This window comes from Gossypium hirsutum, chromosome A09 (assembly GCF_007990345.1).
Source record: "Gossypium hirsutum isolate 1008001.06 chromosome A09, Gossypium_hirsutum_v2.1, whole genome shotgun sequence".
Taxonomy (NCBI): domain Eukaryota; kingdom Viridiplantae; phylum Streptophyta; class Magnoliopsida; order Malvales; family Malvaceae; genus Gossypium; species Gossypium hirsutum.
The window spans coordinates 57,532,945-57,605,033 of NC_053432.1; the positions used below are offsets into that span (position 1 = coordinate 57,532,945).

General features: G+C 32.1%; 4 protein-coding genes and 1 non-coding gene across 8 annotated transcripts; 1 reads left to right on the forward strand and 4 right to left on the reverse strand.

Moving 5' to 3' along the window:
- Positions 1 to 20,166: 20,166 nt before the first annotated feature.
- On the reverse strand, positions 20,167 to 25,333 carry LOC107890250 (importin subunit alpha-4). Its single transcript, XM_041076164.1, has 10 exons — positions 25,124 to 25,333; positions 24,520 to 24,616; positions 24,067 to 24,158; positions 23,809 to 23,940; positions 22,937 to 23,122; positions 22,175 to 22,338; positions 22,001 to 22,079; positions 21,465 to 21,593; positions 21,261 to 21,388; positions 20,167 to 20,536 (listed from the first exon to the last, which is right to left on the reverse strand). Exons 1-10 carry the CDS (start codon positions 25,331 to 25,333, stop codon positions 20,167 to 20,169), a joined length of 1,587 nt encoding a protein of 528 aa, XP_040932098.1.
- A 12,069-nt stretch (positions 25,334 to 37,402) lies between these two features.
- Positions 37,403 to 40,003, forward strand: LOC107890014 (protein REDUCED WALL ACETYLATION 2). The gene is given in 15 exon segments (XM_041077742.1): positions 37,403 to 37,599; positions 37,685 to 37,742; positions 37,745 to 37,775; positions 37,878 to 38,018; positions 38,124 to 38,180; positions 38,267 to 38,339; positions 38,613 to 38,682; positions 38,685 to 38,767; positions 38,969 to 39,118; positions 39,201 to 39,223; positions 39,225 to 39,290; positions 39,292 to 39,449; positions 39,525 to 39,644; positions 39,789 to 39,824; positions 39,956 to 40,003. Coding segments are annotated over 14 exon segments (1,068 nt in total). The 5' UTR covers positions 37,403 to 37,566; the 3' UTR covers positions 39,794 to 39,824; positions 39,956 to 40,003.
- Positions 40,004 to 41,151: 1,148 nt separating this feature from the next.
- LOC121202970 (serine carboxypeptidase-like 26) lies at positions 41,152 to 46,753 on the reverse strand. 3 transcript variants are annotated; one of them, XM_041077740.1, is made up of 11 exons: positions 46,636 to 46,753; positions 45,803 to 45,970; positions 45,589 to 45,696; positions 44,810 to 44,905; positions 44,605 to 44,697; positions 43,277 to 43,365; positions 42,925 to 43,176; positions 42,683 to 42,831; positions 42,496 to 42,591; positions 41,712 to 41,817; positions 41,152 to 41,615 (listed from the first exon to the last, which is right to left on the reverse strand). In XM_041077740.1, exons 1-11 carry the CDS (start codon positions 46,640 to 46,642, stop codon positions 41,469 to 41,471), a joined length of 1,311 nt encoding a protein of 436 aa, XP_040933674.1. In that variant the 5' UTR covers positions 46,643 to 46,753; the 3' UTR covers positions 41,152 to 41,468. The 3 variants fall into 3 exon arrangements, with proteins under 3 accessions (XP_040933674.1, XP_040933675.1, XP_016668729.2); XM_041077741.1 differs by lacking the exon at positions 46,636 to 46,753 and having other exon boundaries at positions 42,683 to 42,870; positions 45,803 to 46,618; XM_016813240.2 differs by lacking the exon at positions 46,636 to 46,753 and having other exon boundaries at positions 45,803 to 46,615.
- A 123-nt stretch (positions 46,754 to 46,876) lies between these two features.
- LOC121206678 (beta-glucosidase-like SFR2, chloroplastic) lies at positions 46,877 to 52,014 on the reverse strand. Of its 2 annotated transcripts, none has more exons than XM_041077739.1 (10): positions 51,738 to 52,014; positions 50,626 to 50,977; positions 50,380 to 50,518; positions 49,722 to 49,888; positions 49,051 to 49,272; positions 48,711 to 48,879; positions 48,387 to 48,620; positions 48,147 to 48,296; positions 47,921 to 48,050; positions 46,877 to 47,488 (listed from the first exon to the last, which is right to left on the reverse strand). In XM_041077739.1, exons 1-10 carry the CDS (start codon positions 51,907 to 51,909, stop codon positions 47,292 to 47,294), a joined length of 1,932 nt encoding a protein of 643 aa, XP_040933673.1. In that variant the 5' UTR covers positions 51,910 to 52,014; the 3' UTR covers positions 46,877 to 47,291. The 2 variants fall into 2 exon arrangements, with proteins under 2 accessions (XP_040933673.1, XP_040933672.1); XM_041077738.1 differs by having other exon boundaries at positions 48,711 to 48,882; positions 51,738 to 51,981.
- A 14,684-nt stretch (positions 52,015 to 66,698) lies between these two features.
- Positions 66,699 to 66,805, reverse strand: LOC121207272 (small nucleolar RNA R71). Its single transcript, XR_005902364.1, has one exon. It is a non-coding gene; the product is annotated as a small nucleolar RNA R71 (small nucleolar RNA).
- Positions 66,806 to 72,089: the final 5,284 nt, after the last annotated feature.

The window sequence follows — 72,089 nt, forward strand, 5'->3', positions numbered from 1 at the left end:
TCTAGCACCTGGCCCCTCATATCTTGCTGGATCTTTGCCAGTTGCTCTTGCATTTGTATTTGTAACTGGTATTGCATCTCTCTTTGAAGTTGTTCAAGTCTTCCCAATCTTTGGTCTATATCTTTTGTCTTAGCACGAGTACTGTAATGATGTAAGCTTTTTTCGGTTCTCAAGTTAGCTGAAATAATTTTACCTAATTAGAATCTTTTTGGGAAAATCTAATGCATATGATCAAAACGTAATGCAAATACATGAGATACAAAAAGAAAGAGAGGTGTTGATTCTGAATTTAATTCCATTAGAACAACTTTTCTGGAAAACAAATTTCTTTACATAAAACAGATTACATATGCGGCCTTGCCCTCATATTCCAAGCGAAGACACTGATCCCTTTCTTCATATCAGGGTGTTAGGATCAAATCTCGCGAAACTTCCCAATAGATGCTTCTAGTAGCTCCTTTTTGCTTGATCCGGGCTGCGGCCCATTACTTACTCATCCCCGTGAGGCTTGTTATCTTCTTTAAGAAAGTGGATAGCTCTCGTATAATCTTTGTCGGCTTGAATCTTCGGTCAGTGAAACAAAGTTTTGTATTATTCCGCAGGCAATCAGCCTTCTTTCGTTGTGTTTACTTGAACCATATTCAGACAACCGTATTATAATCCACTTTATCAAGAAATTCATTTTCCCATGACAAGCTCTTCTATTTAGCAATCGAATATAAATCAACACCTACTTTCTATGATGATGTAATGCAATGCAATCATAGACAAACAAAACAAAATACGTTAGTGCAGAAGAAATAAACAATAAAATAGAACACCTACTTGGGTGACCACTAGGGTTTGGTAGTTCTACCTAGGGTTGGCTTTGAAGGCTCACTATATGTGGTTTGGTTCTAAAGAAAGGGTACCTGAACTAGTAGATTCCTTGATCCTCACCCATTATAGGCTCATACGGACCGAGTTCAGTTCAGGGGAATACATTTCCCTATGGCTATACGAAGATAAAAATCTCACTAAGACATAGGTACGAATGTATCCCGAAAGCGATCCACTATCCTACATGAAGGTGAAGACCTCACGAAAGAATAGTTTCTCACTCCGACTTGAAAGGGTAGATCAAACGATCATGCAATGCAATATGCAAAAAAGATGCCTAAACTCAAAACAACACAACAGTTATAAACCTCAATGATAAGGATCGTCACAAAGACGACTAAAAATACAACGAAAAGATATCTTACGATGAAAATGCAATGTGATCGAAGCAAAATCAAAAGCATCAGCATAGAAGAAATAAAAAAAATAGAGCCTATCCGAGTGACCGCTAGGATTTGGCGTGCCTTTACTTAGGGTAAGCTCCTAGGGCTCTCTATATGCGGTTCGGTTCCAAAGTAAAAGGTACCCGAACGTGCAAATTCCTCAATCCTCACCCATTATGGCTCATATGGACAGAGTCCAGTTCAAGGGAATACATTTTCCTATGGCTGCATAGAGATGAAAATCTCACGAAGACATAGGTATAAATGTATCCCAAAATCGTTCCATTATCCTGCACGGTGGTGAAGACCTCACGAAGGAATAGTTTCTCACTCCCACTTAAAAGGGTGTAACTGTGCGGTCATGCAATGCAATGCAATATGTGGGGATATACAAAAAAGCTCTAAGCAAATAAAGAAAATATGAATAAAATGATGAAGATCGTAACACAAAACAAATGAAATGAAAGGATCGTATATCAAAACCAAATTTTCAATTTTCGACAAAAAGACAAAAGTTAATCAACTTTGGCTTGACTCTCTTATTTGGGTCCCCAATGGAGTCGCCAAACTGTCGAAACCTTTTTTTTTGAAAAAAAGAGTCGACTTGGTTTTGAAAACAAAAAAAAAATGGAGTCGCCACCAATCTTTTTTATTTAGGTATGATTGGATCACCTGGTAATTCAGTTGTTTTAACAAAAATTTGAATTTATTAAAATGATGATTTTTGGTCTACAAAATTCAAGAAGACAGGTTCGGGAGTTGGTTACGCACGAGGAAGGATTAGCACCCTCGTAACGCCCAAAATTGGTACCTAGTTGATTAATTAGTATCTTAGTGTCGAAAATTGAGAACTTTGAAGAAAAATACGATCCATCGTTAAATTATTGCTTAATTAAAAATTTTTGAGAAAAAAGGGCGTATTTCACATTAATCGAGGAAAAGGACTACATCCTGTAAGTTAGGACATAATGCCATAAATCCCCGAAATGAGAATGAACGCCAAAAAATTTTTATTTTGAAAAATGTTCGATTATCTCGATTTTAGGAAGAAATCATATCCCGTAAGTTAGAATACATTTTTTTCTTAATTCCCGAGAATATTTAAAAATGTTTTTAAAACGTTCGTTATTCGGATTTATCGAGAAAGTCGAATCCCTGTAAGTTAGGGTACGACTTTTTGAATCTCGAAATACGAAGAAGAATCGCTTATTATTATTATTTTTAAAAGAAATTTTCGATATAACGAGTAAAATGCGACATGATTTCATAATAAAACTTAAAATGGATTACGGTGTTTATATGGGTGATGGCATAATACTAACGAAAATGATAATTGTCGAAACCTCCTTAGAATTGAGAGAGTATTTTGAAAACGGGAGTCGCCACCAACCTTTTAAAGTGTGATTGGATCACTTTATAAAACGTTTTGGTCTACGAAATTACGAGAAAATAGGTTCGGGAGTCGGTTACTCACGAGGAAGGATTAGCTCCCTCGTAACGCCCAAAATTGGTACCAAATTGAATAATTTTGTCTTAATGTCAAAAGTTTGAATGAATATAGAAATAAGATCTCTTTAAAACCGTAATAATTTGAGTTTAAAAAAAATCAAGATTCTTTGGCTTCGAAAGAATATAAACATCATATCCAGCATGATTGGACACGATGTTTTTAAACTTTTGTAACAAAATCATCTTGTGATTTTCAAAACTTATTTAGAAGGATATTTTAGGTATTTAGACAAACAGAAAATCGCAACCCAGCATGTTAGGACACTACCTCCAGAATTCCTAAATACCAAAAACATTGCCCTTTTTTTAAAAAAAAAAAATCTTTTTGGATCGAATGAAATATAAAAGTTCTTTTAAAATGATGATGCATTTGTCATATTACAAAGGATCAATATTAACCTACATGGTACCTATTTTAACATTCCGTGCAAATATAATATAGATGATGAATACTGGCATAAATTACACAATATATGTTGTCATTTTATGCATATGTGAACATAGATAATATAAAATATACATGCATTATCGTTACATATTAAATATAACATAGAGCATAATGAATACAACAATATAAATTGCATAATATATATGTGATAATATTTTATGCAAATGTAACTTAGAAAATTAATTTTCATGCAAATATATAAAAACAATAACATAAAGTAATAAATAAATCTATAAAATTTAACTTACTAAAACAATACTAAAAAATAAAAATAGATATGCAAATTCAGATCATATAAAAATATAAATCAACTAAAATTAAAATAAAGATATTTAAAAATATTTAGAAATAATATAAGAATGATAAGTAGAATCTTTTTAATAAAAAAATAATTAATATACATTATGTTATAGGATATAATAATTTAAATATTAAAAAAATATGCTAAATATTGATATTACACATATTTATTTAGTAATGAAATTCAAAAATATTCAAAAATATATATTTCATAATAAAATGATAATAATATAAGGAAACAATATATAGTCAAATATATAACATATAATAAAATTTATAAACAAAATATATAATGATATAAACTATATGATAAATAATATATAAAAATAATAAAAATAATAGAATAAGTGAAATATAATAAAATAAATAATATATATATAGTAAAAATATATAACATATAATAAAATGTGAATATAATAGAATAAATAATATATATAATAAAAACATAACATATAGTAAAATTTATAAAAATGTATATAATATTATAAATGATATATATAATTTTTCATATAACTAATGTTTAAATAATACATATAATATTTAAAAAATTTTAAATATATATAAAAGGGACTAAAATCGAATTTAATTTAAAACTAGGGTTAATTACAAATAAATAAAAATTTGGACTTAATTGAATTACGCATTAAAAACTGAGGGACTCATTGGGCAATTGGCCATAATCCCCAAAACGACACCGTTTAAAAATAAAGCCTTACTATATCAACTAGGACTAAATTGAAGCTAATATAAAAGGCCCGGGTCAAATCATAATAAAAATAAAATGAATTCATAAATATTAAAAATAGGGCAGGACCAATTGGGCAATTAGCCCTTTAAACGAAAACACGCGGATCCTTCCCGGGTCATGGGTCAACATGCGGATCCTGGCCCTGAGACAACGCCGTTTTTGAAGCCTATCGTTTTAAGCTAAATGACGTCGTTCTTATAAGGCTATAAAAGCTAAACATTAAACTTAAATTCATTTTGAAACCCAGTTTTAAAAAAAAAAGAAAGAAATCCTCTGAAGAGGATCTGGGGCCAGCCTTCGGAGTTCTATCGAGACTCCGTTTAGGGCTTGCACGCGCTCACGCGCCCCCGCCAACGCCACCACGTACAGCGGTCAGAAACTGGAAAAATTTCCTTTTCCGAAACGGATAAAAACGGTGCATTCCCCTTTTCCATTTTATTTTTTATTGTTACAATATCTGTATATATATATTCAGAAAAGAAAAATATTCACCTATGTGTTCCTCGATCGACTGTGATTCTCTCTTCTGTATAAAAGGGTATTCCGTTTTATTCAATCTCTTTGTCAAAAACCGTGTCTACAAATTGGAACAAAAAGGGTTTTTTATAACCTTCTGTTACATTTTAGGAAAGAATCTTTTGATTTCTTTCCTTGTTTATTTCTTTTGCTGTTGTGGCTCTTTCCTTCTTGCAGGTATCGACGAAAAAAAATTTGTCAGTGAATTCGCTAAAGTTGATTCACCCGTTGATTGCGGCTTGATACGCGGCCGGAGTCACGGCGTCGATGAAGCCCACTGAAACGGCGCGAGATGAAAGGGCGTGACGCTTGGGATGGTTTCGGCGCCTAGGGTTTCTGAAACCCTAGGCCTCTCTATCTTCCGTTAACAGATTGGGCCACTTGGGCCCTGTGTATTTTGGGTAGCATACGGGCTTGGGTGTAATTGGGCACTGGGTAGTTTTAGGTATCTGGGCTAAGGGTTTTAAGCCTTTGGGTGCAAATGTAAACGGGTAATGGGCTGTAAATGTAAATGAGTTTTGGGCTTTGTACATGGACTGTATAAACTTTATTATTTTTTTAATTTATGTTTTTGTTTTTATTCATTCATTTATGGGCCGGGCAAATTTGGTTATTACAATAATCACGAATAAATTTGCAGGTATATAAAAGCATATATAATGTAATAACAATGAAGACAAAAATAAAATAAGGATGAAACAATAATAATAAAATAAAATAAAAATAACAATACATTAATAAGAGTAATAATATGTTAATATAAATAATAATAATAATAATAATGATAATACAAATTAATAATAATGATGATGTAAGTAAAAATATAAGTAAATGCAAAAGGAAACATATAATGAAGTAATAATATAAAATTAATTAGCCTAATAATATGATAATAATATTAGTAACAATACAGTAATAGTAATAAGGTAGAAAAGATAATAATAGCGTATTAATAAGAATAATAATAATATAATAATTATGGAAAAAAATATTAATATTTTAAATAAGATAATAATAATAGATAGAAAGTAGTAGTAATAATACGTTAATAATAATAATAATAGTAAATATAATAATAATAATAATAAATATAATAATAAAAATAATTAATTTGAAAATAAAATAGCAAAATAATGAGAAAGGACTAAATTGAACTTAAAACGAAAGTTTGGGGAAAATCTGAAATAAATAAAAAGGAAATGGATCACATTGAACGCACAAATAACAAGGAGGGACCAAAAGAGAAATTTTCCCTTCCCCGAAATGCATAGCTTCTAAGAGGACTAAATTGGAAACGAAAAAATTAAAGGGCAAAAATTAAAATTAAAAAAAACTTGATTGCAAAACCATAAAAAAGCAAAAGGGCTAAAAGTGCAATTAGCCCTTCCAAAATAAAACATGCGGATCCTAGCTTAGAGCGGGTCAGGTCGCGCGGGTCAAGCATGAAATGACGTCGTTTTGGGCATTTGAGGCCAGTCCCAAAATGACATCGTTTTGGGGGCCTATATAAGTCAATTTTTTTTTGAAAAAAAATCATTTCATCCTTCCCCACTGAAAAAGAAAAAAAAAAGCTCTCAACACCCTCTCCCTCCTCTTGATTTCCGGTCATGGGGCCAATCACCGAACCACTGCGCCAGCCACCGGACCGCCACCGTCGACCGCAGCGCACGGCGGCCGAAAAAGGTATTTTTTTTACTCACATATATATATAGTCATAAAAAACATAAATAAGAAATATATATGTACATAAACCGTTATGAGAGAAAAGAAAATAAAATTAAAATTAAAAATAAAAAGAACCTTAGCGCGATTTTGATTTTTCTTCTTCAAATATTTGCTGTTTTGTTTTTATGCTTGAGTCTTTGCTTTTTTTATTAGAAAATCTATTGTTCTTTTGTATTGATTCTCCAAAAAAAAAGACCCTTACATTCTGTTTTTTGATGGCTTTTATAGCCCTTTTACATTATTTTTTATTATTTGTTGTCTTTTCTTCTTTAAACCTTGCAAGTGGTGGAGCAAGTGGAGGGGCAGGTGGCTGACAAGCGGTGGAGCATGTAATGGCCTAAATTCAAAGTTATCGAAGCAGTAGTTTTGTAACCAAAAATCCGATTTAAAGAGAAATTTATTTCAATATTTTTGCATGAAAATTTATATGATAGGAAAATCCTATGAAAATTTTGATAGAAAAATTTTACCGATTTAGTGGTTAGTTAGAAAAAGAAATTATTGAAGAAATTGGGTAAAAACAAGGTATCGGGACCTCTATCTCGTAAAACCAAGTCGAAAATAATTTTATGAATATTTATGAAATGTTAGTAATGTCGTATTAAAATTTCGTTAGGAAATTTTAATGTTTCGGTAGTCAATTAAATGAAAAGGACTAAATTGTAATAGGTGTAAAAGTTGCTGAATGATTAAATAGCTTAAGAGTCTAATGAGAAAGGATTTAAAAGGCAATTAGACCCAAAATTTATTTGGGCTGGACGGCAAGGGCATGAAATCAGCAGGAAAATTTATGAATTAAGGGCAAAATTAGAATATTGTAAAATTAACTAAATAAAGCTAGGACTAAATAGGAAATATCTAGATGTCTTTTCATTTCTCTTCAATTCCAGCAGCTAAAAACGCCATAGGAGGGTTCTCCAAGCTGGTATTTCATATTTTTTGCACCAAGTGAGTTAATCCTTGCCTTATTCTTGTAATTTTTGTGTTTCTAAGACTTTTACAACTAGGTCCTACTATTAAATTCATTAGTTTTTGATTTCATGGATGAAATTGAAAGTCACCATGGTTGAGTGCTGTAAGTTTATGATGAAATAGAATGAAATTAAAGCTTTAATTTGTTTATGAGATGGTTTTATTAGGTAATTTCAATAGAAATTGATTTTTAGGACCTAATTGTGAAAATGTTTGGAATTAAAGTCTATTGCTGAAATTCTGATTCCTAAAGGTTGTAAACTAGTTTAAGGTGACAGAATAAAATTTAATTGAGAAAAATCAGCTTATTGAGAAGCTAATTGAGTAGGGACGAAATTATCATTTCTTAAAAGCTCAGGGGAAAAATGGTAATAAACAGCTTGCACAAAAACAGTTTGGACAGCAGCAGTAGACTAACTTTGAAAAATCACCATAAATTTTAAAAATCGAATTAGAAGATGAACAAAATATGGAATTAAAGCTTATTGAGTCTAGTTTCTCATAGAAGAAATAGAGTAAGCGATGGATTTGTATTTGAGATATAATGAATTTTGTGAGACAAGGTCAGAATGAATTCGGGTTCACCTATTCTGAATTTTAAAAATCATAAAAAATTTAAGAAAAATAATTAGGGGCTTAAATTTATATGTCTAGAATCCTGAATGAGTCTATTTTTAATAGAAACAAACAAGAACATAATTTTAATTCTGTATGAAGATATAATTAATTTTTAGTGAAGAAGGGTCAAAACTGTCAGTCAGCAGAACAGGGGTGACTTTAAAGAATAAACTGTACTTATTGGCTAAACCAAAAATTCTGAAAATTTTATGGTAAGAAGATATATGAGTCTAGTTTCAAGGAAAATTAACGGATCTTAATTTGGAGTTCCGTAGCTCGAGTTATAAATAATTTAGTGACTATGAATCAAATAGACATCTTTGAATAAACTATAAATAATAATAGTTGAATTATAGAGAATGTTGCAGATGAACTTGAAATTTATTAAATTGATAATTAAATTTATTTATTTAGATCTAGAAGATTCAAATACAAAGCCAGATCGAGGAAAGAAAAAAGTTCGGGATTAGTAGATTTTTTTTATTTACAAACAAGTATCAAGGTAAGTTCGTGTAACTTGAATTATATTCTTAAATGCTTGAGATTGTATGTTATTGATGTGAATATGATTTGAATGTTCATTGTATGAAAATTAATGAAACGTTGATATATTTGATAAAATGGGAAGAAATCCCGGTTGAATGAAAGGAAAATTCGATGGATCTCTGAAAAGGAATTGACGGTAAAAAGGATCTAGCCCGGACGGGTGATCCTATCTTGATATAGCCCTCTCGAAGAATATGTGTAAAATGGATTTAGCTCGGACGGGAAATCCGAATTAGGGTCTGAATTTAGCCTGGACTGGTAATTCAGATCCAAGCTCATTAGAGTAATTGTTGTTGCAGGGGATTTAGCCTGGACTAGTAATCCCGCTGCAAGGTTGAGGTTCGCTGGAGTGTGCTCTCTGAAATGCAAATGTGCGCACATGAATATGAATTGACGGACCCGGAATTGTACACTAAAAGTGTACCTCTGAAAATCCATCGAAATTTCGATAAATTCAACAGGATAAATATGAAAAAATAACAAGGAAATGAAAATTATGATATTGATGAGCTCATCAATCATGGTATATATTATTGGTACATGGAAATTATTGTACTAACTTGAATGTTGAGTTTGTGCATATTAGGGTAATAATGCATTGAATGGATATATGAATGTTTATTGTATTGTATTGAAAATATTAGGTAAGTATAATTCTTGTTACATGAGCTTACTAAGCACAAAGTGCTTACCCCATTTCCTTTTTCCCTGTTTTGTAGTGTTTAGAGCTCGGAGGTCGAATTTGGTCAGAGACACATCACACTATCAACCTCAGGATTTCGGTATATAAAGAAACTTTATTTTGGAAATCAATAGCATGTATAAGCTAATAAAGTAAATGATTCTGTGAAATGAATGTAGAGTTAGCCATTGGTATCGTTAACAAACTTGGTTTTGGGCATGTGATGACGTTATTTTATAAATATGCATGAATTTATCTTGAAAATATGTTGAATTGGATTGGTTGATGTGGATTGTTTTTGGTTTAAAATTTCAAGGAATGTTAGATATCTATAAAGGGGTTATATTGAGTTAAAAAAAAATTTAATTCGTAAACTCCGGTAATACTTCGTACCCTATTCCAGCAATGAATACGAGTAGGGGTATTACATTTATTGGTATCAGAGCTACGATTTAACCGGTTCTAGGATCGATGTAGCAAATACGGGATTAACTATACATGCCATTTAAATTATTATTGATAGTGTGATATCTCCTGACCATTTAAAATGTGTTTTTCTTATAGTAATGTCATCTGACCGAGTCAATCTGAGGAAGCTGGGAGTCATGCTCCGGCTTCAATACAAAGAGAAGAAACTAGCAGTAGAAGGCCCGAGACAGAAAGTCGAGGGGACGAGGCAAAAACAACCTTCTTTCAAATGATGAATGAATGGTTTAATCAATACTTAAGAACTAACCCTGTAGTGCAGCAAGTTCAATCTCCCCCTCCTGCTCCTCCACCGGTTCCCGAGATCCCACAGGTACAGGTACTGAATCTGTCAGAAAAGGGAAAGCTCTAGTAGATAAAATTCAAAAATATGGGGCTGAAGAATTTCCAACAGCAGTTGATGATGATTCCGAACGGGCTAAATTCTGGTTAGAAAACACTACTCGGGTTTTGGAGGAATTATCTTGTACACCAGAAGAATGTCTGAAATGTGCCATTTCACTGCTAAAAGACACAGCTTATCATTGGTGGAATACTAAAGCTTCAGTTGTTTTGAAAGAAGAAATTACATGGAGTTCTTCCAGAATGAATTTAAAAAGAAGTATATCAGCCAGAGGTTTCTTGACCAGAAAAGAAAAAAATTTCTTGAGCCGAAACAGGGCAATAGATCGGTATCTAAGTATGAAAGAGAATTTGTTCGATTAAGTAAATATGCTCGAGAATGGGTACAGTCAGAAGCTGAAATGTGCAAACGATTCAAAGAAAGGTTGAATGAAGACATTAAGCTATTGATCGGAATTCTTGAAATTCGAGAGTTTGCTACATTGGCAGAGAGAGCTTATAAAGCAGAAGAATTGAGCAAAGAAAAGAAACAGGCTGAGAGGGAAGCTCAAATTTTTAGTAAAAGACCAATGGGAAAATCTCAGTTTTCTACTTTAAAGAAATTGAAGAAGTATCAGGATCGTTTTACCTCGACCACTGGGTATTTAGGCAGAGAGCGAGGTTCTCAACGCATTAATCCAAGACCTTCTACTCCATCAGTGACCAGTGTTGGCAGTGAGATGCCAGTACTGTAATAAAGCTCATTTTGGTGAATGTCGATTAAAGAGCGGGGTTTGTTACCGATGTGGTTCTTTTGACCATTTCTTCAGAGATTGTCCAGAAAGGGGTGAAAAAGAAGCTGAGCAGATATCGAAGCCGAGTAATCTAGTTTCAAGAGGTAGACCACCTCGACCATCTGGTAATGTCGGTGGTAGCCGAGGAGTTACGAAAGATATTGCAGGCAGGTCTGAAGCACGAGCACCTGCTAGGACATATGCCATCCGTGCTAGAGAAGATGCCTCAGCACTTGATATTATTACTGGTACATTTTCTTTACTTGATACTGATATTACTGAATTGATTGATCTTGGTTCTACGCATTCATATATATGTGTTAAACTTGCAATTGTTAAAAATTTATCTGTTGAACCTACTGAATTTGTGGTTAAAGTCTCGAACCCCCTGGGCCAGTCTGTGTTGGTGGATAAAATTTGTAAAAATTTTCCACTAATGGTAAGAGGTTATTGTTTCCCGGCTGATTTGATGTTACTGCCATTTGATGAATTTGACGTGATATTTGGTATGGATTGGTTAACCTAGCATGATACGGTAGTAAATTGTAGACAAAAATATATTGTGCTAAAATGTCAGAATGGTGAGTTGCTCCGGGTTAAATCTGATCAGACAAAGGGGTTATCTGATATGATTTTAGTAATGGCAGCACAGAAGTATGTCAAAAAGGGGTATGATGCTTACTTGGCTTATGTACTCGACACCAAAGTATCTGAGTCAAAAATATAGGCAGTTCCAGTGGTATGTGAATTTTTCGATGTGTTTTCAGAGGAATTACCAGGATTGCCACCAGAAAGAGAAGTGGAATTTTCTATAGATTTGATTCAGGGAACTACTCCGATTTCCATAGCTCCGTACCGGATGGCTCCTACAGAATTAAAAGAGTTAAAGACACAGTTGCAAGAGCTTGTTGATAGGGGTTTTATTCAACCGAGTCATTCACCTTGGGGTGCTCCGATTCTGTTTGTGAAAAAGAAAGACGGGTCTTTGAGATTGTGTATCGACTACCGGCAGCTTAATAAAGTAACCATAAAGAATAAGTACCCGTTACCCCGGATTGATGATTTATTTGATCAGCTGAAAGGTGCTATTATGTTTTCAAAGATTGATCTTCAATTGGGTTATTATCAGCTACGGGTAAAGGAGTCAGATGTGCCAAAAATAGCCTTTAGAACCAGGTACGAGCATTATGAGTTTCTGGTTATGCCGTTTGGGCTAACTAATGCACCTGCAGTATTCATGGATTTGATGATCTGGATATTCAGACCGTACTTAGATAGATTTGTAGTAGTATTCATTGATGATATTTTGGTTTATTCTCGGGATGAAGAAGAACATGGAGAACATTTGAGAATTGTGTTGCAAATTCTGCGAGAGAAGCAGTTATATGCTAAATTCAGTAAATGTGAATTTTGGCTCCGAGAAGTGGGTTTTCTTGGACATATTGTATCTGCCGAAGGCATCAGGGTAGATCCAAGTAAAATCTCAGCTATTATCAATTAGAATCCACTAAAGAATGTATCTGAAGTTAGAAGTTTCTTGGGTTTAGCTGGTTATTATCGGAGATTTGTACAGGGATTCTCTATGATAGCTTCTCCGATGACTCGATTATTGCAGAAAGATGTAAAGTTCGAGTAAACTGATGAATGTTAGCAGAGTTTCAACCGATTGAAAGATCTACTAACGAAAGCACCTATATTAGTGCAGCCTGAACCGGGTAAGGAATTTGTTATTTATAGTGATCCCTAATTAAATAGTTTAGGTTGTGTCTTAATGCAATAGGGTAAAGTAATAGCCTATGCTTCAAGACAACTTAAACCACATGAAAGAAATTACCCAGTACATGATCTTGAATTAGCTGCTATTGTATTTGCGTTGAAGATATGGCGGTATTACTTGTACGGTGAGAAATGTCATATTTATACTGATCATAAAAGCTTGAAATATTTGATGACACAGAAATATTTGAATTTGAGACAGCGCAAGTGGCTTGAACTGATAAAGGACTATGGTTTGATTATTGATTACCATCCGGGTAAGGCTAATGTTGTAGCTGATGCTTTGAGCCGGAAATCTCTGTTTGCTTTATGAGCTATGAATACCCGGTTATCATTGACTGATGATGGTTCAATCCTAGCAGAATTAAGAGCCAAACCGACATTTTTACAGCAAATATGTGAAGCTCAGAAGAATGATGAGATGTTACAAGTTAAATGGGCACAGTGTGAGTCAGGTAATGATTCTGAATTTCAGATTGGTTCTGATGGTTGTTTATTATTCAGAGGTAGGGTATGTGTATCTCAGGATTCAGAGCTCATACAGAAGATTCTACGCGAGGCTCACAGCGGTACTATGTCTGTACATTCGAGGAGTAATAAAATGTATAATGATCTGAAAAAGATGTACTGGTGGTCGAGAATGAAACGTGATATCTCTGAGTTTGTATCAAGGTGTTTAATATGTCAGCAAGTTAAAGCTGAACATCAGGTACCTTCAGGGTTACTTCAGCCAATTACTATACCAGAATGGAAATGGGAAAGAATCACTATAGATTTAGTATCGGGGTTACCTTTGTCTCCGAGGAAAAAAGATGCTATTTGGGTGATTGTTGACCGATTGACAAAGTCAGCTCACTTTATTCTGGTACGTATGGATTATTCTTTAGATAAACTAGTTGAACTGTACATATCTGAGATTGTTAGGCTACATGGAGTGCCTGTATTCATTATATCAGATAGAGATCCCCGATTTACGTCTCATTTCTAGGACAAATTGTAAGAAGCCTTGGGTACTTAGTTGTATTTCAGTACTGCATTTCATCCTCAGACAGATGGTCAATCTGAGTGTGTAATTCAAGTATTGAAAGATTTGCTCCGATGTTGTATATTAGAGTTTGAAGGTAATTGGGAGAGGTATCTACCTTTGATTGAATTTGTTTACAACAATAGTTATCAGTCGAGTATTAAAATGGCTCCGTATGAAGCTTTGTATGGTAGAAAAAGTAGAACACCGTTATATTGGACAGAGCTCAGTAAAAGGAAGATACATGGGGTTGATTTGATCCGAGAAACAGAAGAAAAAGTAAAGGTTATTCGAGATAGTCTAAAAGCAGCTTCCGATCGTCAAAAATCATATGCCGACCTTAAACGAAAAGAGATTGAATTTCAAGTCGGTGACAAGGTATTCTTGAAAGTGTCTCATTGGAAGAAAGTCCTCCTATTCAGTCGAAAGGATAAACTGAGTCCAAGATTTATCGGGCCATATGAAATCATAGAAAGAATTGGACGGGTCGCTTATCGATTGGCATTACCACTGGAACTTGATAGAATCCATAATGTTTTTCATGTATCTATGTTACGACGATATCGATTAGATCCTTCACATGTTATTTCTCTGACAGAAGTAGAGATTCAACCAGATATGACTTACAGTGAAGAACCGGTCAAGATATTGGCGCAGGAGACAAAAGAGCTCAGAAATAAGAAGATAAATTTGCTGAAAGTATTGTGGCAAAAACACGGGATTGAGGAAGCGACATGGGAACCGGAGGAGGCAATGAGGAAACAATACCCAAATCTCTTTACTGGTAAGATTTTCGAGGACGAAAATCCTTAAAGAGGGTAGAGTTGTAATGGCCTAAACTCAAAGTTATCGGAACAGTGGTTTCGTAACCACAAATCCGATTTAAAGAGAAATTTATTTCAATATTTTTGCATGAAAATTGATATGATAGGAAAATCCTATGAAAATTTTGATAGAAAAATTTTACCGATTTAGTGGTTAGTTAGAAAAAAAATTATTGAAGAAATTGGGTAAAAACAAGGTATCGGGACCTCTATCTCGTAAAACCGAGTCAAAAATAATTTTATAAATATTTATGAAATGTTAGTAATGTGGTATTAAAATTTCGTTAGGAAATTTTAATGTTTGGGTAGTCAATTAAATGAAAAGGACTAAATTGTCATAGGTGTAAAAGTTGCTAGAATGATTAAATAGCTTAAGAGTCTAATGAGAAAGGATTTAAAAGGGAATTAGACCCAAAATTTATTTGGGTTGGACGACGAGGGCATGAAATCAGCAGGAAAATTGATAAATTAAGAGCAAAATTGGAATATTGTAAAATTAACTAAATAAAGCTAGGACTAAATAGGAAATATCTAAATTTCTCTTCATTTCTCTTCAATTCCAGCAGCTAAAAACGCCATAGGAGGGTTCTCTAAGCTGGTATTTCATAATGTTTGCACCAAGTGAGTTAATCCTTACTTTTTTTCTTGTAATCTTTGTGTTTCTAAGACTTTTACAACTAGGTCCTACTATTAAATTCATTAGTTTTTGATTTCATGGATGAAATTGATAGTCACCATGGTTGAGTGCTGTAATTTTATGATGAAATAGAATGAAATTAAATCTTTAATTTGTTTATGAGATGATTTTATTAGGTAATTTCAATAGAAATTGATTTTTAGGACCTAATTGTGAAAATGCTTAGAATTAAAGTCTATTGCTGAAATTCCGATTCCTAAAGGTTGTACACTAGTTTAAGGTGACAGAATAAAATTTAATTGAGAAAAATCAGCTCAATTGAGAGGCTAATTGAGTAGTGACGAAATTATCATTTATTAAAAGATTAGGGGAAAAATGGTAATAAACAGCTTGCACAAAAACAGTTTGGACAGCAGCAGTAGACTAAATTTGAAAAAACACCATAAATTTTAGAAATCGAATTAGAAGATGAAAAAAATATGGAATTAAAGCTTATTGAGTCTAGTTTCTCATATAAGAAATAGTGTAAGCAATGGATTTGTAAATTTTGAGATATAATGAATTTTGTGAGACAAGGTCAGAATGAATTCGGGTTCCCCTGTTCTGACTTTGAAAAATCATAAAAAATTTAAGAAAAATAATTAGGGCTTAAATTTATATGTATAGAATCCTGAATGAGTCTATTTTTAATAGAAACAAACAATAACATCATTTGAATCCTTTATGAAGAGATAATTAATTTTTAGTGAAGAAGGGTCAGAACTGATAGACAGCAGAATAGGGGTGAATTTAAAGAATAAACTGTACTTATTGGCTTAACCAAAAATTCTAAAAATTTTATGGTAAGAATATATATGAGTTTAGTTTCAGGGAAAATTAACGGATCTTAATTTGGAGTTCCGTAGCTCGAGTTATAAATAATTTAGTGACTATGACTTAAATAGACAGCTTTGAATAAACTATAAATAATAATAGTTGAATTATAGGGAATGTTGCATATGAACTTGAAATGTATTAAATTTATAATTAAATTTATTTATTTAGATCTATAAGATTCAAATACGAAGCTAGATCGAGGAAAGGAAAAAGTTCGAGATTAGTAGATTTTTTTTTGTTTACAAACAAGTATCAAGGTAAGTTCGTGTAACTTGAATTATATTCTTAAATGCTTGAGATTGTACGTTATTGATGTGAATATGATTTGAATGTTCATTGTATGAAAATTAATGAAAAATTGATATATTTGATAAAATGGGAAGAAATCCCGGTTGAATGAAAGGAAAATTCGATGGATCTCTGAAAAGAAATTGACTGTAAAAAGGATCTAGCCCGGACGGGTGATCCTATCTTGATATAGCCCTCTCGAAGAATATGTGTAAAATGGATTTAGCTCGGACGGGAAATCCGAATTAGGGTCTGAATTTAGCCTGGACTGGTAATTCAGATCCAAGCTCATTAGAGTAATTGTCGTTGCAGGGGATTTAGCCTAGACTGGTAATCCCGCTGCAAGGTTGAGGTTCGCGGGAGTGTGCTCTCTGAAATGCAAATGTGCGCACATGAATATGAATTGACGGACCCGGAATTGTACACTAAAAGTGTACCTCTGAAAATCCATCGAAATTCTGATAAATTCAACGGGATAAATATGGAAAAATAACAAGGAAATGAAAATTATGATATTGATGAGCTCATCAATCATGGTATATATTATTGGTACATGGAAATTATTGTACTAACTTGAATGTTGAGTTTGTGCATATTAGGGTAATAATGCATTGAATGGATATATGAATGTTTATTGTATTGTATTCAAAATTTTAGGGAAGTATAATTCTTGTTACATGAGCTTACTAAGCACAAAGTGCTTACCCCGTTTCATTTTTCCCTGTTTTGTAGTGTTAAGAGCTCGGAGGTCGGATTTGGTCGGAGACACATCACACTATCAACCTCAGGATTTCGGTATATAAAGAAACTTTATTTTGGAAATTAATAGCATGTATAAGCTAATAAAGTAAATGATTCTGTGAAATGAATGTCGAGTTAGCCATTGGTATGGTTAACAAACCTGGTTTTGGGTATTTGATGACGTTATTTTATAAATATGCATGAATTTATCTTGAAAATATGTTGAATTGGATTGGTTGATGTGGATTGTTTTCGGTTTAAAATTTCAAGGAATGTTAGATATCTATAAAGGGGTTATATTGAGTTAAAAAAAATTAATTCGTAAACTCTGGTAATACTTCGTACCCTATTCCTACAATGAATACGGGTAGGGTTATTACAGAGCAGGTGGTCAGAAGACTAGCATGGCAGTAGCAGCTGTAGGCAGTGCAAGTGGGGTTAGTGCTAGGTATTTATTGTTTGACTATGGTTTGGGTATTGGGCTGCTAGGGTAATTTGTCTTGGGATTTAATGGGTTTTGGGTTTGTTTAGTTGGTTTAGGTTTAGGGTTAGTTTAGTGGGCTTGGGGTTTTTAGTGGGTTTGGGTAGCTTTAGGTTTTGGTAGTTTGAAATTGAGTTTAAGGTTGTAAAATGGGCCCGGGCAATTTGAGCCTTCTACACATGCCATGACACATTGCATGAGGTTTGGGATAATGTTAAAGGAGGAAGATTTTGTACTGGCAGTTTAATGATTTGCATATTTAGTGGCTTGACCATATATATTTGATTTGGCAGTTAACTACATATTAATAAGCCATAGTTGTCGGGCAACCCAGGGTGGCGGGTCTTCGTTGCCAGGCAACCCAAGATGACTTTATTGGTGTGTTTTCGATGGATGAGTTATTTTGGTGTGTAGCAGAGTTGGGTATGACGTTTTCTAAAAAATCCGCATTATGATTTTTTGAAAAGTAGCGCATTGGCATAATCATGCATACTCAATTTTGTTTGACTGATCGTTATGAAATTTTCTGTTTTGTATATCATAATGTATGTGATCTCAATTTGAGTTTTAGTTATACACTAAGCTCTATAGTTCACCCTTTTGTTTTATTTCTGATGTTTCCGGTAATATATAAAATTAGAATCGGACGGCGTGCGGGATCTCAGATGGTTTTATCAGTCAAATTAAATTTGGTGATTTTCATAATTAATTATTTTAGACATTTGGGGACTGTAATTTGTTCTTGGGTTTGTTTGGGTTTCCGTTTAATTTTTCGTTATTGATATATGCGAATGTGATAATGCAAAACCTCGCGAGTTAATATTTAAAATTCAATTTTTAAAATTAGAACTCCGAAAGTTTTTTTTGCTGCAAATTAAGTAACTCTTAGGTGTTTTTCTGTAAACAAATAAATTGTTTTGAAAATACGTTAGCCTTAACCGAAAAAGATTTATCTAAAATTGGTAATTTTGAAACAAATGAAACTGAATTAAATTTTTGGGCTTGAAATAAGTGTTTTTGGGTTTAAGTTTTCCTAAACATGTGTAAAAGTTTTGTCAAATATTATGTTTTCGAAACACATTTTGAGTTTGCTCGAGACGAAAGTTTTTAAACAAAATAACGTAATTTCTCCAAATTCGACCATAATATCTAGGCCAAGTTTGGGGTGTTACAAGTTGGATTTGAATTTTTTGATGAGGAAAAAGCTAAAAATAAGGAGGAAATGGATAGTAATGACATGGAATCATAGTTTCATACAATCCCTTATAATAATACTTTATTATTGTTAAAATTTAATGACGTGACACTATTTTATTAGTGCCTAAAAATAATGTTTTTTAAGAAGATCCTAATATAATTTATTCACTAATTTTAAAGTTAAAAGTTTATATTGTTATAAATTATATAAATTTTAAATTTTATATCTTACTCTACAAGCCAAATATTCAATTCTAAACAGTAAATTTTAACTCTAAAACTTAGAATAAGTATTTTTTTTAGTATGATAAATTTTAATATAATCAAAATTAAATAATTATTTTAAATATTATTATTAATTTTATATGTAAAATATATTTTTTATATAGAAAAAATATCCATTCTCTAATAAAACCTTTCTACACTACCATCCTCAAAACTATCTCTCATTTAAAATTTATTTTTATTTAAAAAACTAATTATATATTTCTGACTCACATGAGTAATACATAATTTGGTAATAATTAAACATCTAAAAAAAATTATACCTAATTAGTCAATGTTTAGACTTGATTATTAATATTCTACAAGTGTGAACATCTTTGGGTGTATGGCACCAATCAGCGCATTACAGGCATTGTGAAAGATAGCATCATCTGATTTGAGAAATGGAAGGTTCAATAGGTTGAGTGGGCCTAACAAACTCATCAAAAGAAAAGATCTATTGAGTTTTTGGCTTGGTTTGTAATCCCACATTGGGTATGTATTACATTTTGATGTCATAAGCTTATTACAAATTGAGTGTTATTGCTAAATTTATCTTGGTTTCATATTTGGTATATTTTAGTCCATTATTTATTTTGTTTTATTATGAATATATAATTTTGAAAATTATTACTATCTCTATAGATGTGAATGTATCCATCCTTAACCTATATATCTATATTTTTAAAGTCGAGTAAATATTTAAACATAATTCTTTAAAAAATTATTTTAATAATTATATATATAAGGATAAAAAAAAATCTGTCCCACTTTGTTTGGCCTCAGATCTTTTTTTTTTTTAAACGAATCAATTCAAAATTCATCAATTTGTTAGGTACACTCATTATACTTGGTAGCTTCAATTTAGGTTCCACAACAATATTCCTTAAAAAGAGAAATTTTTTTTTGTGTGTTTTATTTTAATATTCAATTAGTTGAGTTCCCTAAAATTAAAAATTATTGAGAACCATTTGAATTCTTCATGTTTTAGGATTAGTATAATACTTTCTCTTTCTTTTCTTTTTTTTTTAACAAAGTTAATTTCTCACAAAAAATTTTCTTATGCCTCATTGTTATTTTCTTCTATACATAACTTCACAAACTATCTTTATTCAAAAAAAAATGTTGCAACTAAAATTTAAATCTCCAAATAGAGGCAGTGTTAATTCCATAAGAAAATTGTGAATCACCAAAGTGATCTTCCTCTTCCTCTTCCTCTTCTTTTTCCTCCAACCAATACCTCTCTAACATTTGTACTGCCTTGTTGTAGATCTCATTGTTTTCATGGCTTTGTAGATTCTCAATTTTCTCCAAACCATCACATTCTTCAATCATTTCAGTGTATATATTTACCCCACTACCATTGTTACTTAATGTTGTATCTGTCTCACCAATCTTTAGAATATTATCAAGACCCTCAAGACATAATGTCACAATCCTTGGATCGGAGCAGGCCAATAGATCACAAAGTGGCTTCATACAACCTTGTTTCACTAAGTATCTATTAAAATAAACAACAACAACAATTAAGCAAACTTTGTTAATGTATTTCGGCTTTGCCTAGGAGATCAAAATTAAATTATAATTTTTTATGAGAACTAAAATATAAATATATCACTCCTTTTATAAGGATTAACTCATAATTCTATCATTCTTTTAAGACTAAAGTGAAATTTCACCATATTAACTTATAACTTTACAAATTTTATATGGTCTAAAGGGCAATTTTCCCATTTTTAGGAGGGACAGGGCCCTACTTGCCCCCACCGCCTTTGACTCTCCCGAGAGCTCTATGAATTTACAAACTAAGGAGTACATCACATAAGGGTGAGTTTGGATGGGCGGTGCATTTACCTGCGGTTAGTGTAAAAACAGCGGTGGCGGTGATATTAGATACTGTAACGATACTGTAGCGTGAGATAAAAAGTAAGCTAAACGAACTACACCGCACCCAATTGCCCATCCAAACTAAGCCTAAGTCAAGAACTGTCAAACCATGTGCGAACTCTTTAATTTGTCATGATTCCACCTATTTAGACAGCACGGTATATTCTCATCATATGATTTCATCATGACTCTCAACACAATAAGGTAAAACACCAATTAGAGACAATACATGATGTACTGTCAACTTTTGAATCTATAAGGCTCTCGGCAGAGTCAACACAAATCATTAAAAAGATAGAGAGAGAGAGACCCGGGGGGGGGGGGAGGCAAAAACATACTGAATCTGTTCATGGGAGCCTATGGAGATAGCATTGAAAATAGCCCAAGCAGCTTCTTTCTTGATTTCAAGTTCAGCATGTTGAAAGAGGTGAACAAGTGGACTAATTATGTTTGCTTCAATGACAGCCTATATTATTTGCAATATATATTTTATGAGTAACACAGCTTAATTCAATGGAACACATAATTGCAGCATATTTAACCTGTATTTGGTTTCTATTCCCAGCTGTAATATTTGAAATTGTCCAACAAGCCTCTTTCTTGATAATCCTTTTGTAATTTTGGGACACAAATTTGTAGAGACAAGGTAGACCTTCATTGTCAATTACAACCTGAAATACATACTTTATGTCAATCACTGTCGCAATTGACAAAATATGAAAATTTCAAATTCAAGAATTTTTGTGTTTAGGGCCTAAAATAAAATTATAATTTATGTTAAATGGCTTAAATTTAATTTATTAATTTTTGGAAGAAGACAAATTTGATTTCTCCATTTAACTATCAGCTAAAGATGGTTAAATTAAATTTTAAAAAAAATTAATATTCTTATTATGCTTTTTTTTTAAAAAAAATTAATTAAGCTCTCCTAATTTTTTTGAAAATTTTCATGAATACACATTTTCTAAAAATTTAATTAGATCCCCAAATTTTTTAAATTTTCATTAAACTTCTATTTTTTAAAAAAATTAATTAGACCCCAAATTCTTAGTCGTAAATCTGCCACGGCAATAAATACCTGAGTCTGAGAATCATCACCGGTAACAATGTTCCCTATGGTCCGAAGTGCAGGGACAACAACAGCTTCTGAAGGATGACTGTAGGTACCATAAACAGAACTAAAGTGAGAAATGTTAACCCAACAAGATCAAAAGGAAACATAATACATCATGTTATCCACAACACATCTTACTGAAGAAGCTCCACGAGTCGTGGACATATGCCCGCCTCGATCACGGCCTGAATCTTTTCGCTCATACCGTCGGAAATATAAGAAAGCGCCCAACAAGCATCGGTCAGAATTTCTTCGTCACTCGATTCAATCAGGCGGTGCAACACTTGCAATGCAGGCTTAACCTTCACAACAAGGCATAAAATTAATCATTAGATAGTGCAAGGATGAAAACATTAATTTGACCGAAAAATAATGATTACATAGGTTTTGCTTAGAGGTGTTCATAGTATGTTAAAGCCAGGTTGAGGTTAGGCTTAAGCAGTACCTTGATGCATAAAAACTCAACTTGATCAGAAGTATGAGCTTAACATTACCCAAGTTTATTTTAGATCCCTCATATTACCTTTTAGTTTTAAATTTTTTTAATATTTATATTTTTTGGAATCTAATATTTAATAGTTTTAAATATTTTTTATTAAATATTCTTTTAACATATTTACATTATAGTATTATTTATTATTATAGATTATTTTTTATACCTTAAAAATTATTTAATATAAAAAAATAACATAATATAATATAATGCAAGTATAGAAAATAAGCTTGATCGGGTTAAGTTGGACTTGAATATTAAACACTAAAATTTGAACTCAACTCATTTTAAACAGATTTAAATTTTTTATTCAAATTTATTTTTTAATCAAACCTTTTTAAATTTTAAACAAACATGCAAATTTAAAAAAACAAATCAAACCAATAAATATGTGTACTTTTAGTTACCTGGTGGAAAGGTGCTGGTGGCTTGCCTCGGCAGAAGTTTAGTAAAGCCCAAGTGGCATTCCGTAGGAGAGATAATTTGGAATGTTGATTCAATTGTCCCAGTAGTGGTATTAGCCCACCATGATTAAGAACTATATCTCTAGATTTTGGTGAATCACCAGCAATGTTACCTAATGCCCAAACAGCCTGGGTTTCATCAAGCAAGCAAGGATCGGAATTGGACCACTCAATTTAATCGGTTAAATTGAAAATCACATTTCAATTATATAAGTTAAATTGAGAATAAGTTAACTTTAACTTTTCTTTTTCTTTTTATTAATTTTGGATTTTTAACAAAAAAAAATAGACATTTCCTATATTTCGGTTCATTTCTATTAAATACTATTTTTAAGACGATTGAATTTTAGCTCGATCGGCTTGGGTATTGTTGTAAATGTAAGAGGACGCGGGTTTGAGTGTGTTAAAATGCATTATCCTCCTATTTATAGGTTGGGAAAGGACTATGGATAGCTTGTTATTTCCACATATTACTCACCAAAAATCCAATTAATAGATTAACGACCGTTATTTGCATCAAAACTAAAATTTTAAAATTCAAAAGTATAGAGACTTGAATGACCAATTGAATAATATAGACTAAATCTAAAATTGTACCTATAGTATAGGACTAGTAATCAATTTTAACCAAACAGATTTAACTATTACTGTTCGAATCAGGACTAAAATTTTAAAATTCGAAAAATACAAAAACTAAAATTGATCGATTCAAAAAGTGTAGGGACTAATAATAGAATTTTACCTTTTCTATTTCTTTTAAAAATACTTCTTAGTTTGAATTTTTATAAATCTTCCTAAAAATAGTTGGAACTGACCTGCTCTCGAACATCAGCAATTGAAGAGCAAAGAAGTTGCACAAATTTGGGCACAGCACCATTTTGAATAACAACATGTGTGTGCTCCGATGTACCAGATGCAATATTAGTCAATGCCCATGCTGCCTCAAACTGTCCAATCAAAACCATTAAATTCGAGTTATTAAATGTTTTTATAATCAAAACAAAATTAGTTGATAATCGAAATTTTTATTAAAATATTTTACATTACTATATTAAAACCAAAAACAACCTTACCTGCAATTGAGGCTGATCATGATTGTCAAGAAACTCCACTAATCGAGGAACAATGCCTGCTTCGATTACCTGCTCGATGGGAGGGCATGGCTCTGCAGGTATATATCATAATGTGAGCTTATAGTAACCCAATTGTCAAAGTTTTTAGTATTAGATTAGTGGTCGAATCAGTTAAATCATCAATTTGTCAATTCAACTAATTTGTATAGTTTAATTAAATAGTTCATAAAAAATTATAAAAGTAAATAATATTAAAAAATCAGTTCAACTAACTTTTAACTTGATTTACAAATCAACCGATCTAATATTTTTTTCCGGATCAATATCTTAATTAATTTCAGGTTCAACCGATCCGACCAGTCAGTCCAATCTGATTTAGAAAACTATGCAAATTATAGAGGTTAAAGAAAGAATGAAGATAAAATGTTGATAGGAAGATGATGAAACACAAACCAACGGATAATAGTTTTCGAAAGAGAGTGGTTGCTTCCAATTGCAATGCAGGATTATCAGATGATACTCCTTTTACCATCAATGGAACACATTCCAACTGTCATAAAAAAACAAAAAATGTGAAAATTTTAAGTAAATATAATGATAAAATTATATTTTAATCCTTGCAAATGAGGAAAAAATTTCTAACTCCTCCCTTAAAAGTAGCATAAATAAAAAAAGATAAATATATATATTGGTATTTGAATTTGGTTTCAAGGTTTATATTGTTACCTAAGGATTTTTTAATCCATTTAAGTGCTTGAACTTAGCTTTAAGGTTCAAATTGGCACCTAAAGTTTATTTTGGTCCCATTAGATGCATAAACTTGACCTTTTAGTTCAAATTGGTAACTGAATTTGGCTTCTTATTGTCCAAATTAATACTTACAATAAATAGCTTATTTAAGCCAATATGAACTATGAAGCCAAATTTAGGTACTAAGTTGAACCTTGAGACCAAATTTAGTAAAAGACATTAAATATCAAATTAAACCTTAAAGTCAAATTTAAATACAAAAATGTATATTTACTCGATAAAGAAAAAGGAGCCAATGAATTCTTACATTTGAATGCTTTTGATACAAATTGTGATTGATAACAAAGAACCCATCCTTCCTTTTCTTGAGGAGACTGTCTTCTCTTTTGGACTTCCTTATCACCACCAAATTGTCTTCTCTTCTCCTTCTTGCTTCTTCACCATCTAATACTAAAGTTTTGTACCCTTTCTTCCTCACTTCAACATCCTTTCTAGTATTACTTGGTCTTAAAGGCATTGCTCTCAATATACTCAAGAACAAAACTCAACAAAAAAACACCTATAAGCAATGATTGGTCTGGTTTGGTTTTGTTTTGTTTGATGAATATATATGTGTTTTATTTTTCTTTTCAATTTGTTTAATGGCAACTTGTTTAATACAAGAAACTGATTGGGAGTGTCTTGTTTGTGCTTTTGCTTTTGTAAGGATTTGGGTTGGAGCTTACACGTTTTATATTTCAACTACTTCATGTTCACCAATACTTGGCCAAGCCAGGGAGAGAGAGAAATTTAGAAATGGCCAAAAATGTGTATTTGGGTTCTGACCCCTCCCAACCTCCTAGAAGCTTTTTCTTTTTTTTTAACGAGTTTTTAGAAAGGGTGGGCTTTTTATTAAACCTTTCAAGATTAGATTAATGGATTTAAATAAAATCTGCCTCCTTCTAATATGTATATATTTACTAAAATGTATTGTTTTTAAATTTTATTATTTCCGTGTGGGTCAATTGATTCGGGAGAAGTATTTGAAGTGTTATCTGTAGGGCAATAGATTGGACTCTCTAAAATGGTCAGTATTGTCTTTGGGTCGTGATAGGGTTTTGTCTCCCTCCTCTATCGAAAGCTAACACACCATGAGCAACTTGTTTCACGGAAAGGGAACACCTCAAGGAATCAAGTCATACGTGGTTGCATAGCCACTTACCAAGTGGATGTGAGCATCTCACCTTTGGTGGGATTTGAACCCCTAATACCATATCTCCTAAGTGGTGACCTATATGTCATAGGTTAGAGGTAAGACACATTGTATTTTCAAGGAAAAAACCTTAGTTTGAATATTAGAGACAAATTATTATAAAAGAGACCACCCCAAATCCCAAACATTAACCATAAAATAGACAGAAAAGATAAATAAAAAAAAGTTATAAATTTTTTTAACATCAAATTCCAGAACAAAACAAATTTAAAAATCATAGCAGAATTAGTTTGAAATTAAAAACTAAAGTATTAAATAAAGTTCGAAACGTGTAAATAGCTTTTGGCTCACTCCTCCCAGTTGATATAATCAAAAGGTATACATCCAATGTCACTAAACTATTAGTAAGTTTATGTTTTGGTCACTCAACTTCAAAAAGTGACAAAATGGTCTATTGAACTATTCGAAAATTTTTATTTAAGTCATTAGCTAGTAAGGTGTTTTTTATAATAATAAAAAAGTCCGACTAGTAAGTCACAAGCGACGATTCAACAATCAGTTTGGTGAATCAGTACACATTGACAAGTAAAAGAACATATCTTAGATCCAAGTCGATCTGACGATTAGTATTGGAGATCGAAGAAAAAGGTTATATGAATTTTGATTCGCAGATTCTTAACGTTCAAAAGTTTTTCATGAAAAAGAAAATTGAATTGTAAAAGAGAATGGGGAAAAAAAGGTTTCAATTGATGTAGACGGTATAAACAGAGAGGGCCATATAAAAATACTTTTAACAGTTCAATGAATTAAATAAAAACTTCTAAATAATTCAGTGGCTATTTTATAATGTTTTGAAGTTGAATAACCAAAATATTAATTTACAAATAGTTTAATTAATTTAAGTGTAGTTGACATAAAGCTGCAAACCATTGGATTTTTCTTGTCACTTCGTTTCTGATTTGTCTTTGTTTCACTCACTAATACTATGAATATTTTATGTAAATTTCATGTAACATTTTGTATTCTTTCTCGGCCGGTTGGTTATATTTGCATCCAATAAATTCATTTTAAAACTAAACAAAGTACATCAATTATATCTGCTATTGTCTTCAAATCCAACAGCCTATTAGCAGGCGAATGCAATGTTAATCAGACTTAAAATATTACCCAAATAAGTAAGCGACAAAAACATCAAACAAGTTCTGTTTTAGGTTTAATTACATTAGATATCCTTAAATTATGTTTCACATTCTAAATTTATTTTCAAATTTTAAAATGTACTAATTGAACCTTCAAATTATTAGTATTATATTAATTCGGTCCTTTTGTCACCCTAGTTATTAGCTTAGCCGTTAAATCTAGTGTAGATAATATTTAACCCATGCAGCTTAAATTGTAAATTTTGTGTATATCTATTGCACAAATAATTTAGATCTGATGTATTAAAAAAATTGTCGATCTTAAAATTTATTGATATTGTCTATTTATTTAAAACATCATATTCAAGTTGTCCATTGTAGATATAGACGTATTTACAATTTGATTTATATTTTTAAATATACTCCACTTCAATTTCAGACACGCATTTAAGGCCTAAATGATACAATACTAATACCTTTATGGCTCAGTTAGAACATATTAAAGTTTACGCACCGATTCAAAATCTGGAAGATAGTTTCGAGGACATTCAGTGCAATAAGTCCTATTCTATGAAAGGGTGTTGAACTTAAAATCCGACCAAGGGAAAAGAAGTTATAAAGCGAATACATTTGGTGGATAAAAATTGGAAGATGGTATGAAAATGATGGATGTTTGGTCACTTTCATTACAATGCAATTCCTGTTTTCAAATTTGTTAAGTTAAAATTATTAACAAATTTAACATTAATTAGATTATTACACAATAAAAAAGTAATAATATAATAAATTTATTACAAAATTTAATATAAAAATTAAGGTTTTAATTGAAATGATAATATTTTTTTATTCAAATCTAATCATGTGCATGTGTTTTTCTACATTTTATAGAAAATGTAAAAGGACAAAAATACCTTCAAAATGATATTTGTTACTTTTTGAAAAATAATAGATTTTTAGTAATTTCATAAGTGAATTGAAATTCAATTGATGAATGACATCAACTCAATTAATTATTTAACTAAGGCATAATGATTTATTTAGCCCTTCAACTTTCTATTTAATTTCTAGGAAAAGTTATTTTAGCCTTCCATTTAATTTTTAATCTCTTTTAGCCATTGAACTTGTATTGTTTGTCAAATCACCCCGAAATAGATGAAAAAATTAACGTTTATTAACTTTGCTGATGTGGCATAAATAAATTGTCTGACTTTTATTTGTTATGTTTCACTAATTGAATTGATTATAAATAAAAAAATATTTAACAATGAATTAATTTGTATTAATCAAGAAAGGAGGTAATTCGTGATTACAAAGATATAATTTTGTGTAGGTAAAATTAATTTTAGGATTTTGAATTTCAATTTTTTTTGTTTGGTTTAATTCAAATTTGGTTGGGTTAAAACAATTTGGGTTGGATTTTATTTATATTATATATTATAATTAGTTTATAATTCCATGCTATGAGTGAATTGTATATATTAAAATTATAATATTTTTTATAATATTAATTTTTGTAATGAATTTATAAAAAAATCATTTTTAAATTAAAAATAATGTAATTACAAAGTATTTTTAAAAATATTTAATTAATTTTATTACTTTCATTTAATTTTAAAAATATTTATTTATTAGATCCACAAGTGTCTGCTTTCTTTGCACACTATTGTCTGCTTTCTCTCTAAAGCACGATTAGGGTTTTAATTCATTTTGTTCTTTTGTTTACGACAGTAACTATTTTCTAAGGTTTCTTGTCAATTTTCTTGGTTCGAATATAGATCTGTTTCAGTTCTAACACGCTAGTGGGACAAAACAGATCCAAGGGGTTTTTCTTAGTAATGGAGAACACATTGGCGACATTGTCCCTTGATGATCAAGAAGATGAGATTGAATAAGCATAAAGGAACGATTCAATTGACGGAGAAGAACATGATTTCTGTTTGGTTGGGTTTTTTTTTATAGCAAGTGTTATTCACTTTCCTGCCATGCGGGGTACGTTAGCTAACCTTTGGCATCTCGTCAAAGGTATTCAAATATTGGATTTAAGGGAGAAGAGTTTCTTGTTTCATTTCTTTCATCTGATGGATTTAGAGCGAGTGATTAATGGATCTCCTTGGACATTTAATAACCACATGTTATTATTTCATTGATTGGGTATTGGGAAGGATCCCCTAAAAGTTCCTTTGATTTATGCGTTTTTTTGGGTCCAAGTGCATGATATCCCTTCAGGGTTTTTCTCTGAAGTCTTAGCCAAACAGATTGGTAACTTTATTAGACATTTTGTTGAATATGATGGTGAGAGTATTACTAAGGGCCTAAGGAGTTATATGATAATTAGGGTTTGTATAGATGTACATCTCCCCTTGAAGAGGAAGAAAATATTATTGTTTTCACCTGGAAATCTAGGCTGTATACACTTTAAATATGAACATATGAATTTGTTCTGCTTCTTTTATGGCAAGCTGGGCCATAGCGATTCTTTCTGTGAGGAGAGAATGTCTTTAGGTTTTTGAAGTTGCTGAGATGGGTTGGGATTTGTCTATTACGGCACAATTAAAATGTGCCCTAGCAATGGGTAGTATATGGTTAAGAGATGATTGGAAACGATCAAATTGGGGAAGCAGCTCGTAAAATTATCGGATAGGGCGCACAAAGTTGGAATCTATGAATCGATATGGAAACTACAAGAGTTTTGATTCTATGCTAGGTTTAAATTTAATAGGGGACCCATCTCTTGTATCTAAGGGACATCAATGGAGCACGATTCTGAGGAGGTGGTGCTAGAATGGGGAGAAGGGAAAAAATGTCCTCGACAAACCTTGGGTGAGGATCGCATGATGTTGGCTACAGGTGGGGTGGAGAATATCACTGAGAAGGGTTCGGGAAATTTTTAATTTATAACGGTGGCTGCCAAAAAGCAAGCCGACCAGTCGTAATGAAAATTATAAGTTGGAACGTTCAGGGTTTGGGGAACCCTAGGGCTATTTGAATGCTTCAGCATGTGTTGAAACTACATAATCCCCAAATTATCTTCTTTATGGAGACAAAAATCAATAAAGTTAGAATGGAGAAAGTTAGATTTTTGTTTGAGGTAGCAGCGAAGGGATCAAGAGGAAGGCTTTGCTTAGCATGGAAGGAAATGTCACTATTAGTTTAAAAAGTTTTCCCATCAGTCATGTTGATGTGGAGGTTGAGAAAGACGATGGAGTGCATAGGTGGAGATTTACTGGTTCTTATGGCTCTCCATATGCCCTCGGTAGTGAGGAGTCATGAGATTTACTTCGGCTTTTGGCTTAAGATCAAATAATTCCTTGGTTAGTCTATGAGGATTTTAATGAGATAATGTACGCGAGTGAAAAGAATGAAGGTCTTCCTAGAAATGAGCGATGCATGGAGGTTTTTAGGAACGTACTAAAAGAATGTTAGCTATTGGATTTAGGTTATTTAAGGGCATGGCACACATGAGAGAGAGGAAATTTACAGAAAACAAACATCCGAGAAAGGTTGGATAGAGGATTGGCTGGTGTTGAGTGAATAAACATGTTTCCCAATGCTTTTATTAAACATCATCCTCATTCATTATCTAACCATTGCCCAATACTTATTCACATTGATCAAATTACAAACAACCATACAAGGATGAGTTTTTTATTTGAAGCATGGTGGATTTTGGAGAATTCTTTTAAAGATACTGTTCTCATATATTGGAATTGTTCACGAGGTCCTTTTTTGGAAAACCAGCCTCGTTCAATGGTTGAGGGGTATAGCTCGTAAACGCAAAGGGATAAAGGAGAAACTCGCGTGATAGTTGGAGGCTCAGTTAAAAGATGTTAACGATGAAAATCTTGCACGTATCATTGATACCAGAATCTATCTCAGCTTAGAAATTGATAAAGACAAATGTTTCTAGGAACAACGCGCTCGTGCAAACTGGCTGAAAGTAGGAGACAAGAACACAACATTTTTTCATAAGTATGCTTCCAGCTGTAAATCGGGTAGTCAAATCAAATCCCTACAAAGAGGATATGGAAATGAAACAACAGAGATCGACGAGATGAACAGTATTGTGCGGGATTATTTTCAACATTTGTTCACTTCTAATGGTGTTAGAGATATGTCTCAAATTTTAGGGGGGATCGTGCCAGTCATCTCTCAGAAGACAAATATGCAATTAACAACTCCTTTCATAGTTGACGAAGTAAGAGAAGCGTTAAAGGAGATGGAGCCTACGAAGGCTCCAGGAGATGATGGGTTTCTAGCAAATTTTTTTCCAAAGATTCTGGCACATTGTTGGACGAGATGTTGCTGAGTTTTGCTTAAAATTTTTTATTGATGGTATGGACCCTATTTCAGTAAATTTGACTAATACTGTCCTTTTACCAAAAGTCCATTATCCCACGAATTTGGTAAATTTTGGACCCATTAGTTTATGCAGTGTTATTTACAAAATAGTTGCAAAAGTTCTAGTCAATCGCATGAAAGGTGTAATAGTTAGTTGTATTGATAAATCTCAAAGTGTGTTTGTGTCGGGTAGATTAATATCTGCTAATGTATTACTTTCCTACGAAGTTCTATATACTTTTCGTCAAAAGTGAGTGGGGAATAAATGATTTATGACATTAAAACTAGACATGAGTAAAACTTATGACATAGTTGAATAGGGTTTCATAAAAGGCATGATTATTCAGTTAGGATTTGATAATCGTTAGGTGAAGCTTATAATGAGATGTATTTGAATCGTATCATTTTCAATTGTTCTAAATGGTCAAGTAGGGGAATGTTTTCGTCCTAGTAGAGGTCTTCGACAAGGTGACCTATTTTCGTCCTAGTAGAGGTCTTCGACAAGGTGACCCTTTGAGTTTGTTTCTTTTTCTACTATGTAGTGAATGATTATCTTCACTAATGAGAATTGCAGTTCGGGACGGCTGGTTAAAGGGTACAAAAGCCAGCAGGAATGGACCCTCAATTTCACATTTTCTTTTTACCGATGATTCCATTTTGTTTAGTGAAGCATCGATTCGAGGGACAAATGTACTAAAAACTATTTTACGAGAGTATGAGCAGTGCTCGAGTCAATGCATAAATTTCAACAACTCTACTGTTTTTTCAGCACCAACACTTCTGCATATGACAGACAATTGGTTTTGGGCTTTTAAATGTCTGACATTCTGACGATCCAGAAAGATATCTTGGTCTCCCTAACATGGTGGGGCGACGCAAGAAGAAGCCATTTCAGATTTTAATAGACAAATTTAAAAAATGTATTGAAGGATGGAGTATTCGCTATTTATCATAAGAGGGACACGAAGTGTTCATTAAATCAATATTGCAAGCAATTCTTACTTATTCTTTGGTGTGTTTTTGACTCCCAAAAGCCCTATGTAATGAGATGGAAGGAATCATGGCTAAATTCTGGTGGCAAAAAGGACTAGGGAAACTTGGGATTCATTGGTGTTCTTGGAAACATCTTAGTGAGTCGAAGGAATTGAAAGGGTTGGGTTTTCGCAGCTTAGTTAAATTTAATGTCGTTTTATTCTCAAAACAAGGTTGGCATTTGATTAATCATCCTAAGTTGTTATTAGCTTATGTTTTAAAAGCAAAATATTATCCAAATTTTAGTTTTTTGAATACGAATTTAGGCAATTTACCTTCGTTTACCTAGAAAAGTGTGTGGTTAGCGAGGGGTTTGCTAATGAGTGGGCTTTGTTGGAGAATTGGCTTCAGCGCTAATATTTCCATAATGGAGGATGCATGGTTGCCAGGTTCGCCATCCTATCATATCCATGAAAATATTAATTTAAGGGGTTTGAATGTGGTGGCAAATTATATTTATAATGACAACATGATATGGAAAGAAGACCTGATCAGAAGTACCTTCCTCGATAAGGTTGCAAACCAAGTCTTGCAAATTCTTTTGCTGAAAGAGAGAAAAGAGGATATCTTTGTTTGGCGAGGGGACCTATCTAGCAAGTTCACAGTCAAAACTGCCTATAAACTATTACATAAAAATACATTTCGGCCTAATTATACAAATTATGCTCTTAAAGACCTCTATACGAAAATATGGAAATTGCAGATTCCCGCAAAAGTAAAAATTCATATGTGGAAGGCAACATGGAACTTCCTTCCCACTATGGTTAATTTGCAGCATAGGCGAGTGTGGGGAACAGTCTCTGACCCTGATGTAGTAGTAGTCCCAAAACCCTACATCATGTGTTTAGAGATTGTCAAGTTTTAGCAGATGTATGGAATAACTTAAACTTACAATAGGTACTATTATTACTTGAAATGCCTGATGTAGAATGGTTCAACTGGTTTTTTCCCAGTGCACTGAAGAACAGTGTAAGGTATTCCTCCATGGAGTATGGGGGATCTGGACAAATAGGAACAAAACCAAGCATGAAGGAGTCTATCGTATAAGTAAATAGATCATAGATTGGATCCAAATATATATTTCAGAAATAAATGGTCTAGAACAAAGGGATGTTACCAGATCTACGAGCGAAGAGGCTTGGGTACCTCCAAACGCCCAGTCAGTCAAAGTAAACTTTGACAACGCTTTCCATCAAGACTTGAATAGATCTACTTCGGGACTAGTCGTTCGTGACTTCCAAGGGGTTGTTTTGGTCACAAAATAGAAACTGCATGATCGTGTAGCTTCTCCGTTTGTGGCAGGAGGCCTTGCCTGTCTACTGGCAGTACGGTTAAGCATCTAGTTGGTCTCCAGCACGTGGTCGAAATCCATCATAAACAAAAGCAAAAGGAGCGTTAGAGACAAATCGGAGGTTTGGGCTATCATCGACGATATACATAAGACAAAGTCATCGTTTCAACAGCTAAAGTTTGCTGACGTGCCTAGATCCACAAACATTATCGCTCATAGCCTAGCAACAGAATGTCTAAGAACAAGAAAAGAAAGTTACCTGGACTTAGGAATGATAAAAGACACCGGAGTGGGATCTTTGTTCCTCAGACCAAGAGAACTAGATTGATAGCAGAAAGGGGAACGTTTGGGTAAAAGGAAAGGTAAAGAAATGCAAAAGATCAATTTTTTGGGAAGATTTACCTTTTAGGAATCTAGCACCGATACAAGCTTCTAGGGTTTACTTTTGGGATCTAAGTCTAGGCTGGCTTTTAATTTGTTTTCTTTTTCAATTTCATTTTGTTTATTATTTTGGTTCTTGTTTTTAATTATGTTTGTTTCTTCACTCTCGTAAACCCATCTTCAATAGGTTCGCTTGTACTTTGATTTGTTTTATTATAAAGTCCAACCCGGTTCATTTCAAAAATATATATTTATTTATTAAAATAATACAAAACTCATCTGGAAATTAATATTAATATTGTTACGAATATTTTATTATTAAGTGGACGTCTATTAATATTAAGATAAGTTTGATATACATTAGGACTTTAATATTCATTAAAAGTAGAGTTTTATTTTATTTATATTTTTTATGCCTATAAATATAGGCTTTAGAGAACCATTGTAAATATAGGCTTTTGCTTTCCCAATAAAATATAGGCTTTAGATAATATAGGCTTTCCCAGTAAAATATAGGCTTTATTGATATTCAATACAAATAAATATAGGCTTTAGAGAACCATTGTAAATATCCTCATTAATCAATAAAATATCATAGTTCTTTTGCTTTCCCAATTTATTTGTTCTTTACTCTCTTTTATCTTTATTTCATAAAACGTTATCAACATAATATTTGATTTCTTTTCTTTATTTTTAGTGTAAACTACACAGTTAGTCACCAAAATATAAAAGTTTTCATTTTAGGTACTCAAACTAAAAAAGTTTGCAATTTAAGCATTGAGGTTACATCGTTTGGTCATTTTAGTCACTCTCGTTAAAATTACAAACGGCAAACTAACATGGCATTTAAAAAATTTGTATATAAAAAATTTAACCCTCAACTTTTACATATTATATCAATTTAGTCATAATTTAAAAAAATTAACCCTCAAATATTACAAATAGTTTCAATTTAATCATAATTCTAAAAAAAGTTTTATGGAAAATGTTTTATGCATTTTTCTGTGTCTGTTTCTTAGAAAATAGTTTGGCCAACAGAAAATGACTTACAGGTTAAAGTAAAATAAGCCCTTTTTTTCCTGTAAAATGACTTGCTCCTTTTGAAAAGCGTAAGTCATTTTTCGGAAAAGAGCTCATCTATAGATAATTTTATTTTTATATAAAAATTAACTTAAATCAAGCTTAATACTATTATATTAATAATAATTTTTAAAAAAAATATTTAAAATATTATATTTTTAATATTTTTAAACATACATATTTAATTATTTATATTTAGTCATATAATAAATTGTTAAGATAATAATATAATTTATTATTTTAATAAATTATTTAATATTTCAATTTTATTTTAATAATAAATTTTAAAAAAATAATTTTAAATAAAATATTATTCACATATTATTGAAAATATTCAATATAATATTTTAATAATAAATATTTATTATAGTTATAAATATATTAATAATAAATATTTTGTAGTATAAAGGTCAAAATATGTCATAAGTCTATATTTACTTCACAGATTTGTATTTTAGTCTTTGTACTTTTATTTTCAAGAATTTTGTCCCTTTACTTTTCAAATTTGAAAATCAAGTCCAATTGTTGACATCGTTAATTTTTTTGTCAATTTTGTTGATGTCACATTTTTAAATAAAAAATATTCACTTAGTAGTAATGTAATTAAAAAATGACGTTGTAATGAATCTGAATTTAACATAATATTTTTAATATATGCAGAAACAATGTAAAATATAAAATTATAGATAAAAATAAATTCAATTAAACAATGAAAAAAATAAGAAAACCTCAAATGTATGTTTATTTAATTGAAAATAACTTTTATAAAATATTTTTAAGAAATCTACCAAATAACAGAAAATATTTTACACAGATTCATTCAAACACCAGAAAATATTAGCTTTTCCAGAAAAGTAAATCATTTTCCAGAAATCATTTTCTAGAAGTCATTTTCAGTAAAACAAACGGAGCCTTAATTTATAAATGTTATTATGAAAACAAAGTTGTTTTAATATTTGTAATAGTGCTGGGTGATGACTATAATGTTAAAGATCTTCAAATATATTTTACTATAATTTATTTTATTATAGCATGTTTATGATTTTATGTACTTGAAATTGTAAGATCTTCTACCTAAACCTCGTTATGATAAGAATGAAGTTGCAAGATTTTAAAATTATGATTGAGTATAACTCTGAACTAATTAAGATAAGTTGTCAATTAAATTAATGTGGGAAATATTACTAATGAAAATTTGTTTTAGCATTTCATGCTTCAAATGTGCTCATGTCTTACTAATGAGAACTTCTTAGAGAACTTGTTTTAAGTTTTCATATTACAAACGTGCTCTTGAAGTAGCAATATTATAAAAAAATATTTTAAAATATATTCTGAATGTTTACTTATGCTTGAATAAAATAACAAGCTATTAATGAAAATTATGAACTCTATCTTACTAGATCTACTCCATTCCCTAAAATGAATACAACAATACATACTAATAAAATGTCACGCCAATAAATTTAATGAAAAAATTTTAATAGTGTTAATAATTTAACATAAATGTTGAAATCTAAAAAGTAGAGAAATTAAATACCTAAAAGTAAAAGCATACAGACTAAATTCCAAATCGTGGGAAGTATATTTTAACCTTTTTTAGCTCATCCAAAAAATCATATTTCTGTGAGATTTTTCTCCTTAAATTTAGGCATAATGTCAAATTTAACTCTCAATATTTATATTTTTTGTCATTTTGATCCTTATGTTTTTTAGTTAAATTTGGGCATTAATATTTTAAAAAAGTCATAATTGTTTTTCTTAATAGAAATGTTAATTAAAATATTAGTTTTTTAATAATGTTGGCATCATAATTTGCATGACAGTCAATATATATTTTATAATAACATGCTATTATTTCTCGCTATTTCAATAAATAATTTAAAATTTATAAAAAATTAAAATATAAAAATAAAAATGAACTTGAAGTAAATGTGTATTGTTATGCAGATGCAGGTTATCATATTAAAAAAGTTTAACATTTTAGTATGTAATTTTATTAGAAAAATAATGATTTAATTTGGAAATATATTCTTCTTGAAAAGTTTGTTTGTTTGTTTGTTTTTTTTTTTCAAAATGTAGCCAAAAAAAAAAGTACCTGACGAAAAAAAAATGTAAACGAGTACGTTTTGCCTTAAATTTATTAACTCACTGTCTAGTACACTCAAATACGCTCTGTCAAAAAAAAAAAGACAAAACAAAACAAAAACCAAAAACACTTTGTTTTGGCGGCTTAACTTAAGTTTTTATTATATTCAAAAGAAAATTCAGTTGTTCTTTCCCCGGAAGTTGCCAAATTAATGATTATCGTCGGCCCGATCACTCCTGGTCAGGTACGTTTCAGCATTCTCTGCTATTTTTCGATCTTACATTTTTAAAATTATTTTTTGAAGTTTGAATTTTGAATTCTTTTTCTAGGTGTCTTTTTTTCTCGGTATATTTCCGATGATTTCAGCTTGGGTCTATGAAGAATATTGTAGTACAATAAAAATTCCCTGGCATCCAATGCGTAAGCGCTCAATTCCACATTTTTTCTTTGTAATGCGATTAAAATTAGCGGTAATTTGTTGGTGCAAAACAAGTAACTTTTCTTTTTGTATTTTCGTAGTAGGCAATCTGATCTGAGTTCCGTTGAAAGCGGAAACAATGCCGTTGAAGAGGATGATAGAGCGGTTTTGTTGGAAGCCGGAGGTCTTCAATCAGCTTCTCCTAAAGCTCGATCCTAAACATCTTCCTTGTCTCCATTTTTTAAGTTTGTCATCTGATTTTATATTTTTTTTTAATTCTAGTTTTCGCTCTCATTTCTTTCGATTTTCGTTGATCAGTGGCTTAATTTCTATGCTTTGTTTATGTTAAGGTTTCTTATGATGGATGAGACTTTCTTCGTTGAGAACCGGCTGACACTTCGAGCTATGTAAGCGAATTTTATGAAGCATTTACATCCGAGAATTAATAGTATGTAATCTAACTTGCTCTCTGTTCTTAATTATGTTCATATAGATCTGAATTTGGCGTTCTTTTGGCGTAGTATTACGTCTGCGACCGCACTGATGTGTTTGCCTCTTCCAAAAAGGTGAATATGAGTACTGCATTATGAAAATTCATGATGCATTTCCTTCTTATAATCATGTGGCCAAAATAGATTTTAAATTGGAGGAAATGCTGAATTTGTTAAAAGGTTTAAAGAAAAACAATTTGAATTGAAGTATGAACTACTGAACACTCTATTCTTCTTACAAAATGTTGTAGCAAGCCATGCTTTTTAAAATTCACTGCAACGAGTATAACCTAAAATGTTGTTATTGCTTGCTAATTGAGTTTTCTCTTTCATCTTCTGTCTATGCAGAACTATAATCGGGATCTCTTCTTGTTCCTCTACTTCCTTCTAATCATAGTTTCAGTGATAACTTCTTTCAAATGCACCATGATAAGTCACCATTTTCAGGGAAATCTATACTTCATTTGAACAGACACCAAACTGAGTGGAAAGGTTTGATGCAGGTTTGTGATTCTTTCACATGACTTTGTAAATCTGCAAAATTTTCTTCCCAGAATATTGTTGCCTACTTATTATGATAGTGCACGTGTTGGATTGCATAAAAAGTTAACAGTCCATCAGCTGATGTCAGTTATACTTCAAGCGTTCAAGCATTGTGCTTCACCAGGACCAATAGTCTTACTCTTAACCCCTTTATTTTACAGGTTTTGTTTTTGATGTACCATTACTTTGCAGCAAAAGAGATCTATAATGCTATCCAAGTTTTCATTGCGGCTTATGTGTGGATGACTGGATTTGGGAACTTCTCATATTATTATGTAGGCAAAGATTTCAGTCTTGCTAGGTTTGCACAGGTATAAGTTCCCCTAAAGTGAATAGTATATAACCTTAATATAATTTTTTTCACATTCTGACCTTGAGTATTTGGTTGAACAGATGATATGACGACTAAATTTCTTTTTTTTGCTGTGTCGTCCTCAATAATAGTTATATGTTGTACTATATATGCCCAATGCATACTCTGTTCTCTTATGGTTTTTGGAGCACTTGGTATATAAAATGAGTACAACGAGAAAGGGTCAGTCATTGCTCTAAAAAACGTTGCCTGCTTTTTGGTGGTTATCCTAGTTTGGGATGTGCCTGGAGTGTTTGAGGTTCTCTGGAATCCATTTACCTTTTCACTTGGTGGGTAACTTTCCAAAGTATAATTTCTATTTAAACTATTTTGTGTCATACTGATGGAAAGAAAAACTGTTGCAGGATATACTGATCCTGCAAAGCCCAGCTTTCCTCACTTGCATGAGTGGCATTTCCTCTCAGGCCTTGAACGTTACATATGGATTATTGGAATGATCTATGCTTACTACCATCCAACTTTAAGTTCTGATGCAATTATTTTCCATCTTTTGGTTGTATCTTCTGGCTATGAAATAATGCAATTTACTTAGGAATAGCAATGATCATACGCTATTAGTGTTTTCCTTTTAGAGTCGATTGCTTGATACTCTGGAGTTATTGTTGCAGGTTGAACAATGGATGGAAAAACTTGAGGAAACAGAGGTAAAGGGGAAAGTATTAATTCAAATGGCTGTGACGATAATAGCCCTGACAATACGATATACACCTCTCGACTTATATCCTGTTTCCTAGAATTTCCATCTTTATTGATGAAATTTTGATAAAACTTGTAGATGGGGTTATTCTGGTTTGAATACATATACAAGCTTGACAAGATCACATACAATACCATCCTTATACCTCATGGATCCCTATAACGTAGGTCTCAATGTTACCTTTGTTTATGTTAGACATATCTGCACAATTTTGTTTTTTACTCAAGCCTCATTTCTTGTTTTGATCAGTGTGTATATATGTTTACGAAATGTCACCCAGTCCTTCCGGAGCTACACTTTAACCTTTTTTGCGTAAGTGGGCTTTAATTCGTCTCTTGTTTTATTCATTTATATTCTGAAGACCAATAAGGAGAAACTAATTTTTGTCTGATATTCGTCTTTTGTTTTTCAGATGGCTTGGAAAGATAACACTGGAGACATATATCTCACAGATCTACATCTGACTGCGGTAAGTTGAAGTTGATAACAAAAAATTGAAGAAGTCATCTTCGATCATCCCGATTCTCAAAATATGGAAAATTGGTTAGGTTAGGAAATGATCTAAAGTAAGTATAAGGACTTCCAAATGAAGTGTTACTTTTGTTGCGTTATTTTTGTTTGCTATTTACCACTAATACAATGATTCATTACCATGTCTGTCTAAAGCAACTCTGATTGGCTTGGGTTAAAGCACTTAGGAGATCCTTGGATTCTAGGGACCATATCAAATTAGTCCTCTATTATTAAATGGATCAATTTATCCCCTATACTATTAAAAAGAATCAAATGAGTTCAAATTGTAACAAAGTTAACATTTGTTGTATTAGAAATATCTTGAAAATTATTATTTAATTGTAGTTCAATTCCAAATAAAATATTTCATTTACGAAACCATAAAAACTTTAAAAATATTAACTTTGTTAAACAGTAAATGTTGACTTTATTCCAATTTGGCCTTATTTGATTCTTTTTAATAGTACAGGTATTAAATTGATTTATTTAATAATAGAGGGACTAATTTGATACAGTAATACAGGGATCTCCTAAGTACTTTCATCAATTGGGTTGCATTATTGCATTGTAGAGATGTTATTAATATAGTGTAATTTAAATAAAGAAGTTAGATAGATTATTTGAGCATTTTTTCTGTAACCACATATCCATCGACAGTCAAAATTCAGGGATGAATAGGAATGGAATCCACATTTAACTATAAATTTAGGAGACAACATTTGCATGTATGATGAACAAATAAAAATAACATTAAACAACAATTCAAGACAGAGGGATTTGCCCTTTAAATAAATAGAATAAAAAGCTTTATTCTGAAACAGACAATTAGGATCCTGATTGAAACACAAACCAACCATGGGAATTGCCAATAATACATACATACCAACTCATAACACAAGTGTATGTTACAATCTCATCAATGGTTTGTACTTTGTAGCTTACCCTTTCTTTTTCTTCTTCTTTTTTTTCTAAACCATTTTTTTAATTTAAATTGTGTAGAGGTTGAATCTTAATGATTTGAATTAAAAGGTTGTGTTGTGAAGCAAACAAGGAATGCCAGCCTTAATGCATATATCATCTATCTGTGATTGGGTAGTGGTTCATCCGACAAGAAGGAATGGATGAGGGCAAGAGCCTCACTGGGTTTGTTTAGAGGCACCAAGTGACCTGCCCCTCTCACCGTCACTAATGTCAGCCCTTCGTATTCCACTATCCTCCCTCCAACCTGAAAATTTTCAATTTCCAACTTTATATATAAATATATATACACAAATATTCATATTACATGCAGGTTGATTTTACAGGAAAATGAAGAAGGAACCTGCTTGTTGTGGAACCAAGAACGCCAGGGTGATTTGACTGGGAGCCCAAGTGCTTCAACACAGTATCTGGAACCTATGATAGGTACTCTTCCATCCATGTCCCCACTGTTTATGCCAACCAACCAAAATACATATTAGATAATAAGACCATGGTTTATCGATACTTTCCTGATTGGCAGCTATCATATCAGTTTTAAATTGGTATCAAGTAGTTTAAATTTTGTTTTGGCGAATATATTTTGATGTGTTTTGCTAATTTTATATGTCACGATTTGTTTCAATCAATACCGAACTATGTTCTCATATAAGTTAAATTTTAAGCAAATAAACATATTTATACTTATTTAATTAAGATATATTCACGTATATAATATATAATATTAAAAATTAAATTTTATTTATGAAAAAAAATACTTAAAAGATACTGATAAACTTAAAACAGATACCAAAACATACCGGTATTAATAATATACCAATTTTAAAACAACACTAATATAGAACAAAGTTAAAAACTTATTTATCATTTCTTCCCTTGGCCCCCACCACTTCCAATCTTTTCTTTTACTGAACTCCTAGAAGGTCCCATCCATTTCACTCTTATCCACTTTGGCATTTATGGTCCAATATTCCAATTTATTTGCCCGCTCTTAAACTATTGTCAAACTTTAAAAAGAAAAAAAAGAAAAGGTTTTTGATCATAAAAACCCAATATCTCATATATATGAACTTATTCATGGTCCAATATTCCATTTTATGATAATGGAGTATGAAAGATTATCTTACCTATACATCCATATCTTCAGTTTTTCTTTGATGAGCTTCTCGTAGACAGGCAGTACAGAAAAAACAGAAAAATTATATGAATTCAAGATAGAATCTCTGGGAAAAAAAAGAAAAAGTCATGTTAGTGGATCAAATATATATATATATAAACAATACTATCCTTGTACTTACTTGCTCTTGTACTTACTTGCAGCTCACCCATTTTTCTCCTCTACTGTCAGCATGAATAGATGTTTGAACATCTGGCCTGTTGAAATACATTTCTGAATATGGAGAATAGCATGGATCATAACCTCCTGCAAGTATCGTCACTCGCTTAAACCCATCAATTTTTATCTGCGAAATGGCATGGAACATCTTTTTATTCATAAGAAACTTTGTGCATAATTTCATGTTAGGTAGCTTGCTAAATTATAGATAGAAAATCACCTTATTAGCAGTTGCTGATGATGTGGTGTTAATAAGACATTTGGGGTCATAAATATTATAAATATCAATCTCTGAGTATATGTCGAAGACTTGGTTAACAAGAGCGTTGCATTCAGTGGACCAATACAGTTCCTTGAAATCACATACTTGTTTGATGTTATGGTAGAACTCATCTGATATGACAGAGTGGCTCCAAGCATAGTCCATTATGCCAGTGTAGTCATAGTTATCATCGGTGACTGGATTTCCCACCTGCAACATGTATTGACTATAGTCATGAAAATGGATAAAATGTAAAGGTGTGTGAGTTTATGGTTTTTTATAATTCCTATAGCATGAAAGAACAGGTTACCATAAAGCCTTTGAGGTTGATGAATGGGTATCGAGTTGTGTCATTGTTTCTATCATACACAAGCTCTGCTAGCTGGGGCACATAATGGCCTGCAACACATGAAGAATTATTAAATATGTATAGGATTATTATTAGGTAGGGAGTCAAATTTTAATTATAAATTTTTTAGGGGTAAAAAAGTAATTATATCATTTATTAATTTATAACTTTTTTATTTTTAAGAGACTAGAAAAGATTTTTTTTAGGGGTCAAAGTACAATTTTATTATATATTATTTTATTATTTTATTATTTTAGAGAGAAACTACGTAAATAATTTTTTATTTTGGAAGGTGAAGGCCTTACCTACCCTATTAAGTTGCCCTTGAAGACACATGACAATTTTTTTTTTTTAATTTATCATGTGTATAAAGCCTAAATGAATATATAATAACGAAAGGGTTTATTTTTCATTAATTTTAGGCTCATGCTGAATGAAAATGCTTAAATGATGAATGTTAATATATTTATCTTGTTATATAAAATTGAAAGTGTAATTCATTATTTTGAATGATTTAAATTAAAACTAAAATGTGATTTACCATGGATGCTTAAATTTAATCATAAAAAATATTATTCTATTGCTAATTCAGTGATAGAATAAAAAATACTTTCATCAGATTATATATATATATATATATAAATTAGGGCAAAATCTATTGCGAATCCTTGTATTTTGACAAATTTTAAACTTTAGTTCATGTAGTTTAAAAGTTAAAAATTAATTTTTTTCATTTATCAATTAAAAAATTCCTAATTTAATCAATTAGCATGGCTAGTATTTTTTTTATTAAAAAATTTCAGTTTGAGATATTTAGTTTTTATCAATCACATGTCTCATCATATAAAAATTACCTAATCAACATGTAGGGGCGAAATTAGAAAATTTTTTTAGGGAGGCCGGAACAAAGTTGTATATTTTTATTATAACAAAAGTGAAATTTTAAAGATTAAATCAATTTGTTCTCATTCTTAAAGAGGTCAAAGTGTAATTTTATCATATATTAATTTAAAATTGTTAAAATTATAAAAGAACTAAACATGAAAATTTTTATTTTAGAGGGGGTTGGGCCCTTGTTTGTCCCCTTAGCTCTACTCTTGTCAACATGTTAAATTAAAAAATTTTGATAGAAAATATTACTAATATTTCTGGTCAGATTAAATATTTAAATTAAAAAATAAAAAATTTTAATTTTTAAAATTTGTAAGTAATTAAATTAAATCTTGAATTTTATTGAAATATAAAAACATATTTATAAATAAAAAGAAAGAAAAGGATACAAATAATACCTGCATAACTCTCCCCAGAGATGAAGAAATCACGAGTTTTGAAGTGTGGAAATCTTTGAAGCCACTCCACCAAAAACATGTATACATCCTCAGCTAAATGAAAAGAGAAATAGAGTTTTAGTTACATTACTGTTCAATTTTATATAAAATAATTTGATGTATTCTCATCCTCTATACTTCTATGATATAAATAGTTGGGAATTACCAACAAAGGCATCGTCCAATTTAGTGAGATCGGAGGTTGTATTGGTGTAAGAGAAGCCCACTCCAACCGGAGATTCTACAAACAGCAAATTCGCCTCTATGGATACAAATTTATGAATTTGTCAGTCTCATTTCAGAAATAATATATATATTATAATAGGACATGCAGGCCGGGACAGGACAAGTTTATGTCATACTCATATATGACATATCCTCCAATCTCTTACCCCATTAAATTTTGTGAAGTTTATTTTTTTAATAAAAAAATTTATATGTTTTTCTTTAAATAAAAATAGTTAATCTAATTCAATTTAAGTTTTGTCTATATATTTTTTTTTTTTAATAAAATATATGTTAAATTTTATTTTATATTTACTAATTTTATATATTTTTCTTTATTTTAACTTTAAATTATAATATTTATACTATAATACTATTTAATTTTTATATAAAAATTACATAATATATAAAAATAAAATAAATATATATATCATAAAATTATTTGAATCGAGCAAAACTCGAGTCTTAAATATTAAAATTCACACTCGGCCCATGTTTTAAACATTTTTTCTTTTGTCTAATATCAATTTCATATATAATATTTTTATCCAAACTTTCGAATTATATTAAGTGACATTTAGGCTTGACATGCAGCTTGACCCTTAAATAACAAGAATCAAAATTAAAAAATGAATTTTTAAAAAGGTTAAAATGTAACTTTAATCCAAGAAAATATAACTTTTTTTTTTCATCAAAATAGAGGAGAGAAAGAGGATGAACCTTGATTCCAAGCAAATTCGTTGAAATGAAGATCAACACCATTTTCACCAACTCTTAGTGGACCCAACTCCGAAGCTGCACCATAGGCTATTGATGAACAACCAGGTCCTTTAACACCCAACGCATAAAACAAGAGTCATACATAATACATTCATCATTAAATAAATGATTGCATATAGTTCTCTAGAAATTGAAAATTCTATGTAATATAAACCTCCATTAAGCCAAAGCAGGAGAGGTTTTTTAGATGCCTCAGACTGTGCTTCAAAGAACCAGTAGAAAAGTGCCCTTCCATGTTCTTCATTCACTGTGACATACCCCGAAAACTGTGATATCGATGGCGTCGCCGGCTGGTTCGGCAGCTTGATTACTCTATCGGATTCTGGACCCAAGGGTGCAGCATTAATGCAAGGAATTAAGAAACCAAGGAAGAAAGATGTGAATGAGTGAGAAATGGAAACTCTTTTAGGTGGAGATCTAGGGGCCATCTTTGGTTCAAAGTTGAACAAATCATCTACAAGTTCAAGAAAGATTTAATGCATTTCACCATGGCGTAGAATTTAAGGAAAAGAAAGGGGGGGGCTATTACAAGGTTTAACTTGGCTTAAAAAATTCAAACCATGAAAATTGAATGGCTGATATCGATTGGAAACCACGTTTTAGTTGAGGACAAGATAAAGAGCACTTTCAAGCAATAGTTTTGACAGAACTTTTTTATGGATTTGTTTGTTTATAATGGAGCCGCCCGGCATTGACTCGTTATTTGGATGTTATTGTAGATTTTTCAGAGGATTCGAATGGACTTCATAATGCAGTTTTTGACGTTAAGAGTTTGAAAGAATGAAGGGCATGTTTACAAAAAATTATATTGCTTTAATTGTTATCAAAATTGGATTTCTATGTAAAACTTTATCCTCAACTTTAAGCACACACTTCCAATGGTCAATCATTCATTTTCCAATTTCTAGCAAAAGAGAAGATTAGGTAACCAAAACCAAAACTTGCTATCATAAAGAAAGCCCGGCTCAAGTCTCGAAAAACATTTACCTACCATATTACGAAAGTATGTGCGGTTAAATAATCCACTTGACCTAGTAGATTTAGCCCAACTTGGACTTAATTGGCCCCGCTTGAGTTCAGGTAGACAAGCCGACTAGGCCGAAGATGAGCCTATACTAAGAAAATAAAACAATCTTAGGCATAATTTGATCTATTTTGAGGATTAAGTCATATATCCAAAATTCAATTTACGTATGCCGAACGCCACAGCTATCCAAAAGTCACATGATTCCACACTGAAATGATTGGTTCTTTGATTCCATATTGCAGAGCCTGCAAATAATGGTTGACTATAACAAAAATGTTTCCACGTGGAACAAGAGAGGGGCACCAAATCTTGGTTTTTCTCCCTTTACCACTGACCATGGGGAAACAGACAAAAGTTTCCAGTTTTGTTTCTTTCTTCCATGAACAGAAATATTTAAGAGTTATAGCTGAATAGTACCTGTTTCATTACATAAACAGGTTTAAGTCAGACATGTTTTATTTCATTACAAGAGCTTGAACCTTAGCTTCTAAGGGAAAAGTACCTATACTGACTGCTTGGCGCTATTCTAGAGTTCATATACCTAGATTTAAAATTGTAATACTCCTCACTTGAATAGCAATGTTGAAGGATATATAAGTAAAGCATGGATAAGCTATCAGGCACTTAGCTCAAGGGGCTCAAGAACCAATTCAGAATTAACTTTCTTATGCTTTCTCTTCTTTCTGAGGGAGAAAGGACGGAGAAGGTATCGGGATAAACGGCTTAATGGATCCTGCAGTCCTTCCATCTCGTAGTGTCCAAACCGCCAATCCCTTTCAATAAAAGGCCGTTGTGTAGGTTCATCAAGGCCTCCTATCAAAATCGAAATGATAAAAGGAATAATAGAAATATTATTATTGGGACTTTAGCATTTTGAGAAAGACAAAAAGAAAACCATCAACAGAAAATACAAATCAAGTCGGATTTGCAAATTATAGGAAAAATTTTTAACATGCCTCCACAAGGTCATTTTCAAGTGACTAGTTGGGAAATGTAGTGAGCATGCGAGATAGTATAATGACATGCATGAAATGTATTTAAGGTTATGCCAATTGCCTCCTACGTGTATTTATTAAACTTTAGATTTCAAATTCAAAAGCAACTTTATTTCCGTGTAGCTATCATGGATCATCCTAGAGAGGGATGCAAGCCAACAGTATCAATCGTTTTACATTCTATATGCCAAGAACTAATGTCAATAAAAGTAGACTAATATGAACATGCAATAAGGAGATGCGGTAGTACCTGCATACATCAAACCTTGTTTATTAACTTCCCGATAGAAAGGTCTTGTTTGCTTCTCTTTAGCAGCTTTTTGAAGTTCATTCCATGCTTTTTCCCTGTCTTCACGAGTAATTTTGCCTGTGGTTACCACCTAAAATCGATATGGACTACGATGTTTCAGTACAAACACATAAGAGTAGCAACAGGAAGGCCAATGATGGAACATCCTTATGAATACAATAATAACCTTGGTAAAGAGGTAATATGAAGGACGTGGGATCCGAACAAGGCCATTGGCACGATCAACAGCTACAAGTCCAAACTTGGGACCATAACCATCAGCCCATTCCCAGTTGTCAGAAATAGTCCAAAAAAGGTAACCGAGGACAGGGACACCCTGTAATAAACAAGAAGGTTAGTACTTGGTTCTACGACTAACTAATTTCAGAAAACCTAACTCCAGATTTCCCAAAATTGAAAGCCAAACCTTGAGCATTGCTGCATAAACAGCAAGCAAATGCTCTAAAAGATAGGGCCTACGGATCACATCTGTTTCATCAGCAATCCCATTCTCCGTAATGATGAAGGGAACCTTAAGGTGCTTGTATCTTTCATGGAAATCTATTAGCAGGCGATACAAACCATCTGGATAAACCCCTCGCCCTGATTCACTATACTCATCAGTCTCTACAAGCTTTAGTCCAGCTCCAGATATCACTTCCTGGCCAGCAGAATAATCTCAATAGATTTAAATTGAAGAATAGTACATTTTTTTTAACAGGAAAATGATGAACGTGAAAAAGGAAAGAACCTGTCCATAGTAGTTTATGCCTATAAAATCCAGCTTGTCACATATACTATCCACATACGGAAAAAGGGTGAGAGAATTGGCCAATGTAACAGCAGCAACATCAAAGAGACCATATGGCCTTGTAAATGATACATTATGTGCTACTCCAACCACTTTTTTTGATAATGTGCTGCTGAAATGAAATAGTAATTAGAATGTCATATATTTGGGAAATCTGTCAAACAGGTGAGACATGCAGTATTTCGCAACTTCAAGTATCAAAAATATCTAACTTGTTAGAAATATGTTAATTTTTTTGACAAAAAAATCCTTTTCTCAAGTCTTCATAAGGAAGAAAAACCTTTGTTCATGGATATAGTCGTAGGCCTTTGAATGTGCAATGGCCATCCAATGCAAGGCCTGTCTAAAAACTCCAGTTGGTAAAGCAGAAGTGGCAGCCTCTATCATATCAGGATGGCCTCCGGGCCAAGCACCCGCACAATAAGTAAGCATACAGAAGACATGAGGTTCATTAAATGTTATCCAATAGTCAACCATATCTGATACGCTGTTGACGACAAGCCTGCATGATAAACACACAAAAAAGGAGTTAGAAAACAGGCAGGACAAACAAAACCAGAAGTTCCTAAATTAAAAATAGCCTAAAATGGCTCTCATGAAATATGAATTAGCAGCCTAATCTCTGCCTTATAGTCCGATTTAGATTTCAGTTAAGAGCACCAATATGTTGAATTCTTACCACTCTCTCACCTAGTAACTATGTGTTTTAACTCCAGCAGTCTACCTTTCTTTTAGTAATATTTAAATCAAAAGTCGTTAAAGATTGTTTATAAAGCTCTCTCTCTCTCTCTCTCTCTCTCTCTCTCTCTCTCTCTCTCTCTCTCTCTCTTGGCTTATGCAAGAGAAAGATGAGAATAGAGTTGTCATCAGCCAACCTTGATTGCATTGAGAAAAGTATGATCAGAGCAGCAAAAATGCATAATAGAAATTACTATTTGACGGAATATTTACTTGGTAAATTCCATGAAGTAATCAACAGTTTTCTCCAGCTTCCATCCACCATAATCACCAGCCCATGGGGGCAGTGAGTGATGAAACAGTGTGAGCATCACCTTCATTCCATTAGAGCGAACCCTGCTGATGATCCATTTATATCGCTCCAATGCTGCAAAATTTACCTGAAAAGCAACATCATACAACCTATCTAAATGTGGACCCATTGGCGTTGAATATAAGAAACCAATTAAACTTGGATGCCATACAGATGTCTTAAATTTGAGCAACAACCAACCAAAAACAATTACTTTTCATCACCAGTATGATAGCCTTCTACGTACCCTTCAGCTTGAGTCTCTTTTACTTACTGAAATCCTAGGACCCCCTATGTGCCTTATGGAAGTGATTATGAGAGAGAGAGAGAAACTGAGGTATATTTGAGCTATTGCCATAACTTTTATGAAATATTCCCCTGTCACACCCATGGACAAAGAAACATGTTTCAGTTGCACACCAAACCAAAATTAGATCCGAAGTCAGTCAGAATGACATCAACTTAACTTAGTATGCTAAACTTTCCTACCATTTGTAACTTCTTCTGCCTATATAATGAAAAATGGAATCACAATAGATGGAAAGCATCGTTACAACTGTAAAGTTACATCAAACTTACAGCATCCTTAATCCCATTAACTGGCTCCTGTGGCATGATTCGACTCCAGTCTATTCCCATCCGAAAGATGCTAATGCCAGTATCTTTGGCCAGATTCAGTTCTATATCAGGATCAGACCAAAATTTTAATCTCTCCTCCCTGAAACAATTAAAGCAATTCATTTCTCACGAAGTCAAAAATCAGTGAGGGGTAGGATAAACCTTTCTTGTAAATAAAGTTATCATTTATCAGTTAACAAGGCTTACGGGTGAGGAACATTGTGCCATGCAGCTACATTATGATTGCATTCCTCCTTGGAAGCAGTCTCTTCTTCAGACTCATCCTCTACAAACTTTTGTAACCCTCTTATCATGGCTTCCATGGCAACCTTAAGAGGCTTCTTCTTCTTGCTAGACTCTTTCCTAGCTAATGGAGCTTGATGCGAGCCACCATCAGCAGCACCAATCACTGCATCAGCTTCCATCATATCATCATCACCTTTTTCTGATTTATGACAAGGATTTTCTTCAGCAAACTGTAGCCAAGCATCATTGAGCTTGTCTTCCACATGTGCTGGGGCTGTTGCTAATCCAAAGAAAAACCCATCTTCCTCCTCTCCTAAACACATAAAATTCATCAGATAGCACACAATTTTTTTGACAATCAGATGGAAGTTAAAATGCCTCAATTTGTCACGTAACTAAGAAATATTAGCTCCATTGATACAGTCAAGATAAAAACCTTCTCTTCTTTATCCCCTTTTTCTCTCCTCTGTTACCAGAAATCACTATCTCCCAATGATCTTCCAATTGATACAATCAAGGAATAATAGCAATCCAATTCAGTAAGACTAACAATCCGATTAGCATATAGTTTATTATAAAATTATTGAGTAAATCAAACGATTCGCAAACTTCAGAATTTATTCAAAGTTACGTATTTATATAAACAAAAATTTTATCTAGAAATTCTAAAAAAATGTTTTACATTCCAATCGTATTTAGTTTCTACTAAACAAACCAAAAAAGACTACTCCTATTGAATTACGTACAAAACAAATGGCGATTTGCTTTCCCTTTCGTTCCTCGTACCAAACCTAGACCTATAGTTAACACTGTTTCTCTATCAAAGAGTAGGAAAGTTCACTATAATACTATAGCCTTTTTATATTCTTTTATCGTTCCAATCAAAGAGAAAAATATCCAAAAGAAGAAGAAAAAGAAGAAGCAAGCAACTTCATGAGTATACTTTCCATATACTTGGAGAGCTTCACTCTAAATCCAACACAAATGCAGTTCAAAAGCTATAGATAAACAACATTACTTCAAGCAATCAGAGGGAAGAAAAATAGAGTCTGATTGATTAACTGCTCACTTACCGTTGACATTAAAATCAGCAAGAGTATCGGAGGATTCATCGATGGGAGAATCGAACCGCCGGAGATGCTTTTTCCGGTAACGCGAGAAAGAGAAAGCATTAGCTGCGATAGAAACAGTCATGATTATTCCGGCGAGCTTTGTCGCCGAAATAAACAAAGCGGCAAACGCCATTTTCGGTTTTTGTATTTTTCTTTTCTGAGTTTGAGATTAAAAACTTAAAAAAAGACTGCAAACATTTTGATAAGTGTAAAGCGTGAGAAATGGAGTGGTTAATTATCGTTGAGAGACAGGATACGTGACTTGGAAAGACAAGATGCCTCCACGTGGCATAGTTGGAGATGGGGTATGTATAAGGGGACCAGAGAAGGGAGAGTGTCGTGCACGTAACTTGTGTTACGCTTTGTTTTGTAGTGATGTGACATTACAGCTTCTGATGGCGCGTGTGGCTATGGTTTTATATGCTTCTGGTTGGATCCCCTATGTAATTGAGGCTTGAAGGAGATTAGTTTGACCATAAAATTAGTATATTTCATGTTTTCTTAATACGTATCATTTTAAAATGGGCATAGTACCGATAAACCCTCATTTCCGAAATTATTTGAAACGGGTATTTTTAGAAAAAAACGTAAAAAAGCACCCTGATGGGGGCAGCATTATTTATTTTAGTCACACCAATTAATATGTAAGCAAAATTTATAAATCAAATCTTTATATAAATTTAAAATCTCATTTCTTTTGTTTTCTTAAGCAACATTATCGAAACTATTTTTTATTTTGAAGAGAAAAAAAAATGGGGACCGATTTTTTTTAAAACGAAAATGTGGAGTCGCCACCAATCTCTTGGTTTATGTGTGATTAGGTCACCTACTAAAACGTTTTGTTTCATTAAATATAATTTTGGTCCACGCAAAATCAAAAATGGGTTTAGTAGTCGGTTACGCACGTGAAAGGGTGAGCACCCTCATTACGTTCAAAAATTGGTACCAATTTGATTCGATGCTATCCTTATATCAAAGGTTTTTTAAAAAAAGTCTTTCGAAGTATAATTCTTTTTAAAATGTTTGACTAGTTCAAATTAGTGGTCAAAATTCTCTCGTTTCAAATATATGCAGCATCATATCCAACACGATTGGACACGATCCCTTATACCTTTAAAAATACGATTGATTTTTGACTCTCAAAAACTTGTACGTTAAACTTATAAAAGGATATCCAAATATTTAGTTCATCGAAAAAATCATACCCAGCACGGGAGGGCACGATTTCCCGAATTCCTCAAATATTGAATATTGCATTATTTCAAAATTTTTGACTAACGAGGAAAATTAAAAATTAGTTCAAAACACGTTTATTGGTTTTAAAGTAGATGGAATACTTAATGCATTGTAACAAAACATTTATATAAAAAAGGGTTAATGAACATGAAATAATATGCACACATATAGTACAATAAACCTCAATTAATAAATCCAACAATTATGTGCAATTATTCTAAGTACAGTGTGACCAAATTTTTTAAACATGGATGGTGAACAATCAATATAAAAATAATATACAACAATAATTAACATGGCACAATATAAAACGATCCATAAAATATGTACAAAATAAAAGGGAATTAGAAGTCAATATAGTATAAAACATTTTCGAAATAATGATGAATTAATGAATACATAATATGAGTTGACAAGTTTGTATAAAAACTAGAGATATGTAATTATTTGAAATAAATATTGTAGAATAAAACATTTGAATCGAATAATATGCAAAATATTTTAAACACAAATTCATTTAAAAATTGTCAATATGCATGATAGCTTAAATAATATATAAAACATAAAAGAATAATAAAACACATGATAAGATATAATGTATATAATAAATTCATAAAACATGTATATATAAATAAATTTTGGAATAATTATTTGTAAAAAATAGCATGAAATTAATAATGTATGAAAAATTAAATAAATATATAAATTATACATGTAACAAATTTTAAAAATATAATCATATACACAAATGGTAAAAAATTATATTTATAAAATACATAAATCTAGTGATGTATATTTATAAAACTATATTTATAAAGGGAATTTTGAAACAAAATGATATATAACATAATTTTACATGTAACAAATTGATTTGGATTGATGGTACATATAAATAATACATACATAAGGATAATAAAATATGAAAGTGTATAAAATAAATAAATTGTATGATTTAAAATATAGTTCTTAGAAGAAACGCATTATACGCACAAATAATTTTAAAGAAAAATATATATAAAAAAATATTAATATGAAATCAATAACGTGGACTATAGTAAAAATAATTTAACATGAGTTATGTATAATAGTAATTAAAAAAATACACAAAATATGTAGGATTTTCCTTTAAACAACATAGATGTATAATAAGATATAGGAATAAATTTAAAAGAAATTATGTGTATAAAATAATACAAGATTAATAATATACATGGAATAAAACTAATTTTATCATGAATTACATATATATAAATAATAAGGTAATAACACATTTATATAAAATATTATACAAAATGTTGAAATGATATGTTATAAAAATAATTAAGCAAGAATTAAAAAATGCATGGGAAATGAATTTTTAAAAAAAATGATGAAAAACCTTAATCGAAATAAAATCATAATATAAGGGATAATTTACAAATTCTAGAAATTAAACAGAAGACTAGTGCGTAATGCGCACAAAGGCCAAGGGACTAAAGCTGGAAATAATCCAGATCTGAAAACGCAGAGCTTAAGTGCGGGCTAAATTGATGCAATATCCTAATTCCAGGTGCAATTTAAAAAATAAATAAAGTATGAATAGAGCCTAATTCAAAATCAGCGCGAAGGAGAAGGGCCACGCGCGCAAATTCCCCAATTCAAGCAAATGCGCGCGGATCCGGCCTGTTAAGTGGGTCAGCGCGCGGATCTTACCCCTCTTGGAACGACGCCGTTTTAACACCCTTAAACCCTCATTTTGGCTCCTCTTCTCCTATTTTTTTAACACAGCCGACCTCTTAATTTTTTTTAAACAAAAAACCCCTGAAATCAGTCGGCTAGGGTTCCATTAGCACGCAGCCGCCAAACCACCATTGTTTAGTGACCAACAACACCCAAACAACGCACCGATTATGCCATTGAAGGTGCATGACCACACCCTAAAGGATTTAGTAAGTATATTCTTCCTCCTTTTTCCTTTATTTGAAAAGAAAATTCAAATCTCATGTTATTTTTTTTAAAGAAGGAAAAGAGGTTCATAGAATAAAGGAGCTTTCAACGTTGCTTGACCTCTCACCCTTACATCCGCATCTCAGAAGTATTTGGGCTCTCATCGACCTCAATTCGCATAAAAAAAATCGAGCTAACCAAGAAGAAAATAAATCCGAAAAAAAACAAAAGAGAAAGAAAAATGTGAAATCACCTCTGCTAATTTTTTATTGCTTTTCTTCTATTCTCTATGCATAGTATGCGTAAAGTGTGCGTAAGTTTTTTGCAGGTACATTTGTCGGCTTTTATAGCCAGATTTACAGAGTAAAATCAAAAAATAAAATTACATTTTCTTGCTGTCAATCGTTGTAAATTCTGTTAGCCTCTTTCTCGTGCATTCCCTTGCTGTTTATTTTTCCTTCTTATAGGTTCCATTGACGTGGATGTACGGAGGTGCACGGAGGCAGTCGTGCGTGAGAATCCCTCGTGTTTATTTCAGAAGTTTCTGGCATTTTCAGGCTGCTGAGATTCTTTTTAGGTGTATTGGGCCTCGTGTTTGGGCTATTGGAATTGGGTTTGAGGGTTTATTCAATTGGGTCATGGGTTATTTTAGTTTAATGGACTTTTATTGTATTGTTTTTTATTTTAGTTTTGGGTTTTGTAAATGGACTTTGGCCCTATAAACAATTTGGTCAATTATTTATTTTTGTTTGGTTTTAAAAATATATATTTTTATTTTTGTTTTTTATGAGCCCGGGCGAAATAAGCATATTACAAACGTGAGATGTGAGATATGTGTATATTTTATTTCATGAATAGGTTTGCAACTTGTTCTTAGACAATGTAGAATTACTTCCTCTTTTAACTAACAACATAAGATTAAATGTTGTACTATATTTTATAATTTTTTTACTTATAGAGGTTCTATTTTTTTAATATTTTGTTAACATTTTCTCATATTATAAAATTATCTTTTGATATATTTAATCTTGTTACATTTTAGAATTGCTAGCATATACAAAAGGACCATTAAAAAGAAAGAACAATTTGCACATATGAAACTTATACATGCAGTAATCTTTTATTCAATTTTTAATGTTTAAAGTTAATATCCATACAATTCTAATTTTTAAAATAATTTTCCATTATTTCAATTTAGAAGTTATACTTTTAATTTTTATTTATTTAATTTATGTTATGTTATGAATGTTTGATTAATAAATAAATTGTGAGTATTTGGCACTCAAATAGTATTTTTTTTTTGTAATTTTAAAAAATTGATCTCTTTTTTAAAATATATTTTTTTAATATTTACTATACTAGTTACTTTTTTAATTCTAATTTTAATTTAATTTTCATCCCCTAATGAATGCTGATAAATTTATTTTAGATGTATTTTGACGAGATAAATAATCTATTTAAACATAGTATATAATTATGTTAAGTAAGTTTTTTATAGAAATATAATAATAAAATATAATAATTATTTATCATATTTTTATACCTAGATTAAATTACATTAGTAGTCACTTAACTATAGTTTTTTGACTATCGAATTATAAAAACTTACAAAATGATCACTCAACTATTAGTAATTTTTTAAATATTTTACTATACTAATTTTATAATTTATAATTTTTTTTACTTATAGGGTTTAAATTTTTTATTTATAATGTAACAAATGTTAACTTTTTGTAAAAAAAATTAAACTCTATAAATAAAGAAATATAAAATATAGTGTAGCATTTAATCTTATGTTGTTAGTTAAAAAATGAAGGAATCTCACATTGTCTAAGAATAAGCTGCAAACCTATTCATGAGTCTATATATACATATATCTCACATATCACATTGCTTAAGAAAACAATAGAAATGACACTTTGGGTCTATATAAAAATCTGTTTTGTAAGTTCTATTTTCACATTAATTGGTGGCACAAAAAAATAAAAAAAAAAATAAAAATCACTTGGGATCTTTATAAAGGTTTATTCTTGTAAAATTTTAAAATATTGGTCCATTTTTATAATGTTTTAAAAAAAATAACCATTTTTTAAAATTTAGCCCAAGCACGGGAAAAAACGTGTCCATGTCAGCGTGTTTTTGTTGACAAGGGGAAAAGTGTGTCTTCATCAACATGCTTTTCTATGTTTTCCCCCGAAAATGCATCCACGTTAGCGCGTTTTAGTATTTTTGGTCCATTCTAGTAATTATTTTTTGGAGTGGCCCATTTCTATAAATACTTTAGGAGATGGGCCTTTTCTAGTACTATGCCCGTTTAAAATATACAAATTCGTTTATATTTGAAATTAGTTATTTTAAATTTATTTAAAATCCGCTCATATTATTTTTAAAAAATATTTATATTATTTTTAATTTAATATTTTATTTTTTTTCTATTTATTTAAATTTTATATATGGGATACTTAGCAATTTTTTAATATTTATATTATAGTACTATATATTTTTACTTAATTAAGTTTTATGTGTTATAAATTGCATATTCATAATATAATATAACATAATATGTTACAAACTTAAAAAATGGATTGGATTGGACCCGAACCTTGAATGTTTGAGTTTAAGTCTGACTCATATTTTATACAGACTTAATTTTTTGTCCAATTCCATTTTTCGAGTCTAATATTTTTGTTCAAACTTTCTAAAATTTTCTTCGGGCTTGGGCAAGTAACTCTGCTCTTGAATAAGTCTAATTTAGTCTCGTCATTTTTGAAATTTGAAATTATATTCATGATTCAAATGATAATCGTTAAATTTATTAAGTTAAATTCTACTATTTATAAAATATGATGCGATAAACATATTATCACATATGTAATGGGTAAATTGATTTGCTATTTATACATAATACTTATAACTAGCCATAGTGTTTTGGTTAATAAATTTAACAACTATCGCTTAAACTGAAATTGACATTTAAATATAAAGACTAAAGTCCACAACTTATGAATTTACTTGTTATTGTTTTAGGGTAGAAAAATTTTCAAAATTCAAAAAATATAAAAATTAAAATTAATCAAATTAAAATATAAAAATTAAATATACACCTTATACATTATACAAAAGTTATCATCAGTCCATTTGAATGTTAATTAATTGAAAAAGGTTATAATAGGGTTGTGCTAGTATTAGGCATAACCCACAAGGCTACCATCTTATTGGGCCTAGCAGAGATTGGGGTTACATCATCATCACTATTATTTAAGTCGGTTTTGTATAGTAGGTTAATGTGACGAGTTAATCAGACACTAATTTAGTTAAAAAATTATTAAAATATATTTTCATATTTATTAAAAAAATAAAAATATGTATATAGTGATAATTAAACTTGTATCAATTGCATTAGGAAAATCTTAAATTTATTATTCGATCAAAGTTTTATTTTTATTTTTTTATACATTTGAATTTTATTATAAACATTTTATTACATCCATCAATTGCATATATTAAGAATGTTGTTGATTGAGTTTGTGTCACAAATTAATTCAACATCAATTCAAGATTAATGGCATCATCACGATAAATAATTATATTTATTTAGCATTCTTAGTATGATGTATTTATGTGTTTAAAATTTTATTTTACTCACAATTTAATCTATTTTTTTCATTTTAATATTGTACATGTTTCAAGTATTATTATTGATTAGTTTCAAACCATCAATTTTTTAATTTTTTAATTTATTGATTTTTAATTTTAAACATACCTTTATGTTTTAAATATATTATTTCCACACACATACACGTATTATAAAATTTCTATTTTACATACAAAAAGTTCTTTTTTAAAACTATATATAAATTTTAGTTCAATATATATTATGATACATAAGTTTTGGTTTTGTTTATTTATATACATCAAATTTTCATTTATTTTATTTGCCACGAACTGCTAACATTATTTTTTATTCAACACTATTTTGACATTTAAAGATTTACTTATCGCATAAATAAATAATTATATCTTATACAACAAAAAATTTATTAAATTTATTTATTTTTTTAAACATGAAGAATTGAATTAAAATTAAAATTTTATTATTTTTAAAAAAACAACTGGATTATGGGTAAGTGCCTAAAATATAAAAAAATATAATGTCAAATTTAGCCCTTAATGTTTATATTTTTTTGGTTAAATTTATCATTTTTTAGCTAAATTTGGCTCTTAACCTTAAAAAAACAATTAAATTCGACCATCAACCTTTTAAAAAATAGTCAAAATGATACTTTTTAAACAAAAATACTAACTAAAATGTTAATTTTTTAAATATGTGAACGTGCATAACAATCCACATGCACACCATACTAATTTTTTTTATTTTTCTAAATTATATATATTTTTAAAATTTTAAATTATTTATTGACGTAATATATAAAAAAATAATTTTATGTTAATATGATTTGCACTTAGACTGTCATACGAGTTGCCATACAAACAATATTTTAATCATTATTTTTATTAAGAAAAGCGTTTTTAATTTTTTTTAAAAGATTAAAAAATCAAATTTAACTAAAAAAATTAATTTGATAAATAATATAAATATTGAATGTTAAATTCATAGTTACACCTTCAAATTATGTAAAAGACTGTCATATCATGAAAGTTAAAGATGGAATAATGATGTCAAAACTAGAAAGATTGTATCATATTAATAAATTAATAGAAGAAAAGTTATTACATAGGTGTCTTCTAGGCGGAATCACACATGGCTTATTTTTTATGTTGGGATAAAATTTTAAATAATCAGTATTATTAAAATTTATCGATATCTTAAGGAGAGGTATAAAATTGATTAATCCGTGAATTGATACGAATTAGTTGAATTAAGCTAAGAAAATTGGCTGAATTGATTTATATATATATTTTTTGATTTTTAATAATTTATTTTCTTTAAATCATTCGAACCAATCAGATCGTGAACTGATGACCTAACCAACTTGACTATTATTCTGGTTCTAAAAGCATTTGCAAATCACCTTTTTTTTATATCGAAATAATTAATAAAAAAAATCACTATCAGCTTTGTTGATACAATGTACGAGGATGTGGTGGTATTAAGGAAGTCAATTCACCTTAAGAGGCGGAGAGCCAAAAAGAGGCAAGAGGACAAGTAAAAGACGATAGAGGAACTTGAGGATGATATGTTTTTAAAGGTTTCTTGAGAGGCTAAAGATCCTTCCTCCACTGTCTAGGAGGGTATTTATAGGAGACGTCCTATTGTCTACTAGTATGACATGGCGGGATGTTACAGAGGGGTTACCATCAGAGAGTATGTAAAGGATATGCAAGACGTGCACAGCGGGAATCATTCTATTATGGTAGTATGAGATTTTTATGCTCAGATGGGGCCCAATAGTCTTCAACAACATCTTCACACTTAAAGAGTGTGCAAACCTAAAAAACGGGTGCCTGTCAAAAACATTTACCAAGCAGGTGGACTGTCTTTGGAAGTGGGATGTCCGAGTCTTCTAAAAGGAAGCAGATGGCTCCATTTGGTCCCTTGCTGAGGTTAGGGTTTGGATAGAGAGCAAGGTCTAGGAGGGTTGGTCACCGATGCCTTCGAGCCAACCGAAAGATTGGTCTTAAATTTCTCAAGTGCCCTATCATGCTAACATGTTTCTAAGTCTAGAGGAGGTATAACAAGCTTTGCTTCTCTTGTTCAAGAAGTTAAGGGATTAAAAAAATATATTGCTTCATGTTCGATTCCAGAATAATCAAATCTTTTTTCATTCATGATAAAAAAACAACTCCAATGCAAATTTTCATCAAACACTTTATATAATAGTTTCAATTTCTCACATTAACAAAAACTATACAATTTCTTTAACAAAAACAAACAACCAAAATCCTACAACAATATTCAACGGTTTAAACACACATTAACAAAATTCAAAAATATCAAAGGAATAATCATATGAAGGAAAAAAAAATCTTAACCAATTACTAGGATGTTGGGCCCATCTTCGTTGTGGTTTTTTTTTATAGTAAACTACATCTAAGATCACTATATTATAAGTTTATATTTTGGTTACTTAACTTCAGAAAGTTATAAAATAGTCATTAAACTATTCGAAAGTTCCAGTTAAGTCACTAAATTATTCGAAAGTTTTTATTTAAGTCAATGGCTATTAAGTTTTTTTTTAACTCTAACTAGCGAGCTCTAAGTAATGATTCGACAATCAGTACAGTGGATTAGTGTAACACCCCAAACCCGGCCTAGACGTTATGGCCGAATCTGGCGATGTCACATGGGATGGATTTTGAAATCGAACTCCTTAAGTTAAAATCATTCTGGTTAAGTAACCTTAATTTAATTTGATGGAATCACACACTAGATTTTTTTTTCAAAACTTGTCCTTTTTAAGCGGAAGCTGTTGTAATCAATTAATTTAGGAAAAATCATTTTTGTTTACGAAATCCTTAGTTTTAGGAAAACTGTGTTTGTTGAGGAGTAGTTTAAATAACCATAAAACAATATAAAGTTCCGAAATAAAAACCAAAAAGTCCAAGTCCAAGATTACATCAAAAACTCAAACAAGTAATAAATCTAAAAATTTGCGTAAAATAGTGTAAGATTTTATGTGTGGGCACTGTAGAGTTCTCTGCTGCTCCGATCCGTTAAGTCTGGGGGTTACCTGAACAGATTAAACAGAAAAGGGTGAGTTTTCGCAAACTCAGTGTGCAACCCCCACAGAAAATATACACACAGCACAATATCCAAAATCAGTCATGTATTTATATATAGTTCGGCTTGAGCCCTTTTACAGAATCAGTGTGGACCTTAGCCCATTCAGATACAGAATAGATACGAATTAGGGCATTAAACTATCTCAGATATAACATGTAGGACAGAATAGAATAACAGAGTCTTACCCACCAGCCTCTACACACCAACTTTATCCAACCCTATACACCATGTAAGGATAAAATCGACCCACTTATCCCTACACACCATGCTGTACTGATACGCGACACATAATCAGATGATTGCAGTTGAGCTGCTAGATATCAGGCTTAAGAGCCTTTCAGAATACTTCCTCCAAAACATCAGCCCAACCCCGATGCTATGCAACATACAAATATGACATGCTGATATGCAATTTATCAGATCATACAGTCAATTCAGATATTACAGTTCATACTCAGTACAAAAATCAAACAGTTAGTTCACACATTTAAGGGTCTAAGTAATACTTACCGACCCTACAGAAGGTTCACAGTCGACTTGGGCGACCCGTGCAACCCTAATAGAGATTTTAATAAAATGGGCTTACACGTCCATGTGGCTTACCCGTGTGGGCTCACACGCCCGTGTAGCCCACACGGCCCAATTTGATTTTGGTCGTTAGATCACACGACCTGACCCAGAATCCCACACGCCCATGTGGCCCACATAGCCTAGTTGGTCGAGCCCGTGTGTCGCATATAGCCTCACCCGGCCATCACACGGCCGTGTCCTTCGCGCACGGCCTGGCGTCATCATTCGCATGGCTGTGTACTACCACACGGCCTACCACACCGGCGACTACACACCCGTGTGGCGTCGACATAATCATTTTTTGGCTTTCTCCGTTTCTCGTTTTCTGTGTTTTTGGGTACACACCTGATATTGATTTGAAGCTAAAACAACCTCAATCGCCCTAGAACCTATAAATCGATATTCCAATACCCCGAATCATTGTTAAAACAAAATTTAAATGAAACTTTATTAAGATGCTAAACCCAACGCCTTCAAAAACCTTACCTTCAAAAGAGTAACAGCGTTACTACACCACTTCAACGTTGATCGAAACTCCAGCCCTTTAACCTTCCCAAAATCAAAACAAGACCCATCAATTAACACCCTAAAAAAAAATAGCTTCAATTACTACACTTATCAAAACTTACCAAATCATATGAGCACCAACCACGTTACAAAACAAGGGAAAGAAGGAACAGATTCAGAGAAAAAAAAAGAATGAGAATAGGGGACAGCAGAGACTTAGAGAATGAGAGAAATCGAATTTTTTTCTGCTGGGGAAAAAATGAGCAGAATATTCTGATAACCCCAATCATCTCCCATTAACCCACCTCTTAGACTTTCAGTTTGACTGAAACTCTTTCAGTCAAATAAGCAAAAATAAACTCCCTCGCTCGCACAGGGATTCGAACATAGGACCTTCAACATATTAACACTCCACTTAACCACTAGACTAGCAATCCCATTCTAATATAGAATTATAGACAATATAACATAAGCCTACTCTACTAGAGGAATGCTTTATTCTTTAAAAAAAAAACCAAAATTTTCCCAAACTAAGGCTTGAACTTGAGACCTCACACACAAATCCAGAACACTTAACCACTGAAGTAGATACACAGTTGTGTCAATGAATCACAGAAACATTTTTAAAAACTTGGGGCGTTAAAATTAGTACCCATCAATGAGTAGGAGAACATACCTTAAATCCAAGTCAATTTGGCGATCAATGTTGAAGGTTAGAGAAAAAATTGATTGGATTTTGGTTCGCAAATTTGTAATGTTCAAAGTTATTTAATGAAAAATAAAACTATATCGTAAAAGAAATGTAACATCCTCAAAACCCCCTTGGTCGTAAATAATATGAGATAAAATCTTAGCGAAATAAGGTATAAGATCAACGAAAATGAAAGTTGCAATATATCAAAAGAACGTTAAATCAAGAAGCATGACATGATGTATTAAGAAGGGATTAAATCGTAAATATGTGAAAAGTTTTTAGCTCAAGTGTAAATATTCAAAATTTAGGGGGATCGAAGTGTATAAATAAGAAATTTGAATGACAAAAAGTGAAAATAATCCAATTTACTAAGATATGGAATTGGCATGTAGAGGCCAAATTGAATAGGTGAAGAATTGTGAGTGACTAAATCACAATTTTACCAAATTAAGTGATGGTTCAAGGATGAAATTTTGAAAGATCATAAAGGTAAAATGGTCAATTAGCAAGAGGACAAATTCTAGAATGTAATGATGATTTTGATGATATTTTGGTGATTTTTTTAATTAGTTAGTTAAATATTATTTTATTAATATTTTACTTAGATATTTATTATTATTTTATTTAGAAAATGGTAGTATAAAAAGAAAGGAAGGATGAAGGAAATTTATCATCCTGAGTGAAAGGGTGAAAAAAGAAGTTTTCTTTTCTTTACAATTTAGTCTTTTGCCATGAAAACCTACATTTTTACCAAATTTTTTTGAAAATTTCCTTAGATATTAAAGAGAGAATATGAAGTAGAGATTCTAGAGAATATGTTCATCAATTTAGAAGTAAGAAAATAGTAGATGAAAGTTAGGAAAACAAGAAGAAAAAGGAAGGAAAGTCGTGAAGATGACAAATGCATGGAAATGAAGAAGAAATGAAGAAATTCTTGACAAATGAGGTAAGTTTCATACTAAACCTACTTGTATTTCAATAGATTGAGTTAAAAACATTTTGAGTGACATGTATGAAACATGTATTTAATCTAAATACTAGAAATATAAAGTATTTGATGAAACATAGAGACTTAAAACACTAAATTAGTAAGAGAGAATGTGATTTGTATGGTGAAAAGTACTAAGATTAAGAAATGAATATATAATTTACACATAAACATAAGTGAATAAATTGTATAGTAATCAAAAGTATGGCAATTATGTGTGATAAACCGTAAATTATACATATTTTTACCCCATGCTTGGCATACTTATGAATGACTTTTTCCTTGGTTTTAGTGAATTTGATGCTCCTAATCTTTTAATTTCATGTTTTTATACTCAGGAGAGCTTAGGATAGCAAAAAGAGTGAGAAACGGGCCAAAAATAGATAAATTGGGCTTAAAACAGTGTTACACATGGCCTAGGCATTTCCATATGGGTAAACCACACGCCCGTGTGTCATGGCAGTGTCGACATTAATCTAAGTCAAAATTGCATACGGTTTGAGCACTTGCACACAGGCGAGGAACACGGCCGTGTCCCAGTCAAGCCCAAGTCTAGTTCTACTCGAAAAAAGGCCACTTTTGAGGGTTTGGAAGCATTCTAAAGCTTATATAAATACTCTAGAAGAGGATTAGAGGGGATACGCGGAGTTGGAAGCAGAAAATACTCGAGAACAGCCATCAAAATCACCTTGGAGGCAGGATCTACATCAAGAGTGAAGATTTCCATCTAATTTCCTAGAAGTTCTTTGGTTTTCTTTATGTTTTGTTGTTTTTCATACTTTGAGATGTTTTCCATTATTATTATAAACTAAAACTCCCTAAATACCTAAGGAAGATGAAATCTAGGATGAATCTTATTACTTTTTGATTTATCTGATAAATACTTGTTCTTATTCTTAATTATGAGTTTTAATTCTTGCTTTAATATTCCAGGATATTAATTTAGGTTTTTGATGTGCTTATTTAGTGGAGGAAAAGTCCCTGTTTAATCGTAGATCATTAATAATTAAGCGGAGTTGAATGCAATCCTAGAGATAGGATGACATAAATCTGTCGGATTAAAGTCAAATCTAATAAGGGAATCCATAGATCGAGTTAATGTGACAATAGGGGTTTTAATTAGAAAGAGATTTCAATTAATCAACCTAGAGTCAGTTGTTTTTAGTCTCGAAAAGGATATTAACATAAATAAGGGATTTCTACGGAATAAGTCAAGTGAATAAATCGTCTAAGTCAAAGGTAATAAGTGAAGTTTAGGTGGATTCTTTCTTGGGTATTGTCTTCTCAATTGGTTTTTCAAAAGTATTTTCCAACTTTCATCTCTGTCGTAATCTTAACTAAATTAGAAAATTAGTTTACTTTAAAAAACATTCTCTTAAATTTTAGGCTAGATAACAAAAAGATAGTAATTACTAGTACTCTTAGTCCTCGTGGATACGATATTTCCGGTCTCACCATAACTATACTATTGTTTGATAGGTGCGCTTGCCTTAAGTTGAATTTTTAGTTAGTTTCACGATCATCAAGTTTTTGGCGCCGTTGCCGGGGACTAAGATATTAGGAACGCTTAATTTTTATTACTTTAGCCATTTTTATTTTTATTGCAATTTAATTTTAGTTTTGCTTAAATTATTAAATTTTCTTTTATTTACTTCTGGCATGTTTTTATAGTTTATGATTAGAAGAAACCCGTCAGGACCTCTACTTTTTGATAGTGAGATCGAAAGCACAGCTCGCAGAAACCGAAGAGAAATAAGGTGAAGCCTACGATACATAGAGGAAGGGCAAGAGGACAATATTCAAACCACAACCGAGGAGATGGCTGATAATCAAAATAATCCATTACCTCCTGTGGTTGTTGCAAACCCAGTAAATCAGGATCCTGCCCCTCGTAGTATGTATGATTATGCTAAACCTACTTTAACAGGAGCTGAATCGAGTATAGTTAGACCTGCTATTGCTGAAAATAATTTTAAGCTGAAATCAAACACGATTCAAATGATACAACAGTTTGTTCAGTTTGATGGTTTGCAGGATGAGGATCCAAATACTCATTTAGCAAATTTTCTAAAACTCTACGACACTTTTAAGATCAATGGCATTTCTGATGATGCCATTCGCCTTCGATTTTTCCCATTCTCATTAAGGAACAAAGCTAAATAGTGGTTAAACTCGTTACCACGAGGGTCAATCATTACTTGGGAACAAATGACCGAAAACTTTTTACTTAAATATTTTCCGCTGGCTAAAATGGCTAAATTAAGGAATGATATCTCTTCTTTTGTGCAGATGGATTTAGAAACTCTTTATGATGCATGGAAGAGATACAAGGACCTATTAAAAAAGTGCCCTCACCATGGGTTACCTCTATGGTTACAGGTTCAGACTTTTTAGAACAGTGTGAACCCCTCAACAAGGCAACTTATCGACGTAGCTGGTGGAGCGTTAAACAATAAAACACTTGAAGAGGCTTATGAATTTATTGAAGAGATGTTACTGAATAACTATCAGTGGCAAGTCATGACGAAAGCTGCTGGTATTTTCAACCTCGATGCAGTTACTATGCTATCTAACCAGGTAGAACTTTTAAATAAATAGATTGATGGTTTGTATGGGTCTACTCAGGTACATCTAGTGATGATGTGTGATTCAAATGGAGGAGGAGTACATAACACAGAATATCAATCCTTTAACCCTACCAACGAGGAGGAAAAAGTCCACTATATGGGTAATAACAATTCTAGACCTCAAAATAACCCTTATAGTAACACTTATAATGCAGGTTAGAGGAACCATATTAATTTCTCTTGGGGAGGTAAAGGAAATCAAAGACCACAACATCCCCCAGAAACTCATTTCTAAAACACCGAGACAGCTCTTAAAAATCAGCAAGCGTCAATTCAAGTGCTCGAAACTCAAATAGGACAGCTTGCTAAGTTGATTTCTGAACAACCACAAGGTAGTTTGCCGAGTAATACTAAAACTAACCTAAGGGAGTAGCTTAATGTGATTACTGTTTGGAATGAAGAACGGTTAGTTAACCTGGACCAGAACCGAGGCAAGGAATTGTGGTAAGTAAAGGTGAGGATGAGGTGGAACACAGTGAGTAAAAATCGATAAGTAAAGAATATAAACCTTGTGTGCCATACCCCAGTGTAACAAGGAAAGACCACACGGACGAACAATTTGGTAAATTCCTTAAATTATTAAAGAAATTACATATTAACTTACAGTTTATTGAAGCTCTTTCGCAAATGCCAAACGCAGTTAAATTTTTAAAGGAGCTTTTAGTAAATAAGCAGAAGTTGGATGAGGCGTCGCATGTGGAATTAAACGCAGTTTGCTCAGCCATTCTACAGAATAAGCTACCCAACAAATTGAAAGATCCAGGGAGTTTTACGATTTCTTACTTAATTGGTAGTTTAAATGTTAACAATGCTTTGGCTGATCTAAGGGCAAGTATTATTTTCATGCCCTATAAAATGTTTAAACAACTCGGTCTTAGGAAACCCAAACAAACTAGGATGAGCATTCAATTAGCAGATAAAACAATTAGATTTCCTAGAGGTATTATTGAAGACGTGCCGGTTAAAATTGATAAATTTATATTCCCAATTGATTTTGTTATTCTAGACATGGAAGAGGATAGTGACGTGCCTTTAATCTTAGGAAGGCCCCTCTTAGCAACTGGTAGAACTATCATAGTTGTTGGCACAGGTGAATTGATACTTCATGTAGGCGATGATACGATTACTCTCCAAGCTCATGATTCTGTTAAAATATCTAGTAATCGAGATGATTCGGTTAATTCAAATAATGTTACAACTTAAACTTCTCTACAGGAGTCCCTTAAAAACAATGTGATGGAGCATCATTCTACTCCATACCATAAAAATGGAGCGACTCACGAAGAACGAAGGCTTCAAATCGATGAGCTAGATGAATGGCAAACACATGTTAAGGAGAAACCAAAAGCACACGAAACATCAAAACGACACCACGATAGCGTAGGGATGAAACAAAGTAAATTAAAGTTGGGGATAAAGTATTGTTAAATGAAAAGAACCCTTGAATTGCTACTTCAGAGCTTAATATAAACGGAGCAACTCGCTTCATGGTACTAAATATTTTCCCATACAGTACATCGAGGTAAATCATTCTCAATTCGGCACCTTTAAGGTAAATATTACTCGGCTTAAAATTTATTTGGATAATAGAATTGATAGTAAGAAAGAGGAGTCTCGACTCCGTGATCCACCGTAATCACACGAAATTGAGGTAAGTCGAGCTTAGACTCTAAATAAGCGCTTCTCGGGAGGCAACCCAAGCACTAACATCACTAACTAGTTTATTTTAGCTATTTTTAGTGTTTTTTTACAAGTACAATTGCTCATACGACCTGGATACACGGGCGTGTACTAGGCCGTGTGAAAACTGGAACTAATTTTTTAAATTTTAAACAAGTCAGGGAGCTACGCGGGCAAAGCACACGGCCGTGTGTTCGGACACACGGGCGTGGGAGAAGCGAAGGACTTGGCACACGGTAGTGCGACTTGACCGTGTGCACCACACGGGTGTGTCTTCAGCCCGTGTGACAAGTGGGTAACAAAATTTCGCGATAAACACAGGCTGGGCGCGAGCCACATAGGCGTGTGGCACGGCAGTGTAGCCTAACACGGGCCTCACACGGTCGTGCCCCTTTTAAAACCCCCTAAACCCTAATTTTTTCCCCTTGTCTTCTTCCCCAATTCTCCTCCCCTTAGTCGCCGCAGCCGTCCTGACTCCCCTTACCCCTGTGAACCCCCCCGACCACTAGCAGCTCTGACCAGCGCCTCCACTACCGGCCGACCCTCTTCTCCAAACTCCCTCTCTTTCTTTCCCTTCCACCTTCACGCCACACCCCTACGCCCCCACATCACACCACACGGCCTACCTCTCCACGCCCGTGTCTTCCCCCACTCACCACCATCGGCAATCGCACCGACTCTGGCCAGCAGCTTTGTCCACTACTGTGCACACCTTGACCACTGTTTTGGGGTTTCCTCTTTTACCCTAAACTGTTTTAGTTATTTATTTTTATTTATTCCTTTGTTATTTTTTTAGTCATTCTTCCATTTTACTTTTAGTTTATTTTCTTTACTTAGTTCTTTTCCTCCTTATTATTATTGCTAATTTTCATTATATTTTGTTAGCATTCTTATGATTATTTTTCCTATTATTATTACTATTACTTTATTATAGTTCTCCAATTTGTTGCCTTATTTCCAGTTAATTAGTATTAGTACTAACTTCTATCGGTTCTTGTTTTATTTTTATTCTTTAATACTTTTTGTTTTTATTCTATTATTCTAGTCTTTATTATGATTAGTGTTAGAAAATCTTCTTTTTAGGGCTATAGCTTTATTCCTTTAGAATTTTATTTCTATTGACTCATGGTTCAATATTTGGCGATATTTAACTTCTATTATTTTCTAGGCCTCAATGACAAACACACGAGGCAAGAAAATTTCTATTCCCGCTTCGAAAAAGTGGAAGGGTCCTAGCGCAACCTCCTCAGGTGCCTTGACCGAAGCTCGCCACCCACTGCTTCGATTCTCCTCCAGCCCACAAGACGACTTGTTTCAACTACTACGTGTATGACCATTGGGAGTGGGCCGATGTATTGACTGGGCCGCTTTGGAGTAGGTCCAACTTGCTCACCTCGTTCGATTCCATCTCGATACCGCCCCATGAGATCAGTTCTTTACAATCATCGAGCCCACATATTCAGAGCTGACATTGGAGTTCTGCACTACTTTTCACCTACAACACGTGATGAACACACATGACGAGGCTGGTACTATCGTTTTTAGACTTAGTGGACTCATCAGGCATATGAGTGTACCCTAGTTTGGAGCTACCTTCGGCCTTTACACGGAGGAGTTTATGGCTTCCGAGAATTTCTTACAGCTTCACCGTCACATTCACTATTTGCCATCTTACTGTTGGATCGACCTTATGGCGAGCACGGTTCCCTATGATGCAAGTCGTTCGAAGGCAACCTCTCTCTCTCTCCAGTACTATGCTACATTCATGCCATTTTGGCTCACACTTTAACTGGGAGGAGAGAGAGCACCGGAGTAGTTAGCACCGCCGACGCGTACTTTCAATGGAGCATGATGACTGGCTATGTATTTGACTTGGGGTATTTTATCGCCCTCGCCTTTCGCCACTAGATGGATCGCCATAGGAGAGGCCCCATCTGTCTTGGCCCTTACATGACTTGCCTCGTTCGACATTTTGGCCTTTTCGACACTCTAGAGATGTCATCGACACTCACATTAGTTGGCCAGATGTCTCTATAGGGAATTTCCAGTATAATCCATATGCGGATGATAGAGCGACGCCGTGGAGTCGACCACTTCAGTACAGACTCGTCCAGTCTGCTGACCAAGATAAGCCAGAGGGCATTGCTGACGATGTCCCTCCCCCTCACGAGGACCCGCCCCTACCACCACCACCGCTTCACCAACCTCCTGCTGCCACTTTGACAGACTTATCCGAGCGATTCACTCGCTTTGAGTAGCAATGCTTCGAGTGATTCGACAGCATCGACGCCACTCTCCGATAGATTTGCCACCACCTACATATTTCTTCTCCAGCGCCACCGGCTCACGACTCTGATGATGAGGACCTTTGAGTCCCTTTATTTTATTTTTATTTTATTTTCTCTTATTTATTTTTGAAGACTTATGTTTTATATTTTTAAACCCTGCTTATCTTTATGATTATTATTGAATTATCCCTTAATTCTCTTCCACAGTGGTGTTTATTTTCTTATTAGTACCTCAGAATCATGCCTTTTATTCGGCTTTCACTACAATTCTTGCTCTCGCTACTCCAAGGATCTCATTCAAATATTCAGGGCAGTTTCGCTTCTCTCCCTCTCTTCTGATATCATGCTTATATTGTTATTAACTATCTTTATACATTGAGGACAATGTACATCTTAAGTGTGGGGAGGTTATCTATGTGATTATTAGAAAATCCCTGAATTTTTTTCTTGTTCTCAAATAATTTTCTCATATCATTATTAGAGTAAATTTTGATTGATCTATGATTTTTGTTGATATGTTTTGAATTAAATCATAAGTAATTGTGCATTGATTGCTTAAACTTTAAGACACTAGAGAATCGAGTACGATAAGTTAAAATTTTTTAGAATTAAAATTGCTAGTTTGTTACCCTGAATTGAGGTATTATCTTGAAGTTTTGAATTTATAGGATTGACATCAAATACCTATAATTTTCGTGAGATTTTGAGCCTTTTAAGAGCATTTATTTTTCTTGCTCACTGATTTTATTGGTTATGAGTGTGTCAAAATTGAATTGTTATCCTAGAACTTGCTTAGATTATACATGTCAAGACCACACATTTGATTTGATATACTAAAATGATAAAGGCACTTAGATTTTAACCCATTTACCCCATAAAAAGCCTACCCTCATAATTGACCCTTAGTGAACCCCTTTGAGCTTAACAAACTATTTTTTTGAATTTACCCTAAATTTTAACCCCTATATCATACTTTTTGATTCGTTGAGAATTTTTCCTAATTTATTGAGTCCCTTTTTGTCGAGATTTGATTTGGTTACTTACCTAACTAT

What these genes read in the sequence shown, in the direction of transcription:
- LOC121202970 (XM_041077741.1), bottom strand. Translation starts at nt 46,076, where the DNA reads ATGGCCCCTAGATCTCCACCTAAAAGAGTTTCCATTTCTCACTCATTC. An exon ending in GAAAAATGGGTGAGCTGCAA is followed by an intron (nt 42,592 to 42,682) that starts GTAAGTACAAGA and finishes TTTTTTTCCCAG; the next exon opens with AGATTCTATCTTGAATTCAT. An exon ending in CTTGGTTCCACAACAAGCAG is followed by an intron (nt 41,616 to 41,711) that starts GTTCCTTCTTCA and finishes GAAAATTTTCAG; the next exon opens with GTTGGAGGGAGGATAGTGGA.
- LOC107890250 (XM_041076164.1), bottom strand. Translation starts at nt 25,333, where the DNA reads ATGCCTTTAAGACCAAGTAATACTAGAAAGGATGTTGAAGTGAGGAAG. An exon ending in TGTATCAAAAGCATTCAAAT is followed by an intron (nt 24,617 to 25,123) that starts GTAAGAATTCAT and finishes TTTTTATGACAG; the next exon opens with TTGGAATGTGTTCCATTGAT. An exon ending in ATGATCAGCCTCAATTGCAG is followed by an intron (nt 23,941 to 24,066) that starts GTAAGGTTGTTT and finishes TTGATTGGACAG; the next exon opens with TTTGAGGCAGCATGGGCATT.
- LOC121206678 (XM_041077738.1), bottom strand. Translation starts at nt 51,909, where the DNA reads ATGGCGTTTGCCGCTTTGTTTATTTCGGCGACAAAGCTCGCCGGAATA. An exon ending in TGCTGATTTTAATGTCAACG is followed by an intron (nt 50,978 to 51,737) that starts GTAAGTGAGCAG and finishes TTATGTGTTTAG; the next exon opens with GAGAGGAGGAAGATGGGTTT. An exon ending in ACAAGGTTTGATGTATGCAG is followed by an intron (nt 47,489 to 47,920) that starts GTACTACCGCAT and finishes CGATTTTGATAG; the next exon opens with GAGGCCTTGATGAACCTACA.